The following is a 72089-nucleotide window of genomic DNA, read 5'->3' on the forward strand; positions in this document are numbered from 1 at the left end:
ATCTGAATTTGAGAAAGATCTCATAGGACTTCAGATAAATGAGAAAATGAAACTTTGATCAATGTTTGGCAAAAGCTGATCTACTGATGAAATAAAGGTTAGCATCTGGTGTGCTCCCCCCACTGAATTCCTGATAATATAAATATTCAGGAGGTTTTTTTTTCCTTCCCTTAGGGCCGAATCTAATACTGGCCTTTGACCAAAATAATGACTTGCTGTGTTCTAAAAGGAATTGACACAAATCATCCTGGCCAAAGAGGAAAAAAAGAGAGAGAGTATATTCGTTTACTTATTCTATAAGAATCTACTGAGAATTTACAATGTGCCAGGCACTCTTCCTGCTGCTCAGAACAAAGAAGACAAAGATCTCTGCCCTTGTGGAGCAGTCATTCTAGCAGAAGAGCCAGATATATTCAATATATGTTTTTTTAAAAAAAAACGTTTATTTTCTACCATGATAGAAAACGGTAAGTGCTCTAAAAAAATTAAAAACAAAAAATCACAGCAGGGTGTGAGGAATTGGGAGAGACAAAGTAAGGAGTAGGATATTAACAAGGACTGTCAGGGAAGGTCCGTTGAAAAGGTGACATTTTAGCAGAAATGCTGGGGATCAGGTGACTATTCAGGATTATTTGCACACATCACTTATCCACAAACAATAGAAAATGAAGGCACAAACCACCACCAATGGGCCACTCCACTCCCCTTACGAAATATACAGAGTTCTTCAAGTCCTCGTGAGACACTTCCAAGGCAGCTTTGTTCAGAAGTGTCAACCTAATACAGAGAGAAGCCCACGAGGGATTAGAGGCTCAATGATCAGCCTGCAATCACTCGGTGGAAACGTAAGTCTGGAACCCCAACAATATAGAATAGTGGCTAAAAAATTGGGCCCTGAAGGCAGACAGTGCTTGTTCCAAACTTGGACTCAGTCATTTCTATTTGTGTGACCTTGGGCAAGTTCCTTGATCTCTAACATCTCGGTCTCGACATCTCTGCAATAACAATAACAGCTCTGCCCTGTTGAGAGAGGTAAAGAGATAATTCACAGAAACACACACACACTGTTGCCTAGTGTAACATTTGTTATAAAAATGATTTTTCAACTACTAGATTGTTCTGCCATTCAGAAATTTAATTTATCCCTATTTTATTGCTGAGAAAAAGGAGGCTGAAAGTGGTTAAACCAACTTTCCCAAGACCACATAGTTAATAAATGGCACCAGGACTCTTGGCTCCAAATTCATTGTGTTTTCCACATATCTACACCATGGCTCATCACTCTGGCCCAGGAAGTGGGATGCTGTAGTCCATCCTCAGGCAGCCCCACCTGGGGAGGCACAAGCCAGGAGACACACTTTATTCCATAATTCTCTCCTGAAAGACACTTTCAGATCTCCGCTGGGGGAGGGGAGCTATTTTCCTTTGGATGGAGATGATTATGATGATCCAGACAGAGTATATGGTAGGAAAGCTGAAAAAGGCATTCAGGGGCCGGAATTCAAGTCCAGCGTCTACCATTGATGTACTGTGTAAACTTAAGCAACTATCTTCCCATCTCTGGGTCTGTGTCCTCACATGAGAAGGCTGCACTAAAGGACCTTAAATGCTGCATCCTGTTCTACAATGTGATGGTCTCTCTTTTCCTCTAAAGTCCAATGAGAAAAGAAAAGAGCATATGTTAATAATAGTAACAAAGAACAATATCAAGATAGCACTTATTGTGTATTAGATACTATTCTAGGTGTTTTACATAAACTGCCTCATTTACTTCTCACAACATCCCAACACAGGATGTTTTGTTATTATCCCTGTTTATAGACTGGGAAACAGGGGCTTGCAGAATGAAGTAACTTAGTTTAGGTAAACCACTCACCTGGGATTTGAACCCCGGTCTGTTGGACTCCAGGGCTGCACTCCTAATCGCTATCCCGTTGCTCACGAGGATGGTAATGATGAGTTACCATGCAGTGAGCACCTTTTTTATGCCTAGAACCTTCTAGTACCTTTATATACATTACCCTCTACATTTGGGCAAGTAGGAGAGTAACATAAGTTAAATAAAGATATTGGAAATTGACTCCAGTTCTCAGTTGGAAATATTACACATGTTCTCTGTTTTGTAGTATTGCCTTTATTTGTCATGTCTTGTCTGCAGGGATGGGAGAGCAGAAGAGATACTTAGGGCTACCATCAGAATCTAACTCTAAAAAGGATTGTGCAGCCCCCAAGGAACCATCACCTCCAGCACAAGTCTAAGTGGCAAGACAACAGTCATGTGAACCAACCTTGCTCCTGACTCCTCATTGTCATCTGCCTACCTATACTTTCCCTTTGCCCAAATCTCAGTCCTCATTTTTAATTTATTTTATCTTGCTTCATGTCGTGCATTTTTATAAGCCACTTTAAATCTCTTCTGGAAAGAGACATTGATGAATAAATAAATACAAAATAAAATTGCCTGTTTGTCAGATGCCAGGATAATCAGAATGATCAGCCCTACAAGCATCAGACCAGTAACAGTGCCGCCAGAAGACTTTGCCAAATGGGTTCTGGAAAGGCAGTGCACAAATAGGGGTTCAACCGAAATCAGACTGATCCATGGACGATAAAGAAAGGCAGATGCTCAAGGGAGAAAATGCAGAAGGTTTGGGAAGTCTCCAGGTGTGTGCTACTGCAGCCAGCTCCTGAAATCTTCATAAACCCAAACTCCAAGATAGTGACCTGGGCCTCCATTTTGAGACAGTGAGCAGTATGGAGGGTCTCCTAACTCATGACGTACCTTAATGCGATCCCTCTGTGCATCAAGTATGTCCATTTTGCAATGAGCAGAGGAAAATTTTTAAGAAAACCAAGGTTGCCCGGTGGTTGCTGATCTTCAGAGGAGCTGAGAAGTTTGATACTCTCTAAAAACAGTTCCACCTTGTCTTGTGATGCATTGTCTAAATTCCTGAACTGGTCCAAAATGATTGATAATTCTAGATAGAGCATCCAATCAGTTTCCTAATGATTAAAATTAGGGAAAACAACCAGCAGCTCCACCAGATCTCCAGGCAGAGAGAAGAACCACGGATCAGTGTGACCTCAGAGAAAATATTTGGTCTCAGGCAATTTAGATAAACTAAGTTGATAGGATTTATAAATAGAACACTGAAGCTGCAGTTTCCTGTTTGTGAAGCCCACAAAATAGTTGAAGTTGCTGGCTTTTAAGGATGCACAGGAAGAAAGCGAATCGTTAATGCCATTATGAACCTACCATGTTCCACAGCATTGAGCAACGTCAGCATTTAACATTAGTGATCTGTTATCCAATTGCTGATCAGGCACAAAAATACTTTGCTTCTTGACAGACCTATCCTGGTGGACCTCTGTAACTCTAGGTTATCTCTCTCCCACATTATTCATGTCTGCTCAAGACCTACAGCCTCACTTTTACATCAGCCAATGGTAAACACACCTAGGACATGTAATTCTCCCACATTCCAAAGCTAAAGGAAAAAGACCTTGAGACCATCTGTTCTTTGAGATCGTTAATGCTCCCCAAAACCTCCACTAACCTTCAGAAAACTAACAGGGGCTTCAGAAGAGAGAAAGCCCAGCAGACTTCAGTGTTTAACAGGCTCCACTTGTCGCCTTGGAGCAGAGAAAACACAGAACTAGGAGCCAAGAGGCTACTATGGATCCAACAAGAAAATGTAAAGGAAGATGCTCCTAAAAGAAAAAAGTTTGCATTTGGAAGGAATTGTTATAAGCGCCCAGACACCAGCTTTATAATAGCTTTATAACACTGCTGGAAAATATATAGCCATGGATCTGAAGAGTATTTATATAGCTCAGCAAAACTAATCTGCTTAGATCCTCCAAGTCTGGTTTAAAGTTATTTCAAAATGCTGAGGTATAAAGGTTGTATGATGTGCCTAAAGTTAAGTAGCCATTGCCCTCAGCTGGAAGTATGCAACAAAAATTTATAAAGGATCTGCCTTTATACTTTGTGGCAGGCAGTATGCTGGATACTGGGATGTAATGATGACTATATAGAACTAAACAGTCATAGATGATAGTGATTCTCCCTCTGCCACTACAATAGAACTGACATCATCTGCTTTTGATGACTTGAAGAGGAAAGGGGAATAAAGGAATGAGGTACAAGATGCTTTGACTGCAACTCAAAGTGTCAGGGTAGACTTGGGTCCTTAGAATGTTTAAATAGTGAGAAAACATATTTTCTCCTTCCATCCACACTCTACGTTCAGGTAAAGAAGCAGCTCAACGAAGAAATGAAGATAGAGTCTCTATTTGAAAGCTCCTCCTTTCTTCAGAAACTTGTTAGGAAAAACTGTACTTGGCCATTTTCTAGTTGAATTTAAACACATAAAGACAGGAAAATATTCTCCAGCAAGAAAGGCAGAACCAGCATGGTGTCACAGAACCAGAATGTTTTGAAATTCTATCGCAGTGGGGTCAAATCCCAGCCAGTTGCTTAAATTTTCTGACTTCAGTTCTTTCATCTATAAGATGGGCATGAATACTACCTAACTCACAGGAGTGTTCTGAGGATGAAATGAGATGACACAGTGTATGTTCAACAAAGTTTGGTTCTGCTGCATACAATGGAAGGAGTGAATTGCCCCTCCCAAAAATTACAGATTACTTTCGTGATCCGTCACTTTAGAACACAGTACACCCATGATCTCATTTGATCCCCACACAACTCATTTTCAGATGATGAAAGTGGGACTCAGAGAGTCAACTGACTTGTCCAAAGGTCACATAGCTAGGAAGAAAAGGAGCCAGAACTGGGACCCAGGACCCTTTCCACTGTACCACTCAACCCCTCATCATGGTGGTCTTAGTGATACAGATCCCCTGCCTGAAGAAGGGAGGTGTAGGGGGAAAGACCTGAAAAGTTGAACTCTTGAGGTTCTTCCTGACTTTGTGATCCTACAATAAACTTCCAGAATGGCATATAAAGTCTGTCCAAACACTGTCCTCAAATCTCTTACACTTCTCCTTCACCAGTACCTGTTCACTCTGACCCACTTGCTCCCTGGCTTCAGTGTGCAGTAGCATCTTGGAACTTAAAGGAGTCTCTAAAGGTCATAGTTCTTCCCTTCTGCCTTCAGACAGATGAAGTAGTCATGAGGAAAGAAAGGCCCCGAGATGAGGTGAGTCTTGACCAGAAGCAAAGAGCCAATGGAAAAGTTGGGAGTGACTAGAGCCCAGATCTCTTGCAGCCTGACAAGACACTCTTTCTACTTCCTGCTCTGCTCCTCCTTTTCAGAGTCTTAGCACTGCTTTTCTGATGCCCAGAACTATTGAAGCTCTCTGCTTCTCAGAGAGTGTGAGAATAGATGAACCACCTTCCTTTAAAGAGAGATTGGAGGGGGAAAGGAGTTATGGTGATGGGGATACCTAGATAGAGCCAGCCTCACAAAGCATGAGCATGAGCATCAGGTCTCTTTAGCTCTGGACGGGGCTCTTTCACCCCTAATTTCCTAAGAGCTTCTCCCAAAATCTGCGCCCAGCTGACCAGTCCTAAACGAGAAACCTCAATTCTCTATCTCAGAGGTGGCTCAGCCAAGCACCCACAGAAAGTAGCTTCACGGACTCTGGACTGCAGGGATCTAGATTTACCTCCCACCCCCAGCAGAAATCCCTTCTAGAGCATCGCTAATGGCTGATCTTTGAACTAATGGTGACCCTTCTTGACCAACCATTTATGAAGCCTGAACAATTTTAATGATGGGGAAATTACTCTCCCAGAAAGGAGCTTGTTCTGTTTTAGAGCCTCCCTATAGCTTCCATCTCTCTCTGTAATGTGAGTACCACCACATTCCAAAGACCTGCCAGAGTTTTACAAGTTTCTTCGAGATTCAACAAGAGTTGCTGCTTGCTCTTTTTCTTTTCTCAATAGAGATCCTTACATTTAAACAGCCTCTCTATTTTTCCACATGGTCTCACCTACCTTGTCTCTTCTGAATCTGAAAGCAATCACCTGAAGCACGTAGGAGAGGCATTATCAGTCTCATGTAATAAATGCGGAAACTGAGACCCAAAGATGCTAAATGTCTTGCATCACTGCAAGGGGAAAGTGAAACTAATAAATCCCAGTGCATTGTGCTCCCCAGCAAACCACACTAGCTTTGACCCTACTCTCTACAGAAAAAAGAGATAAACCCATTGTAGATAAGAAGAAACCAAGATTCAGGTTGTCAAGTACATTTTGAATCTGGACTGTGGTTCATTTTCTCTCTGATCTACTACAGCCATACTTACCTTCAGCAGGACCAAATGTCCTTCCCCAATCTAGAAGACTGTGCTGGGTGGGAGCAGAATGTGGTGTCTAAGTGGGGCTGTTGGGGCCCAGAGGAATAAACATCTTCAGCACCTACAGCTCACGAGCCCCAGAATCCGCAGGAGCACCGTTAATAGGTGCCTGCATCTCTTCCCTATCCTGGGCGCTCCAGGAAAGCAATTAGAAGACCGGGGCAGGGGGATTTGCCATTGATTGGCACTCTCTAATCAGACCCTAAGCTTCTAATTAGGCTTCTCTGATTCCCAGAAGAGAGAAACCTTCAGAAAAGGGCTGCTGCAAAGTTAGCTTTCTCAATTCCTCCCCACTCAAGCATTAACCAGTCTAGCAGTCCCCACCATAATATAATCTCATTTTTAGGATGGAGGGAGATACCTCCACATTCTGCTCTCTGAGGAGTTGCCATCATCTCAAGGTGACCTCTTCTGACCAATCTCATTTATGGGGCACAAGTGAAGTAAGTGATTATGTGAAGTCCCAGCAGCCTGCTTACTCGTTTACTCAACTAATATTAATTTGCTACATATAAAATACTTACAGCGGTTCCTAGCGTACCGTATTAATTTTACTATGTCTAACTCATTGACTCCTCACAAGAATCCTATGAGGTAGGTACTATTATTATACTACTCTACCAATCAGGAAACTGAGACTCAGAGAGGTGAAATAACCACCCATGCTCACACTGGTAGAAAGGGGAGAAGTTGAGATTGGAACCAGAAGAGGCTGGCTCCTGACACCTTGCTCTTCACCACTATCCTGTACTTCCCGATGTCGGTTAGCTGATTATAAACACAGCTATTTAGGATAGAAAATTTGTACAATGTCACAAAAGCATAAATGAAGACGTTTAAACCACTATAACCACACCACTCCAATAAGCGCTAACAGTTGGATGGAAAAGCACTAGAACGTAGTTATTTTGCACATAAGCTCTGGCAGTAGGCTGCTTGGGCTCAAATGGGTCCTTCTCTACCTTGGAAATTTAAGTAAGTTATGTCACTTCTCTAAACCCACCTCCTGGGATGGACGAGGAGGTTAAAGGTGGTACACATAAAACACAGAGAACAGGGTCTGGTACTATTAATATACTTGCAGAATTTTTTCTATAGACATTTACACTTTTTTTAAAAAATCAGGATCAAAGTTCATACACTATTTTTATACTGTTCCATTGGGGTGAGTTAACAAGAGAAAAGTTAACTGTTATAAAGTTACACAAGTGGGAAGGAACTGTAGTCCACTGCAATACCCAGGGAAGTTGTGAGACCTCTCGTTGGGTGGCTTATGATGTTAGGGCCATCGAACACTATATCCTGAAACTCTATACCCTAAAAGTCTAGGCAACCACAGGAAAAGAGAAAAAGTAATTCCCACACTTGCCACAAAGTTGACAAAATTGCCCTCATCTGATATACCATATGCATTTGAACAATCTCAAGGGTAGTCATGATAACCTGAAGGCAGAAGATGTCCCCAAATTTTCTGGAATGTGAAAATCCACAAAGCTCTTGGGTAGCAGAGAAACTCTACAGGGGGAAATATATATATATATACATATAATAACTGATTTAATATCCTAATCTTGATAGAAAAGGCACTGATACAGATTTATGTAAGTTAGAAAACATTAATAAAGATATGTGGTATTTCTCATTGCTGAACACAGGACACACACATCTATAACTCTAAGCCTATACCAATCCATGAGACATGACACCTCCCTTCCATTCATTCAATCCCTTCATTAGACCTCTAGTTTTCCCTTTTGTTATTTTATGGATTATTGCTCATGTAGAGGAAGGCAATTGATAATTATTTATTCAGGTCCTTTTAACTGGAAACCTTGCTGAACTCTACTAGTTGTCAGTTCATTATTTTGGAATTTCATTATAAATAAAATTTTCTGTGTGTATTTTTTTGTTTTGAGTTATGTGGTATTTCTTACCCTTACGTGTGATGGAGAAAATTTTATCACCAACACTGCTATCCGCTTAGCATTATATCCTGAGCACTTTTCACCCTAGTGGTCATATGAGGTCACATTTGCATTATGCTCCACCCCATGTCAATATTTCCTAGAACCACTACCCATTCCACAAAGATGCCCTAGTGTTGAGTTACCACTTTGTACCCCCAGCCTGATCGACAGTAAATGAGGCAGCACCACAGTAAATCCACTTCTGCCCCCAAGTGCTAAACTCACAAAACACTCCCACCTTTCCCCATCATCCACTAATACAGCTGGATGGAAATGATCTCATCTGCTGCTTTGTACATCTGATAGCCACACCCACCAGCAGTGATATGGCTGTGCCCACCAGGACGTCCCCTTATTCCCTTATGCTGGCTTCCACACAAACCCACCCCCAACCCAGGCCAGTGGAAAATAGTTTATATCTCTGAACCTCTGTGGAGCTCTACCATTGAATCTCTTATTTCAGGAGAAATTCCACAGCTTCCTGTGTAGATCAGGGGCCCTTCTCAACACCACCCATGCAACATCCAAGAACTAAAAGCAAGTGCATGCGCTGGGAGATGCTTACATTTGAACCCTGGCTCTTTACATCCAAAATATCCTATAAGACCTAAATAACATCACTTTGATATTTTCAATTTATTCCCTATGAAATACCAGTACCATGACCATAGATCTTTGTAAACATTAATGATTATTTCCTTGAGGTAGCTTCCTAAAAGCAGAACTATGGGGAGAAGGACATTTTCATTTTTAAGGTCTTCATACACATTAATAAAACTGACTTCAGGGTGCTCCCCAGTGCTCCACAGTGTATGAGGGAGCCTGTTTCCCCGCACCTCTTCCAAAGTAGATATTATGATCTTCTTTAAGTATTTGGTGATTATGAAAGAAAAAGGGAGCTCAGGGCTGAATAAATTGTAATTTTTTGTTTCTTGTGATATCAAACATTTACATATGTTTATTTACCACTTTTATTTCTTCTTTTGTCGATTTAGCATTTAAATTCTTTGCCCATTTTGCTAAAGAGGTGTTTGACTTTTCTGATTGAGCTATAGAAACATTAAGGATCTCTCCTTTCATTTGTTTGACAAATACTTATTGAGTGCTTAGTATGTGCCAGGAACTGTTCTAGGTACTGGAAATACAGCATTGAACAAAACAGATGATCTTTCTGCCCTCAAAAATAGTGTTATAAGAAAATAGAGTCTGGTGATGTGATAGGAACTGTCTGGGGTAGTGACAGAGAAACAGGACTCCTGGAAGTCACAAAAGATCTCTCTGATGTGGCATTTGCACTGGGACCTGCATGAAATGGAGGCACAAGGGCATCTTCTTGTGTGAAGAGCACTTCAGGCACAGGGAACAGCAAGTGCAATGGCCCTGAGGCAGGAATAAGCTGGGCTTTCAAGGAACAAACACAAGGGCAGTAGGAGATGAAGAAGGGAGGTAGGCAGGGGGCAGGTCACATATGATCTCATAGGCCAGAGTGAGAAATTAGGTTTTTTTCTAAGTGCAATGGGAAGCCAATGGAGGTTTTTAGTAGGGTATTTATAGAATCTGATGTAAGTTTTAAACAATTTCTCCAGATTCTATGAGGAATATGGATTATAGGGAGGCAAGAAAATGTGCTATGTGTGTATATGTATATATACATACATACAATACATACATACAATACAATGGAATATTATTCAGCCATAAGAAAGAAGGAAAATCTGCTGTTTGTAACAACATAGATGGACCTTGAGGGCACTAAGCCAAGTGAGATAAGTCAGACAGAGAAAGACAAATACTGTAAGATCTCATTTATATGTGGAATCTAAAAAAGCCTTTCTTTCTATTCTGTTCCGTGAGTCTGTGACTATCTTTATGTCAGTTCCATACTGTTTTGATTACTATTGCTTTGTAGTATAATTTGAAATCAGGAAGTGTGATGCCTCCAGCTTTGTTCTTCTTTCTCAGTATTACTTTGGCTACTTGACATCTTTTGTGGTTCCATACAAATTTTAGGATTATTTATTCTATTTTTGTGAAAAATGCTATTGAAATTTTGATAGGGATTGCATTGAAGCCAGTCTTTCTTAGTTCACTCCTTGATGCCTCTCCGGGCTGAGTCTACTCCACATAGTAGCATCAGAAGCCCCAGATATAAACACTCACGGTCTGCTAGGAAGAAAGAGCATCCTTAAGTATTCCAGGTACCAGATCAGTACATCCACCTTCAGCTGCTGTGAGTGTTGGCTGCTAACGGCTCACAGCTACAGCCTCCTCTGGAGTATTGCACTCAGCGAAGGGATCCACTTCTCCTAGAAATGCCTAGGGGGTCACATCTCCTTCTCTTGGGGGCACCCCACAGTCAATGAATAATTGATATGTGCTGACAAAGGCGAAATGCCTTCCCCAGAGGCAGAACTGAGTGTATGGTATAATTCACACTCCAAAGTTCTTCTAAGGATTGGGCCAAAACTAGACTCCAACAAAAACTACATCTTTGCCTGGCTGTTTCCTGCCTTCTTCACTCCCTTACAGGGTTCTTCTGTGATCACTGCCTCAGTGAACCACTGGCCCAAAAACCCCTGTTTCTGATCTTTTTTTAAGGAACCCAACCTAAGATACATCTCTTCCCATAAGTCCAAACAAAATTTCTAGGCTTAATATTAATAACAACAAGAAAAATAATCATTGTGTGATACATCAAAGCACTCCAGATTCCACAAATCTGTCATAAGGAGAAGAGGATAATGAATACTATAAAATCACCCACTTCCATAAATTCCCCAGGGAATGTTTAATGGAATGTTATCATTACTGGCATATTCTCCCTCCTTTTTCTCTACCTTGTCCCAATTACCACCCCACCCTCTATACCACTCCAGAAAACATTTACAATACAGTGCACATACCCTTACAACACGGTTATTACAGTGTTGTAAGTAACTAAATACAGTAGGTATTTAATTACAGGAAACGATAATAAATATTATCCAAAAATGTATTGAAAGATAGAATTCTCTGTGCTGCCAGAAGTCCTGGTCTGTGGCTGCCTCCTTTCTTTATAATATATTCTTACATCATTTGGAATCTGCAATTGCAAAAATCACCCTGGCTAGGCTGAATGCTTGCTAACTATCAAAGAGCTTTATTCCAGCCATGTTACTTCAGAGTGAATGGGGCGCATGCCTCTCTGAGACCCCTCCTGCTGAATGAGTTCTGATCCTACATTAAGGAGTAAATGAAAGCACACAGGGCAAAGGAGTGATTCTACTGAAGCTGAACACAAGTTATTAGGAGGAAGCAATTGGGTTCTCCAGAAACCCACAGTCTAGCTGGGGAGATGAGACTAATCACTTAGGAACAGCCATGAACAATGTAAGACAAGTGAGTTGTGTCAAATTGCATGGTTCTAACAAAGGGAGTGTGGGTTTCAGAGACCAAGAAAGAGATGACAGTGAGAATAACCAGAGAAAGCTGCCTATGAAAACTCTGGGAATGGATCGTTAAGGAAGGTGAAGTAACAAGCTACTTGGGGTATAGAGTCTAATGAAGCATGTTTAGACCACCATAGCCTCATTAGCTCCTTAACCAAGAATCATCCTTCCCTGATGAGATTCTGAGCAGACAGTGCAGCTCAGTTTCAGCCCCTGAGATGAGACTTGACATCACGTCTAAGGATGGGTGCACTGTAAAGAGGACTGCACCAGGAGTCCTCATATCTGAGTTCCAGTGCTGGCACCACCAGGGACTAACTGGGACAGCAAGACATTTAGGGCCACTGGCAAAGAGGAACTAAGTGCATTCCTTACGGGGACTGCAAATGAGCTTGGAGACTAACAAGACTTGGGTGTGCCATGAAATCCCACAAGATTTGTTTTTATGCTCTCAGATGTGTGCAGAAGAGATAATAAGCCCCTGCTAGAGTGTGTTCTCCCTGAGAAGATGGCTTTTTTGGGAGCCCTGGGGGCTGTCCCAGGAGCTGATTCATGATTCAGGGACAATATTCTGCTCATTGCCTCCCTCCCACCAAGCCATCCCCAAAGTATTTTAAATATCCCACAAGCTCTTAGTAAGAGAAAACATAAAATCTATCAGCTACATTCCTCTATTTGAGCAATCTTAGCTGCCTTCTACAAAATGCTTCAGTGACCTTAGATTAGTTTGATTCCAAAGCTACAATGAATCCAACTGGATTATTCCACCAGGTAATTAAGATGTGATTGTGACCTAGTCATGTTAAGATGCTACTCGCTCTGAAGTAATGTTCACATTATCTAGGGAAGGTGAAACTGGCAGAGAATCAGGCCACTGTCATCAGAACCTGTCATTTGATGGACCATGTCCAGACTAAGATTTCAGCTCCTGTATGAAATACACAAGTAAGACTGGGTCATTTGGGGGAGGGGGAGGGGGATCTACAGCTGTAATCTCTTTGGGCTTATGTGTCACCAGGTAAATTTTAGAAAATGTAAACAGTTTCATGGGGCAGGGGCGAGGACTACACTGCAGAGCTTAGACCAGAGACTTCACTGTAAATCACTTTACTTCCTGGAATGATGCTGGAGGTGGGATTAATCATATGTGCTACAGCTTTGGCTTTGGAATAAGACAGACGTGAGTTAGAATCTGGGCTTTTTCACTGACTAGTCATGGGACCTTGGACAACTTACTTAACTATTCAGAGTCTTAGTTTCCTCCAGGACAAAATAGTATCTCATCATAGGGCCATTGTGAGAATTATAGGAGATAATGTATGTAGAATCTTTAACCTCCTGATTGACACAAAGCACATGCTCAATAAATGGCTACTGGTATTAGGAAAAGCAGCATAACATAGTGATTCAACACCCACTTCTACGGTCAGGAAGACCAGGGTTAAGATCCAAACATCTTCTCTTTCTTGTTATGAAACCTCAGGCAAAATGCTCAATGTTTCTAAGACTTGGTTTCCTTAAATGTAGAATAAAGATAAATATTCCTCTCTCCTAATGTTATTGCCAGGTTGAAATAAAATAAAGCCTTTACAGTGCTCAGCATGGCACCAGATTCAAGGCAAGAGCTCAGTGAATGTTGACAGTAGTATTTTGAGACAACAACCTCAATAAGGTGAGTTAACTCTTGAGCCCCTTCATTCTCCCTAATGGACTCAGTCTTCCGAAGCAAAAGAAAGAAGAGTTTGGGAGAAGGTACCAAGTTAAAGTAAGCACAAGGTTTAGGGGTCATCTCCTCTCTGAAGAGTGCTTCCTGGTAAAGCTGTCTCTCTTTCCCCACCCCCTCCAGAAATCTCACATTTTCATACATTACATATTATAATTAAAACATAATACAAATAGTAACATTAGCCCAAAAGTGTCCCTAGGCCTTCTTAAAATGTCTACGGGCCATAAACCTTTGCATTCCCTCTTGTAAACTGTTCTGGGCTCAGGAAGTCTGTTGCTGCCCTCTACTCTGGGCCCAATCCAAGTTGCTGGTACCTCAAACCCCTTCTTAAACAAGATCATACAAAACTGGGTGCCACCAGCCTGGTCCTGAAACTTTTCCTTCTGGGAAACATTCTGGAAATTGCCTTTCTAGAAAATAAGCACACTATACCACATTAGACAAATATCCATTCTAAGTTTTCAAAAATCCTTATTATGTTCCATTTTGTTATAGAGAAAATTGAGAATCTTATTCTTAAGCAATTTTCCCAAGAGCATACCAAAGGAGGGATATTGTCCAAGCAAGTGTGTCTTAACCCAAAAAGTAGGAAGAAGAAGAAAAGACATGGACCACCAGAAAACTCCAAGATCAAATTTAATCTTCTTCTCCCATGGAAGTAGTATTTGCCTAGTAGTCTTAGAGGTGCTATGATTTTAAAAGTTGAGATTGGGTCTGCACAAAAGGTAATTCTCTTCCCCTAAAGAGGACGGCATGATGTAGTGAAAAGAGCACAGAATTTGGAGTTAGAATGTTTCAGATTCAAATGTTGATTCTCTTTCTTCCTGGGTGTATGGAAAGTTAGGCAACTTCCTTAACCTCTCTGAGCCTCACGTTACCCATCCATAAAACAGTCATGGCTATACCCAACTTGCAGAGCTACTGGAGGCATTAGAGCTCATGTGTGAGGTGGACCTTTCATGCACGTGGCACAATCCAGTGTGGTTGCATCTGTACCCCAATGATGTGACACCTAATTTCTGGTTGTGTGCATTGAACAATTTTCCTCAAATCAGAGAGAACCACAGGAATTCACCATGAGATGGACAGAAAATGTACTATGATAATTTCTGTATTACATGTTCAGAAAGATGTTGAAATTAGCCAAGTGTACTCATGATTTGAAAGTAGGAGGAATCTCATTACCCAAAGGGAGAATTCTTTGATTCCGTACATCATAAAGATGCAGTAACATATAGGGAGGTAGCAAAAAAAATTCACAGCAAAGAGCACAGAATTTGCCATCGAATCATTAATATTTGGAACCCAGATTCTCCACTTATCAAACTGGGTCACCCTAGACAAACTCATCTCCCAGATGTTCAAATTTCTCATTGGTAAAAAATAAGAAAAGAATACCCGCTTCAAGGGCTGTTTCCAGGATTAAATAAGGTAATATATGCAAAGCCTCAAAGTCTTTAGTGGAATGGATAGGTAATATACGCTGTGAACATTCCAAAGAGGACCAAAACAAAATGAGAAATAACAAACTAGATTTACCTACAAAACACGGACAAATAATAATATAGTGTGCGTGGAAAAATAAAGAAACAAAATGGATTTATAGCACAAGATCATGTATATAAATTTTGCAACTGCAGAATCACTATATTTTTTAAATATACACATATTTCGAAATAAACGTAAAAGCAATAAACATGGAAGAATTTATATTTCACATGCAGTGGAGTGGACACCTAGAAGAAAGTGAAATAAATGAAATGGAATAAAATGAAGAAGGGCCTTGCCTTGATCTATAATGATGTTTTCTCAGGTTCTGAGGAGTATGATAACTCAATTTTGGACCAAGATCCCATAATATTATGTTTAAGTAACTATAAATCACTTGAAATAGTGCCTGCACATTTTATATACTTAGTAATGAGTAGCTAAAGAATATGCATGTTGGTAATGATACAGATATGAGGAAAATCCTCTCAAAAGCCTCATTTAGCCCATATACCTAGACATACAAATCATGGACTGTGAGAGACAAAGTACTTCAATGGTCATATAATCTAGCCCCACCGACTTTCAGAACAGAAAGTAGAGCCCAAAGAGGGGAAGTGAACCTTTGACGATTACTCTGCTAGTTAGTATCTCTCCTAGAGTTGGTAACCATGGAGTTGACCCTTCCAAGAGGGGCTTCCAAAGAATCTAACTCATCCCCAGACCATGCTGCTGGAGTGGGGTGGAAGGAACAGTGCTAGGAGGCGACGTTTTATATATATCAGTTCCTCCTTCCCAAGTGACCTCTGATTAGAGCTGGAAGAGGCTCCTGACCCAAGATTAAAGTGGTAAAGATTAAAGTGGAGAGAAAGACTTTTAGTTATATTTTTCTTATTACTGAGAGATAATTGACATAACATTCTGTAAGTTTAAGATGTACAACGTGTTGGTTTGATACATTTCTTTATTGCAATATAATTACCAACATAGTGTTAGCTAACACCTCCATCACGTCCCATATATCCTGTCTTCTTTAAGTGAGAACAATGAAGAACTAATCTCTTAGCAACTTTGAAGTTTATATTACAGTATTGTTGACTATAATCACTACACTGTACATCAGATCTTCAGAACTTATATCTACTAGTTACAATTTTGTAACCTTAAACATCCTCTTTTAATGCCATCTGACTAAGCAATTTTTTGACCACGTGCTGAATAACTATATAATAAGAAAAAAATATATCAATGGGTAATATGAGGGAATAGTCAACATAAAGAGTAGATTCATCATCATCCAATTTCTGAAAGGCTTTCATGAGAAGAAAGGAATAAAATTGTTCTGAGTGTCTGGAAGATGTAAAACTAAAGCCAATGTGTGGAAGATAGAGAGAGAATCCAAAAAGAGAATTAACAGGTAAAACTGTCTACTGATGGAGGCTCATACAGCTGGATACACATGGAGAAGATACAGTTGAGGAGACTCTAGCATCCGATGGGGATTAGAACAGATGCTGACTAGATTCCTTCCAAATCTTAGAGTCTGTGTGTCTCTTACTTTCACAGAAATTTCCTAATACAAACCAGAGTTAATCTGAAGCAGAAACACCTGCTCATGGCTCACCTCCAAAATATGCAGGAGAAAACCATAGATGCCCAAGGAGAATCAGCTAGCTACATGATTTCTCAAAAGCAAGCTCTATAAATTGGCCCAGAAATATGAACTTAATTTCTGCTGTAGACAGAAAGAATCTGTCCTTCAGTTCTGGGATTTTTTTAAATTTCATTCTCATCCTCAGATCAATAGTCCACATTGAATCCATGGCCAAGAATAATCTCACCACAGTAACCGAGTTCAATCTCACGGGCTTTACTGACTACCCCAAGATGGAGATTCCTCTGTTCGTGATGTTTCTGAGTTTCTATCTGGTCACGCTTCTGGGGAATGTGGGGATGATCATTCTGATCCAAGTGGATGTCCAACTCCATACCCCAATGTACTTCTTCCTAAGCCACCTCTCCCTGCTAGATGCCTGCTACACCTCGGTCATCACCCCTCAGATCCTCGCTACATTGCCAACAGGTAAGACAGTCATCTCCTATGGCCAATGTGCTGCCCAGTTCTTTTTCTTCACCTCCTGTGTGGGTACTGAGTGTTTCCTGCTGGCAGTGATGGCCTATGACCGCTATGTGGCTATAAGCAAGCCACTGCTCTACCCTGTGGCCATGAACCCCAGAGTCTGCTGGAGTTTGGTGGTGGGAGCCTATGTCTGTGGGATGTTGGGTGCCATCCTGCATACCACATGCACCTTCACCCTCCCCTTCTGTGACAACAATCAGATCAACTTCTTCTTCTGTGACCTCCCGCCCCTGTTGAAACTCGCCTGCAGTGACACAACAAATGCTGAGATTGTCATTGTCTTCTTCGGAAACTTTGTGATTTTAGCCAATGCCTTGGTCATTCTGATTTCCTACCTGCTCATCATCAAGGCCATTTTGAGGGTGAAGTCTTCAGGGTGTAGGGCCAAGACTTTCTCCACATGTGCCTCTCACCTCACTGCTGTGGCCCTTTTCTTTGGAACCCTCGTATTCATGTATCTGCGGAGCAGCTCAGGCAAATCCTTGGAGGAAGACAAGGTCGTGTCTGTCTTCTACACTGTGGTCATCCCCATGCTGAACCCTCTGATATACAGCCTGAGAAACAAGGATGTGAAAGCAGCCTTCAAAAAAGTCACTGGTAGATTCCGGGGGCCCCAGATCATATAGACCTGAGTGAGAGGACCTCTCTTCTTGGTCCATTTTCTTTCCATATCAATATCTCTAGTAGGCACCAGCACTGTATGCAACTTGTAACCACAAACAGAGAGAGAATAGACAGGTGCCACCAGGCGCACAACAAAAGCTGCAAATGTGTAAAATTTGTCTCCAGTAATCCAATAGTACTTTCTTCTTCTCCCCTCTCCTTCCTCCAGTCCATTCCTTAGCACCAAAAGTCTCATGCTACACTCTGACAACATAACTTATAGAATCTTCAAGTCACTTAACAATACCTGATATCTATGTTCATTTTTTATCCTACCCCCAGTAGAATGTAAGTTTTATGCAAGCAAAAATTGTCTGCTATTTTTACTGCATCTCAGCACACAGTAGGTGTTCAATAAATTTATGTTGAAAAACAGAAAGAAGATATAAACAAATAGAATTTCCATTTCTGGAAATACAGTGGACTAGGAATTTCTAATCAACCTGCCCCTGAAAAACAAGTGAAAAATAAATAAAAAGTGAAGAGATACTAAGAAATCCGAGGCTAAAATCCAAGGGAAAATCAGAACCCGAAGAAGTAAGCAGAGTATTAAAGCTTTTTGCCATCGAGAGCATCTCCCTATGAGAATATTTTTGGTGCTGCCGGTGCCGTTGAGTCAACTCCCACTCTCAGTGACCTTGTGTACAGCAGACCGGAACACACCCTGATTTTTTTGTGCCATCCTCTCACCTTCTGCTGCTACATCAGACAATGCTCTACTGTTATTCATAGGGTTTTCATAGCCAATTTTTTTTGGAAGTGGGTGGCCAAGTCCTTCTTTCTAGCCTGTCTTATTCTGGAAGCTCTGCTGAAATCTGTCCACCATGGGAGACCCTGTGGGTATTTGAAATACCAGTGGCATAGCTTTCAACATCACAGCAACATGCAGCCACCACAGTATGACAACTAACAGAAGGGTTGTGTGTTTCTCTGGTGGGAAACAAACCAAAGCCTTGGCAGTGAGAGCACCAGATCTTAACCACTAGACCACCGGGGCTGAAATGAGGATATATTAGTTGTCTATTCCTGTTAATTTGGTAACATAAAGTCAACATTTATGATGACACAGTTTCTGTGGGTGAGGAATCCAGGCACAGGTTAGTTAGATGGCCCTGACTCAGGATCTCTCACACAGCTGTAATTAAGATTTGACCATGGCTATAGTCCTGTTGGCTATAGTCCATGTTGAGACTGACTGAGGAGAGACACTCAGCAGATCTCATCCACGTGACTGACTGTTGGCAAGCCTCAGGTCCTTCCCAGCTGTTGACCAAATATGTCAGTCTCCTGGTACATGGTCCTCTCCATAGGGCAACTCACACTATGTTGACTGATTTTCATCAAAGCAGGCCCCGAAGGCAAACTCCACAGTCTTTTAGAAACCTAATCTAGGAAGTAATATCCCATCACATTTTATTTACTAATCCTGAGTTTACTAAATATAGACCATACTCAAGGGTAATCATGATAACCTGAGGGCAGAAGACATCCCCAAAGTTTCTGGAATGTGGAAATCCTCAAAACTCTTGGGTGGAGAAGAGACCCTATGAAGGAGGGGAGGGGGAATATGTGTATATATAACTGAGAGTTAATATCCTTCTCATCTTTACAGAAAAAGCATTGGTACAGATTTACGTAAGTTAGAAAACTTAATACGGATATGTGGTATTTCTCTTTGCTGTACACAGGGCACACATACCTGTAACTCTAAGCCTTTACCAATCCATGAGACATGAGACCTCCCTTCCATTCATTAAATCCCTTCATTACACCTTTAGTGTTTCCTTTTATTATTTTATTGATTAATGCTCACATAGAGGAAGGCTATTAATAATTATTTATATAGGTCCTTTTGCCTGGAAATCTTGCTGATCTCTAGTAGTTATCGGTTCATTATTCTAGAATTTCATTATAAATAAAATTTTATGAGCATTTTTTTTAAAACTTATGTGGTATTTCTTACCCTCACATGTGATGGAGAAAATTTATATCCCAAACACTGCTGTCCACGTAGGATTATATCCTGAGCATTTTCCACCCTAGTGGTCATATGATGTTACATTTGCAATTATACTCCTCCCCATGTCAATATTTCCTGGAACCACTGCCCAGTCCACAGAGATGCCCTAGTGTTGAGTCACCATTTTGCACTCCCAGTCTGCACCACAGAAAATGAGGCAGCACCAGAGCGAATTCTCCTTGCCCCAAAGTGCTGAACTCTTAAATCACTCCCACCTTCCACCGTCATCCAACAATACTGTTACATGGAAATGATCTCCTCATTTGTTAATTTTGTACATCTGACACCATCATTGGCAACCAATGATGTGGTTGTCCACCAGTAAGTTTTTCATTCTGATATGTTGGGTTCAGAACAGACCCACATCCCAACCAGGCCAGCCAAGGATAGTTTACATCCCTGAACGTCTGTAGAGGTCTGGGTTTGAATTCCTTATCTCAGGGGAAATTCCTCAGCTTCTTGTGTAAATCAGAGGCCCTTCTCAACTCCACCCATGCAATATTCAAGAACAAAATCCAATGTATGCATTGGGAGATGCTTAGTTTTTTTTTTTTTTTTTTGTGAGGAAGATGGGCCCTGAGCTAACATCTGCCAATCCTCCTCTTTTTTTCACGGAGGAAGATGGCCCTGGGCTAACATCCATGCCCATCTTCCTCCACTTTATATGGGACGCCTGCCACAGCATGGCCTGACAAGTGGTGCGTCGGTGCGTGCCCAGGATCCCAACCAGGGACCCCGGGGCCGCCGCAGAGGAGGGCGCGCACTTAACCGATTGCTCCACTGGGCTGGCCCCGGGAGATGCTTACTTTTGAACCCTGGCTCCTCACAGCCAAAATATCCTATTACACCTAAATAATTGTAGTAACTTTGATATTTTCAATTTATTTATTATGAAATAACAGTAGCATGACCATAGATCTTTGTAGATATTAATGATTATTTCCTTGAAGTAACTTGCTAGAAGCAGATCTCTGGAGAGAAGGAGATTTTCATTTTTAAGGTCTTCATACAAATTACTAAAACTGACTTCAAGGTGGGCCCCAGCACTCCACAGTGTATGAGGGAGCCTGTTTCCCAGCACCTCTGTCAATGTAGACATTATGATCTTCTTTTAAATATTTAATGATTATGAAAGCAAAAAAGGTGATTCAGAGCTACATAAAATGTAATTTTTTATTGTTAAACATTTTATTATTAAACATTTTTCATGTTTATTTACCACTTTTATGTCTTCCTTTGTCAATTTAGCTTTCAAATACTTGGCCTATTTTCTAATGAGGTGTTTGACTTTTCTGATTGAACTATGGAAACAAAAGATCTCTGCTTTCATTTGTTTGGCAAAAATTTATTGAGTGCCTAGTAAATGCCAGGAACTGTTCTAGGCACTGGAAATATAGCAGTGAACAAAACAGATGAACTTCCTGCCCTCAAAAATAGTGTTATGAAAAAATAGAGCCTGTATAATCACCAAGACAAAAACAACACATGTTGGAGAGGATGTAGAGAAACGAGAACCCTATACACAGCTGGCGGGAATGCAAACTGGTGCAGCCTCTATGGAAAACGGTATGGAGATTCCTCAAAAAGTTAAAAGTAGAAATACCCTATGATCCAGCTATCCCACTACTGGGAATCTATCCAAAGAACCTGAAATCAACAATCCAAAGAGGCTTATGCACCCCTATGTTCACTGCAACATTATTCAGTATAGCCAAGAAGTGGAAGCAACCCAAGTGTCCCTCGACTGATATATATACAGTGGCATACTACTCAGCCATAAAAAAAGACAAAATCGTCCCATTTGCAACAACATGGATGGACCTGGAGGGTATGATGTTAAGTGAAATAAACCAGAAAGAGAAAGACAAGAACCATATGATCTCACTCATATGTGGAATATAAACCAACACATGGACAGAGAAAACTGTATTGTGGTTACCAGGGGCAATGGGGGTGGGGGGTGGGCACAACGGGTGAAGGGAGACGTGTATATGGTGATTGACAAACAAAAATGTGCAACCAAAATTTCACAATGTTATAAACTATTAAGACATCAATAAAAAGAAATAGATCCTGGTGATGTGATAGAAACCATCTGGGATAGTGGCAGAGAAAGCAGACTCCTGTAAGTCAGAAAAGGCCTCTCTGATGTGGCATTTGCACTCACATCTGCCTGAAAAGAAGATACAAGAGCATCGTCTTGTGTGAAGAGCACTTCAGGCATAGGGAACAGCAAGTGCAAAGGCCCTGAGGCAAGAATAAGCTGGGCTCTCAAGGAACAGACACAAGGGCAGTAGGAGATGAAGACAGGAGGTAGGTAGGGGGCAGACGACATATGATCTCATAGGCCAGAGTAAGAAATTAGTTTTTTTTCTAAGTGCAATGGGAAGCCAATGGAGGGTTTTTAATAGGGAAGTTACAGAATCAGATGTAGGTTTTAAACAACTTCTCCAGATTCTATGAGGAATATGGATGATAGGGAGGCAAGAAAATGTGGTATATATATACATACATATACACACACATGGAATATTATTCAGCCATAAGAAAGAAGGAAATCTGCTGTTTGTGACAACGTGGATGGACCTTGAGGGCACTGTGCTAAGTGAGATAAGTCAGACAAAGAAAGACAAGTAGTGTATGATCTCATTTGTATGTGGAATCTAAAAAAGCCTTACTCTCTATTCTGTTCCATGGGTCTATGTGACTATCTTTATGCCAGTACCACACTGTTTTGATTACCATTGCTTTGTAGTATAGATTGAAATCAGGAAGTGTGATGTCTCCAGCTTTGCTCTTCTTTCTCGGAATTGTGGTTCCATATGAATTATAGGATTATTTACTCTATTTCTATGAAAAATGCCATTGGAATTTTGACAGGGATTGCATTGAAGCCAGTCTTCCTTGGTCCACCCCTTTAATGCCTCTCTGGACTGTCTCTACTCCACATAGTAGCATCAGAAGCCCCAGATATAAATACTCAAAAGACTATCAGGAAGAAGGAACATCCTTAAGTACACCAGGTAGCAGATCAGTACAGCCACCTGCAGCTGGTGTGAGCGTTGGATGCTAACCACTCACAGCTACAGCCTTCTCTGGAGTATTGCCCTCAGCCAAGGCATCCACCTCTCCTAGAACTGCCTAGGGGGTCACAACCCCACCTGTCACGACCCCAACTCTTAGGGGCACCCAAAGTCAATGGTTAATCAATATGGGCTTCAAAAAGCCAAATCTCTTGCCTAAAAGCAGAATTGAATGTGTGGTATAATGCACACTCCAGAGTTCCCCTAAGGCTCAGGACAAAGCTACACTCCAACATAAACTACGTCTTTGCTTATCTGTTTCCTGCCTCCTTCACTCCCTTACAGGGTTCTCCCTCAGTGAAACACTGACCCAAAAAATCCTGACTGAGTTCTTTTTTTAAGGAACCCAACCCAAAACACATCTCTTCCTATGAGTCCACACAAAATTTCTAAGCTTAAAATTAACAACAACAACAAAAATAATCGTTGTGTGATACATCAAAGCACTCCACATCCCCTCCAAACTGTCACAGGGAGAAGATGATAATGAATACCATACAATCACTCACTTCCATAAGTTCCCCAGGGAATGTTTAATGGAATATTATCATTACTGGCAAATTCATCCTCCTTTTACCCTGTCCCAAACACCACCCCACCCTCCCACCCTCTGAGTACTCCAGAAAACATTTGCAATACAGTACACAAACTCTTACCACACAGTTATTTCAATGGGTTTTTAATTACAAGGAATGATAATAAATATTGTCCAAAAATGCATTGAAAGATAGAATTCCCTGTGCTGCCAGAACTTCTTGTCTGTGGCTGCCTCCTTTCTTTGTAATATATTCTTGCATCATCTGGCATCTGTAATTGGAAAAACCACCTCGGCGAGGCAGATTCTTGTTCATGATCAAAGGGCTTTATTCCAGCCACGTTACTTTAGACTGAATGGGGTACATGCCTCTCTGAGACCCCTCGTGCTGAAAGAGTTCTGATCCTACGTTAAGGAGTGAATGAAAGCATACAGGGCAGAGGGTTGATTCTACTGAAGCTGAACACAAGCTATTAGGAGGAAACAATTGTGTTCTCCAGAAACCCACAATCCAGCTGGGGAGATGTGACTAACCACTTGGGAACAGCCATGAACAATGGAGGACAAGTGGAGTTAAGTGACAAACTGTGTGGTTCTAACAAAGGGAGTGTGGGTTTCACAGACCAAGAAAGAGATGACAGCCAGAATAACTGGAGAGACCTGCCTATAAAAACTCTGGGAATGGATCTTTAAGGGAGGTGATGTAACAAGCTACTCAGGGAATAGAGTCAGATGAAGAATGTTTAGAGCACCCTAGCCTCATTCCCTCCTGAACCAAGAATCATCCTTCCTGATGAGATTCTGAGCAGACAGTGCAGCTCAGTTTCATACCCTGAGATGAGACTTGACATCACGTCTAAGGATGGATGCAGCGTAAAGAGAACTTCACCAGGAGTCCTCAGATCGGAGTTCCAGTCCTGGCACCACCACTGACTAACTGGAACAGCAGGACATTCAGGGTCCCTGGCAAAGAGATACCAAGAGCTTTCCCTACAGAAATGGCCAATGAGCTTTGAGACTAACGAGACTTGGGAGTTGCCAAGAAATCCCACAAGATTTGTCTTTGTGCTCTCAGATGTGTGCAGAAGATGAGATAATGAGACCCTGCTAGAACGTGTTCTCCCTGAAAAGATGGCTTTTCCTGGGAGCCCTGGGGCTGTCCCAGGAGCTGATTCATGATTCAGGGACAACCTTTGCGCTCACTGCATCCCTTCCACAAAACCATTCCCCAAAGCATTTTAAATATCCCACTGGTTTGCTTACTAAGAAGAAAGCTAAAATCTATCAGCTTCATTCATCTATTTGAGCCATCTTAACTGCCTTCTACAATATGTTTCAACGACCTTAGATTAGTTTGATTCCAAAACTGAGATTAATCCAGCTGGATTATTCCACCAGGTAATTAAGATGTAATTGTGACCTAGTCATGTTGAGAGGATACTGGCTCTGAAGTAATGTTCACATGATCAGGGAAGGTGAATCTGGCAGAGAATCAGGCCATTGTCATTGGAAACTGTCATTTAATGGACCATGTCCAGACTGGGATTGCAGCTCCTGTATGAAATACACAAGTAAGACTAGGTCATTTTGGGGAAGGGGAGGGGGATCTACAGCTATAATCTCTTTGGGCTTATGTGTCACTAGGTAAATTTTAGAAAATGTAAACAGTTTCTTGGGGTAAGGGTGAGGACTACACTGCAGAGCTTAGACCAGAGACTTCACTGTAAATCACTGTACTTCCTGGAATGATGCCAGAGATGGGATTAATCATATGTGCTAGAGATTTGGCTTTGGAATGAGACAGACCTGAGTTAGAATCTGGACTTTTTCATTGACTTGTCATGTGTCCTTGGGCAAGTCACTTAACTATTCACAGTCTCAATTTCCTCTAGGACAAAATAATACCTCTATCCTAGGGCCATTGTGAGAATTATAGAAGATAATGAACGTAGAATGTTTAACTTCCTGATTGGCTTAGAGCAGGTGCTCAATAAATATTTTCCAGATTTAGGAAAAGCAGTACAACATAGTGGTTCAGCACCCATTCTGGGGTCAGGGAGACAAGAGTTAAGATCTAAACATCTTCTCTTTCATACTATGAAACCTTAGGGAAAATACATAGTGTTGCCAAGCCTTGGTTTCCTCAGAGTAACGTAAATATTCCAGTCTCATAATGTTATCATCAGGTTGAAATAAAATAAAGGCTTTACAGTGCTTAGCATGCAACCTGACTCAGGGCAAGAGTTGGTAAATGTTGACAATAATATTTTGAAACAGCAATCCCAATAAGATGAGAGAGTTAACTGTGTTGAGCTCCTTCATTCTCCCCAGTGGACTCAAACTACAGAAGCAAGAGAAAGAAGAATTTGGGACAAGGTACCAAGTTAAAGTAAACACAAGGTTTAGGGTCCATCTCTTCTCTGAAGTGGGCCCCCCTGGTAAGACTCTCTCTTTTCTCCACCTCCTCCAGAAATCTCCTATTTTTCTACATTACATATTATAATCAAAACATATTACAAGTAATAATATCAACCCATAAGGAGCCCTAGGTCTTCTTAAAATGTCTACTGGCCATAAACCTTTGCTTTTCCTCTTGTAAACCGTCCTGAGTTCAGGGAGTCTGTTGCTGCCCTTGACTCTAGGCCCAAAACAAGCTGCTGCTACCCCAAACCACTTCTTACATAAGATCATGAAAAACTAGGTGTCATCAGCTTGTTCCTGAAATTTTTCCTTCTGAGAAATATTCTGGAATTTGCCTTCCTGGAAAATAAGCAGACTCTCCCACATTAGACAAAAATCCATTCTGAGTTTTCTAAAATCCATATTATGTCCCCATTTTGTTGTTGAGAAAATTGAGATTCTCATTGGTTAAGTAATTTTCCCAAGAGTATACCAATGGAGGAATATGGGCCAAAAAATTGTGTCTTAACCTAAAAATTAGGAAGAAGAAGAAAAGACATAATTCACCAAAAAACTCCAAAATCAAACTTAATCCTCTTCTCCCACGGAAGTTGAGTATCTGCCTAATAGTCTAAGAAGGGGCTCTGCTTTTAAAAGTTGAGACTTGGGTCTGCAGAAAGGTAACTCTCTTTCTCAATGGAGGACAGCATGATGTGGTGAAAAGAGCACAGAATTTGGAGCTAGGAAGTCCCAAATTCAAATATTGATTCTGTTTCTTCCTCAGGGTGCGGCAAGTTGGACAACTTCCTTAATCTCTCTGAGCCTCCCTTTGCTCATTCATAAAATAGACATGGCTATACCCAACTGTGAGGCTGCTGGAAGGATTAGAGCTAATGTATGAGGTGGGCCTGGCATGCTTGGGGCACAAATTCAGTGTGGTTGCACCTGTACCCCAATGACCTGCCACTTAATTTCTGATTGTGCGCATTGAATAATTTTATCCATATATCAGAGGAAACCCCAGGATCATAGTACAAGATGGACAGAAAATGGACTAAGACAATTTCCAAATTAGATGTTGAGAAAGATGTTGAAATTAGCCAAGTTTCCTCATGATTTGAAAGTACAAAGGATCTGATCATCCGAAGAACTGCAGGGAGATTTCTTTGGTTCCATAAATTATAAAGATGCAGTAAAATGCAAGCAGGCAGCAAAACAAATTCATAGCAAAGAGCACAGAATTTGCCATCAAACGATTACCATTTAGAACCCAGATCTCCACTTATTAAAGTGGGTGACCCTAGAAGAATTCATCTCCCAGATGTCCAAATTCCTTGTTGGTAAAAAAATAAGATTAGAATACCTGCATGAAGGCCTGTTTCCAGGATTAAATAAGATAATATACACAAAGCCTTAAAGTGTTACCATAACAAAATCAAAAATAATAAACTAGATTTACCTGCATAACATGGACAAATCATAAAAATATAGTGTGTGTGGAAAAAGAGAGAAACAAAATGGAATTTATAGCACAAGATCACGTATGTAAATTTTACAACACGAAAATCACTATATTTTTTAAAAATACACATATTTCTAAATAGATACAAAAGGAATAAACATGGAAGTATATATATGTTGCATACTGTAGAGTGGACACCTATGAGGATGAGGGGGAGGAGTGGGGATGGAGGGAAAATGATAAAATGAAATCAAGAAGGGCCTTGCCCTGATTAATAATGATGTTTTATCAGGATCTGGGGAGTATGATTAACTCAATTTTGGACACAAGCTCCCGTAATATTATGTTCGAGTAACTATAAATCACCTGAAATAGAGCCTGCATATTTTATATACTTGTAATGAGTAGCTAAAGGGTATGCATGTTTGTGACAATACAGATATGAGGAAAATCATTCCAAGAGCCTCCTTTAACCCATATACCTAGACATACAAATCGTGGATTGTGAGAGACTGAGGAACTTTAATGGTGATATAATCTAGCCCCACCATTTTTCAGAGGAGAAAATAAAGCCCAAGGAGGGGAAGTGAACTTTTCAAGGTTACTCAGCTAGTTAATATCTCTCCTAGAGATGGTAACCATGGAGTTGACTATACAAGAGGGCCTTCCAAACAAGGTAACTCATCCCCAGACTGTGCTGCTGGAGTGGGGTGGAGGGAACAGTTCTAAAAGACCACTTTTTATATATGTCAGTGCCTCCCTCCCAGTAGTGACCCCTGATTAGAGCTGGAGGAAACCCCTGACCCAAGATTACAGTGGTAAATATTAGAAAGAAACACTTCTAGTTTTCTTTTTTTAATTATTACCAAGACATAAAATACATGCTACAATCTGTATGTTTAAGGTGTATGACATGTTGGATTCACACATTTCTGTATTGCAATATGATTACCACCAGAGTGTAAGCTAACACCTCCATCAGGTTCCACAGTTATCCTGTCCTCTTTGTGGTGGGAACAATGAGGAACGAGTCTGTTAGCAACTGAAGTTTATATTACAGCATTGCTGACTGTAATCACTATGCTGTGCATTACATCTCCAAACTAATATCTACTAGTTACAAGGTTATACTCTTAAACAGCCTCTTTAGTACCATCTGACTAAGCAATTTTTTGACCACATACTGATTAATTATATAATAAGAAAAAATATCAATGGATAATATGAGGGAATAGTCAACATAAAGAGTAGATTCATCATCATCCAATTTCTGAAAGGCTTTCATGAGAAGAAGGGATTAAAATTGTTTTGAGTGTCTGGAACAGGTAAAACTAAAGCCAATGTGTGGAAGATAAAGAGAGAGAATCCAGATCCCAACGAGGGAGGCTCAGATAGCTGGATACACATGGAGAGTACTCAGTTGAGGAGACTCCACCATCCGGTGGGGATTAAAACAGATGCTGACTAGATTCTTTCCAAATCTGAGCGTCTACATGTCTCTTATCTTCACAGAAATTTCCAAATGTAAACCAGAATTAATCTGAATCAGAAACACTAGCTCATGGCTTAGCTCCAAAAAATGCAGGAAAAGAACATAGATGCCCAAGGAGAATCAGCCAGGTACAGAATTTCTCAAAAACAAACTCCATATATTGGGCAAGAAATATAAACCTAACTTCTACCACAGAGAGAAAGAATCTGTCCTTCAGTTCATGGATTTTTTTATATTTCATTCTCATCCTCAGATCAATAGTCCACATTGAATTCATGGCCAAGAATAATCTCACCACAGTAACCAAGTTCATTCTCATGGGCTTTACTGACTACCCCAAGTTGGAGATTCCCCTGTTCCTGGTGTTTCTGAGTTTCTATCTGGTCACCCTTCTGGGGAATGTAGGGATGATCATTCTGATCCAAGTGGATGTCCAACTCCAGACTCCAATGTACTTCTTCCTGAGCCACCTCTCCCTGCTAGATGCCTGCTACAGCTCAGTCATCATCCCTCAGATCCTGTCCATACTGCCAACAGGTAAGACAGTCATCTCCTATGGCCAATGTGCTGCCCAGTTCTTTTTCTTCACCGTCTGTGCAAGTACAGAGTGTTTCTTGCTGGCAGTGATGGCCTATGACCGCTACGTCGCTATTAGCAAGCCACTGCTCTATCCTGTAGCTATGAACCCCAGAGTCTGCTGGAGTTTGGTGGTGGGAGCCTATGTCTGTGGGATGTTGGGTGCCATCCTGCGTACCACATGCACCTTCACCCTCCCCTTCTGTGACAACAATCAGATCAACTTCTTTTTCTGTGATGTCCCACCTCTGCTGAAACTCGCCTGCAGTGACACAACAAACGCTGAGGTTGTCATCGTCCTGATTGGAAACATCGTGATTTTGGCCAATGCCTTGGTCATTCTGATTTCCTACCTGCTCATCATCAAGGCCATTTTGAGGGTGAAGTCTTCAGGGGGCAGGGCCAAGACTTTCTCCACATGTGCCTCTCACCTCACTGCTGTGGCCCTTTTCTTTGGGACCCTCATATTCATGTATCTGCGGAGGAGCTCCAGCCAATCCCTGGAGGAAGACAAGGTCGTGTCTGTCTTCTACACTGTGGTCATCCCCATGCTGAACCCTCTGATCTACAGCCTGAGAAACAAGGATGTGAAAGCGGCCTTCAAAAAGGTCACTGGTAGATTCCGGGGGCCCCAGAGCATGTAGACCTGAGTGAAAGGAGCTCTCCTCTTGGCCCATTTTCTTTCCATACCAATATCTCTAGTAGGCACTAGCACTACAAGAAACTTGTACCCATAAACAGAGAAAAGGTAGACAAGTGCCACCAGGCACACAACAAAAACTGCAAATGTGGTAAAACTTGTCTCCAGAAAGCCCACGGTACTTTCTTCCTGTCCTCTTCCTCCATCTCCAGTCCATTCCTTAGCACCCATAAGTCTCATGCTACACTCTGACATCACAACTTATAGAATCTTCAAGACACTTAACAGTGTCTGATATCTATGTTTGTTTTTTCCCCGCCCCCAGTAAAATGTAAATTCCATGGAAGCAAAGACTGTCTGATATTTTAGTGCATCTCAACTCATGGTAGGCGTTGAATAAATATCTGTTGAAAAAAAGAAAGAAGATAAAAATGAATAAGATTTCCATTTCCCAAAATGCAATGGACTAGGATTTTCTAATCAGTGTTTCCCTGAAAAACAAGTGAAAAATAAGGCTTAGCAGTTAAGTGTGCGCGCTCCGCTACTGGCGGCCCAGGTTTGGATCCCGGGCGAGCACCAACGCACTGCTTGTCCGGCCATGCTGAGGCCGCGTCCCACATACAGCAACTAGAGGGATGTGCAGCTATGATTTACAACTATCTACTGGGGCTTTGGGGAGAAAAGGGGAAAAAAAAAAGAGATACTAAGAAATCCAAGGCTAAAATCCAAGGGAAAACCAGAACCCTAAGAAGTAAGCAGAGTACTGTAGCTGTTTGCCATCTAGAGCATCTCCATATGAGGATAATTTTGGTGGTGGTAGTGGTGTCGTCAAGTTAATTCCAACTCCCAGTGACCTTGTGTACAGCAGAGTGCAGCTCTGCCTGTTTTGTGTGTGTGTGTGTGTGTGTGTGTGTGCCATGCTCTCACCTTCTGGTGCTATATCAGACAATACTCTGCTGCTATTCAAGGGGTTTTCATAGCCAATTTTTTCGGAAGTGGGTGGCCAGGTCCTTCTTCCTAGCCTGACTTAATTAGGAAGCCTTGCTGAAACCTGTCCACCCCGGGTGACCCTGCTGGTATTTAAAATACTGGTGGCATAGCTTTCAGTATCACAGCAACACGCAGCCACCATGGTCTCACAACCGACAGGCTTCGGAAATGAACCTAGGCTGGGGCAGTAAGAGCACTGGATCTTAACCGTTGAACCACCAGGGATGGCATGAGGATATATAAGTTGTCGACTGCTGTTAACTTGGTAGCTTAAAGCAGCAAACCTTTACTATCCCGTAGTTCTGTGGGTGGAAATCCACGCACAGGTTAGTTAGATATCTCTGGCTCAGGATCTCTCACAAGCTCTAATTAAGATGTTTGCCAGGGATATAGTCATCTTGTGGTTGACTGAGGAGAGATTCACATTAGTGATTACTTTCTTGAGGTAACCTCCCACGGGCAGAACTATGGAGAGAGGGACATTTTCATTTTTAAGGTCTTCATACAAATTAATAAAACTGACTTCAAGGTGCTCCCTGGCACTCCACAGTGTATGAGGGAGCTGGTTTCCCAGTACCTCTCTCAATGTAGATATCATGAGCTTCTTTTAAATATTAGTAAGTATGAAAGCAAAAAGGTCATTCAGGACTACATAAAGTGTAATTTTTTATTTCTTGTGATGTTAAACATTTTTCATATGTTTATGTAGACACTTTTATTTCTGCTCTTGTCAATTTAGCATTCCGATACTTTGCTCATTTTTCTAATGAGGTGTTTGACTTTTCTGATTGAACTATAGAAACATTAAGGATCTCTCCTTTCATTTGTTTGACAAATACTTATGGAGTGCCTAGTATATGCCAGGAACTCTTCTAGGCACTGGAGATACAGTATTGAACAAAACAGATGAACTTTCTGCCCTCATGGAACTTTCGATGTTAATAGGCAGAGACCAAGAAAATAGTGTTACAACGAAATAGAGCCAGGGGACGTGATAGGAACTGTCTGGGGTAGAGGCAGAGAATGGGGACACAGGGAAGTCAGAAAAGGTCTCTCTGATGTGGCATTTACACTGGGACCTGCACAAAAAGAATTCACAAGGGCATCTTCTTGTGTGGAGAGCATTTCAGGCATAGGGAACAACAAATGCAAAGGTCCTGAGGCAGGAATAAGCTCAGCTCTCAAGGAACAGCCACTAGGGGAGTAGGAGATGAAGATGGGAGGTAGGCAGGGGGCCAATCACATATGATCTCATAAGCCAGAGTAAGAAATTACGGTTTTTTCTAAGTGCAATGGGAAGCTAATGGATGGTTTTTAAAAGAGAAGTTATAGAATGTGATGTAGATTTAAATAATCTCTCTGGATTCTATAGGGAATATGGATTATAGGGAGGAAAGAAAATGTGGTATATATACAGTGAAATATTATTCAGCCATAAGAAAAAAGAAATCCCATCATTTGTGACATGGATGGACCTTGAGGGCATTATGCTAAGTGAGATGTCAGACAGAGAAAGACAAATAGTGTGTGATCTCACTCACATGTGTAATCTAAGCCTTCCTCTCTATTCTGTTCCCTTGGTCTATGTAACTATTTTTTTTCCAGTACCATACCGTTTTGATTACTATTGCTTTGTAGCATAGTTTGAAATCAGGAAGTATGATGCCTCCAGCTTTGCTCTTCTCTCTCAGGTTTGCCTTAGCTATTTGGGGTCTTTTGTGGTTCTGTATAAATTTTAGCATTATTTATTCTATTTCTGTGAAAAATTCTGTCGAAATTTTGATAGGGATTTCATTGAAGCCAATCTTTCTTGGTCCACCCCTTAACGCCTCTCTGGACTATCTCTACTCCACATCGTAGGATCGGAAGCCCCAGATACAAATACTCAAAAGTGGATCAGGAAGAAAGAACATCCTTAAGTACACAAGGTACCAGATTAGTACAACCATCTGCAGCTGGTGTGAGTGTTGGCTGCTAACCACTCACAACTACAGCCTTCTCTGGAATATTGCCCTCAGCCAAGGGATCCACTTCTCCTAGAAATGCCTAGGAGGTCATACCCCCTACTCTTGGGGGCATCCAAAGTGAATGGATAATCAATGTGTGCTGCAAAAGGCCAAATTGCTTGCCTAGATGCAGAACTGAGTGTGTGGTATAATTCACACTCCAGAGGTCCCCTAAGGATCAGGCCAAAGCTGGACTCCAACAGAAACTACTTCTTTGCTTATCTGTTTCCTGCTTCCTTCACTCCCTAGCAGATTTCTTCTGTTATCATTCTCTCAGTGAAACACTGGCCCCAAAACCCCTATCTCAAGTCTTTTTATGAGTAACCCAACATAGGACACCCTTCCCAAATGTCCAAACAAAAGTCGTAGGATTAATATTAAAAACAACAACAATAATAATCGTGTAATACATCAAAGCACTCCACATCTCCTCAATTGGTGACAAAGAGAAGGTGGTAATGAATACTATACAGTCACCCACTTCTGTAAGTTCCCCAGGGAATGTTTTATGAAATATTATCACTACTGGCATATTCTTCTTCCTTTTCTCTACGTTGTCCAAATTACCACCCCACCCTCCATACCACTACAGAAAACATTTGCAATACATTACACATACCCTTACTACACAGTTATTTTAAAGTATTTAATTACAAGAAGCAATAATAAATATTATCCAAAATGCATTGGAAGATAGAATTCCCTGTGCTGCCAGAAGTTCTGGTCTGTGGCTGCCTCCTTTCTTTGTAACAAATTCTTGCATCATCTGGCATCTGTAATTGCAAAAAACCACCCTGATTGGGCAGAATGCCTGCTAATTATCAAAGGATTTTATTCTAGCCATGTTACTTTGGAGTGAATGGGGCGTGTACCTCTCTGAGACCCCTCCTGCTGAAAGAGTTCTGAGCCTACATTAATGAGTGGATGAAAGCACACAAGGTAGAGGAGTGAGTCTACCGAAGCTGGACACAGTTATTAGGAGGAAGCAATTGGGTTCTCCAGAAACCCACAGTCATGCTGGGGAGATGAGACTAACCACCTAGGAACAGCCATGAACAATGGAGGACAAGTGGAATTAAGTGACAAACTGTGTGGTTCTAACAAAGGGAGTGTGGGTTTCAGAGACCAAGAAGGGAAATAACAGCCAGAATAACTGGAGAAACCTGCCTATAAAAGCTCTAAGAATGGATATTTAAGGAAGGTGATATAACAAGCTATTCAGGGAATAGAGTCAGATGAAGCATGTTTAGAGCACCCTAGCCTCATTCCCTCCTGAACCAAGAATCATCCTTCCTGATGAGATTCTGAGCAGACATTTCAGCCCCTGAGATGAGACTTGCCATCACGTCTAAGGATGGATGCAGCGTAAAGAGAACCTCACCAGGAGTCCTTAGATAGGAGTTCCAGTCCTGGAACCACCACTGACTAACTGGGACAGCAGGACATTGAGGTTCCCTGGCAAAGAGGAACCATTTCTATAGCTTTCCCTATAGAAATGGCAAATGAGTTTTGAGACTAACAAGACTCGGGAGTTGCCATGAAATCCCACAAGATTTGTCTTTGTGCTCTCAGACGTGTGCAGAAGATGAGATAACGAGCCCCTGCTAGAATGTGTTCTCCCTGAGAAGATGGCTTTTCCTGGGAGCCCTGGGGGCTGTCCCAGGAGCTGATTCATTATTCAAGGACAACCTTTGTGTTCATTGCATCCCTCCCACAAATCCATCCCCCAAAGAGTTTTAAATATGCCACTGGTTTGCTTATTAAGAAGAAACCTAAAATATGTCAGTTACATTCATCTATTTGAGCCATTTTAGCTGCTTTCTACAATATGTTTCAATGACCTTATATTAGTTTGATTCCAAAACTGAGATGAATCTAGCTGGATTATTCCACCAGATAATTAAGATGTAATTGTGACCTTGATCATGTTGAGAGGATACTGGCTCAAACCAGGGAAGGTGAAATGGCAGAGACTAGGGCCATTGTCATTGGAAATTATTTAATGGACCTTGTGCAAGTTGGGATTTCAGCTCTTGTATGCATGTACAAGTAAGACTGGGTCATTTTTTAGGGGGAGGGGGATCTACAGCTCTAATCTTCTTGGGCTTATGTGTTACTAGGTAAATTTTAGAACTGTAAACATTTTCATGGGGCCGGGGTGAGGCCTACAGTAAGACTTCACTATAAATCACTGTACTTCCTGGAATGATACTGGAGCGGGGATTAATCATATGTGCTAGAGCTTTGGCTTTGGAATAAGACAAACCTGAGTTAGAATCTGGACTTTTTCACTGACTAGTCATGTGACCTTGGGCAAGTTACGTAACTATTCACAGTCTCAATCTCCTCCAGGACAAAATAATACCTCTCTCATAGGATCATTGTGAGAATTGTACGGGATAATGTATGTAGAATGTTTAACCTCCTGATCAGCACAGAGCCAATCCTCAGTAAATAACTACCAGTATTAGGAAAAGCAGCACAACATAGTGGTTCAGCACCCAATTCTAGGGCCAGGGAGACCAGTCTTAAGATCTAAACATCTTCTCTTTCTTGCTATGAAACCTCAGGGAAAATACGTAATGCTTCTAAGCCTGAGTTTCCTCAACTGTAAATAAAGATAAATATTCATCTCTCATAATGCTATTGTCAAGTTGAAACAAAATAAGGCTTTACAGTTCTTAGTATGCTACCTGACTCAGGGTAAGAGTCAGCAAATGTTGACAATAATATTTTGAAACAGCAATCCCCATAAGATGAGAGAGTTAACTGTGTTGAACTCATTCATTCGCCACAGTGGATTCAAACTACAGAAGCAAGAGAAAGAAGAGTTTGGGACAAGTTACCAAGTTAAAATAAGCACAAGGTTTAAGGTCCATCTCTTTTCTGAAGGCTGCCCCCCTGGTAAGACTGTCTCTTTCTCCACCCCCTCCAGAAATCCCATATTTTCTGCATTACATACTATGACCAAAACATATTGCAAGTAATAATGTCAACCCGTAAGTGTCCCTAGGCCTTCTTAAAATGTCTACTGGCCATAAAGCTTTGCTTTCCCTCTTGTAAACTGTTCTGGGTTCAGGGAGTCTGTTGCTGTCCTCTACTCTGGGCCCAATCCAAGCTGCTGGTACCCCAAACCCATTCGTAAATAAGATTGTACAAAACTGGGTTTCGCCAGCCTGGTCCTGAAATTTTTCCTTCTGGGAAATATTCTGGAAATTGCCTTTCTAGAAAATAAGCACACTCTACCACATTAGACAAAAATCCATTCTAAGTTTTCAAAAGTCCTTATTATGTTCCCATTTTGTTACTGAGAAAATTGAGATTCTCATTGGTTAAGCAATTCTCCCCAGAGCATATAAAACTGGATATGACCCAACTAAACGTGTCTTAACCTAAAATGTAGGAAGAATAAGAAAAGACATGGACCACCAAAGAACTCCAAAATCAAACAATCCTCTCCTGCCATGGAAGTTGATTATTTGCCGAATTGTCTTAGAGGGGCTATGATTTTAAAAGTTGAGACTTGAGTCTGCAGAAAAGGTAATTCTCTTCCCCTAAACAGGACAGTATGATGTGGTGAAAGAGAATAGAATTTGGAGTTAGAAAGTCCCAGATTCAAACGTTGATTCTGTTTCTTCCCAATGTGTGGCAAGCTTGGAAACTTTCTTAACCCCTCTGAGCCTCGCTTTGCTCATCCATAAAATAATCATTGCTATACCCAACTTGCAGGGCTCCTGGAAGGATTAGACCTAATGTATGAGGTGGGCCTGGCATGCATGTGGCACAAACCCAGTGTGGCTGCATCTGTACCCCAATGACCTGCCACCTAATTTCTAATTGTGTGCATTGAACAATTTTGTCCATAAATCAGAGGGAACTCCAGGACCTTACAATGAGATGGGCAGAAAACGGACTAAGAAAATTTCAGAATTAGATGTTGAGAAAGATATTGAAATTAGCCAAGTTTTCTCATGATTTTAAAGTAGGAAGGATCTGATCATCCAAAGGACTGCAGGGAGATTTCTTTGATTCCATAAATCATAAAGATGCAGTAAAATGCAGGTAGGCAGCAAAATATTCATAGTAAAAAGCACGGAATTTGCCAACAAACCACCTGTGTTGGGAATCTGGATCTCCACTTATTAAACTGAGTGACCCCAGACAAATTCATCTTCCAGATGTTCAAATTTCTCATTGGTAAAAAATAAGTAAGAATATCTGCTGAAGGGCTATTTCCAGGATTAAATAAGATAATATATGCAAAGCCTCAAAGTGTTTAGAGGAATGGATAAGTAAAATGTGCTGTGAACATTCCAAGGAAGACCATAACAAAATCAGAAATAACAAACTAGATTTCCCTCCATAACATGGACAAATCATAAAAATATAGTGTGTGTGGGAAAAGAAACAAAATGGAATTTATAGCAGGTATGTAAACTTTAAAATGCCAAAATGACTATATTTTTTAAGATACACATATTTCTAAATAGATATTAAGGAATAAACATGGAAAGAAATATATTTCTCATACACTAGAGCTGACACCTGTGAGGAGCAGCAGAAGGAGTGGGGCTGGAGAGAGAAGGAAGGAAAATAATAAAATAAAATGCAGAAGGGCCTTGCCCTGATCTATAATGATGTTTTATCAGGAACTGAAGAGTGTGATTAACACTGTTTTGGACTCGAGATCCCATATATTATGTTTGAGTAACTCTGAATCACTTAAAGTAGAGCCTACATGTTTTATATACTCAGTAATGAGTAGCTAAATAGTATGCACGTTTCTAATAATACAAGTATTAGGAAAATCCTTTCAAGAGCCTCATTTCACCCATATACCTAGGCATACAATTCACGGATTGTGAGAGACAAAAGAACTTTAATGGTTGTATAATCTAGCCCAAACATTTTTTCATAACAGAAAGTAAAGCCCAAGGAGGGGAACTGAACTTTTGAAGGTTACTCAGCTAGTCAGTATCTGTCCTAGAGATGGTAACCATAGTGTTGACCATACCAAAAGAGCCTTCCAAAGAAGCTAACTCATCCCCAGACTGTGCTGCTGGGGTGGGGTGGAGAGAATAGTGCTAGGAGGCCACGTTTTATATATGTCAGTGCCTCCCTCCCACTAGTGAACCTTGATTAGAGCTGGAGGAGACCTCTGACTCAAGATTAAAGCAGTAAAGATTAAAGTGGAAAGAAAGACTTTAGTTATCTTTTTTTACAATACTGAGATATAACTGACATATAACATTGTGTAAGTTTAACCTGTACAACAAGTTGGTTCGATGCATTTCTATACTGCAATATGATTACCACCATAGCATTAGCTAACATCTCCAGCAGGTCCCATAATTATCATGTCTTCTTTGTGATGAAAACGATTAAGAACTAGTCTCTCAGCAACTTTGAAGTTTATATTACAGTATTGTTAACTGTAATCACTATGCTGTACGTCAGATCTCCCGAACTTATATCTACTTGTTACAAGTTTGTACCCTGAAACAGCCTCTTTTAATACCATTTGACCAAACAATTTTTAGATCGCATGCTGAATAATCATAATTGTATATAATTATACAATAATATAAAAGGTATCAATGGGTAATTTGAGGGAATCAACATAAAGAGCAGATTCATCTTCTTCCCACTTCTGAAAGGCTTTCGTGAGAAGAAGGGATTAAAATGGTTGTGTCTGGAAGAGGTAAAACTAAAGCCAATGTGTGGAAGATAAAGGGAGAGAATCCAGATCCCAAAAGAGAATTAACAGGTAGAACTGTCCAACGAGGGAGACTCATATAGCTGGATACACGTGGAGAGTATGCAGTTGAGGAGACTTCAGCATCCGATGGGGATTAGAACACATGCTGACTAGACTCCTTCCAAATCTGAGAGTCTGTGTGTCTCTTATCTTCACAGAAATTTCCAAATATAAACCAGAATTAATCTGAATCTGTAACACCTGCTCATGGCTCAGCTCCAAAAAATGCAGGAGAAGAACATAGATGCCCAAGGAGAATCAGCCAGGTACAGGATTTCTCAAAAACAAGCTCTATAATTTGGCCCAGAAATATAAACCTAACTTTTATCATAGAGAGAAAGAATCTGTCCTTCTATTCTGGGAATGTTTTAAATTTCATTCTCATCCTCAGATCAATAGTCCACATTGAATCCATGGCCAAGAATAATCTCACTACGGTAACCGAGTTCATTCTCATGGGCTTTACTGACTACACCAAGTTGGAGATTCCCCTGTTTCTGATGTTTCTGAGTTTCTATCTGGTCACGCTTCTGGGGAATGTGGGGATGATCATTCTGATCCAAGTGGATGTGCAACTCCAGACTCCAATGTACTTCTTCCTGAGACACCTCTCCCTGCTGGATGCCTGCTACAGTTCGATCATCATCCCTCAGATCCTGGCCACATTGGCCAAAGGGAAGATGGTCATCTCCTATAGCCAATGTGCTGCCCAGTTCCTTTTCTTCACTGTTTGTGCAGCTACTGAGTGTTTCCTGCTGGCAGTGATGGCCTATGACCGCTACGTTGCTATTAGCAAGCCACTGCTCTACCCTGTGGCCATGAACCCCAGAGTCTGCTGGAGTTTGGTGGTGGGAGCCTATGTCTGTGGGATGTCAGGGGCCATCCTGCGTACCTCATGCACCTTCACCCTCTCCTTCTGTGACAACAATCAGATCAACTTCTTTTTCTGTGATGTCCCACCTCTGCTGAAACTCGCCTGCAGTGACACAACAAACACTGAGATTGTCATTGTCTTGATTGGAAACTTTGTGCTTTTGGCCAATGCCTTGATCATCCTGATTTCCTACCTGCTCATCATCAAGGCCATTTTGAGGGTGAAGTCTTCAGGTGGCAGGGCCAAGACTTTCTCCACATGTGCCTCTCACCTCACTGCTGTGGCCCTTTTCTTTGGGACCCTCATATTCATGTATCTGCGGAGCAGCTCAGGCAAATCTCCAGAGGAAGACAAGGTCGTGTCTGTCTTCTACACTGTGGTCATCCCCATGCTGAACCCTCTGATCTACAGCCTGAGAAACAAGGATGTGAAAGCGGCCTTCAAAAAGGTCACTGGTAGATGCCAGGGGTCCCAGAGCAAGTAGACCTGAGTGAGAGGACTACTCCACTTGTTCCATTTTCTTTCCACATGAGCATCTCTAGAAGGAATCAGCACTATATGCAACTTGTACCCACAAACAGAGAGAAGGTAGACAGGTGCCACCAGGCACACAAGAAAAACTTCAAATGCAGTAAAATTTGTCTCCAGAAATCCCACGGTACTATCTTCCTCTTCTCTTCTTCCATCTCCAGTCCATTCCTTAGCACCCGTAAGTCTCATGCTACACTCTGACATCATAACTTACAGAATCCTCAAGACACTTAACAGTGTCTGATATCTATGTTTGTTTTTTATCCCTGCCCCCAGTAGAATGTAAATTCCATGGAAGCAAAGACTGTCTGCTACTTTAGTGCATCTCAACTTACGGTAGGCATTCAAAAAATATCTGTTGAAAAACAGAAAGAAGATAAAAATGAATAGGATTTCCATTCCCAGAAATGTAGTAGACTAGTATTTTCTAATCAACCATTCCCAGAGAAACAAGTGAAAAATAAATAAAAATGTGAAGAGATACTAAAAAATCCATGGCTAAAATCCAAAGGAAAATCAGAACCCTAAGAAGTAAGCAGAGTACTGCAGCTGTTTGCCATCAAGAGCATCACCATATGAGGAAAATTTTGGTGATGGTGGTGCCATCAAGTCAATTCCAACTCCCAATGACCTTGTGTACAGCAGAGTGCATCTCAGTCTCTTTTATTTTTGCTCCAAGCTCTCCCCTTCTGGCGCTACATCAGACAATACTCCGCTGCGATTCACAGGGTTTTCATAGACAATTTTTTCGGAAGTGGGTGGCCAGGTCCTTGTTCCTAGACTGACTTAATTTGGAAGCTTTGCTGAAACCTGTCTACAACAGGTGACCCTGCTGGTATTTGAAATACTGGTGGCATAGCTTTCAGCATCACAGCAACACGCAGCCACCACAGTCTGACAACCAACAGGCAGGTGGTATGGTTCCCTGACCTAGGAAACAAACCTAGGCTGTGGCGATAAGAGCACTGGATCTTAACCACCGTCCCACCAGGGCTGGCATGAGGATATATACGTTATTGATTGCTGTTAGCTTGGTAGCTGAAAGCAGCAAGCATTTACTATCCCGCAGTTGCTGTTGATGGAAATCCAGACACAGGTTAGTTAGATATCTCCGGCTCAGGCTCTCTCACAAGCTGTAATTTAGATGTTGGCCAGGGATACAGTCATCTTGAGGTTGACTGAGGGGAGATCCACTCCCAAGATCACTCACATGACTGACTGTTGGCAAGCCTCAGGTCCTTCCCAGCTGTTGACCAATATATCATTTCCTTGCTACATGGTCCTCTCTATAGGGCAACTCACACCATGATGGTTGACTTTCATCAGAGCTGATCCCCAAGACAAACATCAAGTTCTTTTTAAAATATAATCTCAGAAGTAACATCTCATCACATTTTATTTACTAATCATGAGTTTACTAAATCTAGGCCATCCTCAAGGGTAATCGTGATAACCTGAAAGCAGAAGATGTCCCCAAATTTTCTGGAATATGGAAATTCTCAAAACAAACAAAAATATATATTTATGTACATCTGTGATGATATCCTTCAAATCTTGACCAAAAAGGAATTGATAGAGATTTATGTAAGTTGGAAAACATTAATGAAGGTATGTGGTATTTCTCTTTGCTGCACACAGATAACACATATATATAACTCTAAGCCTTTACCAATCCATGGGACATGAGACCTTCCTTCCATTCATTCAGCCCCTTCATTAGGCCATAAGTTTCCCTTTCATTATTTTATTGATTACTGCTCATGTAGAGGAAGGTTATTGATTATTATTTATGTAGGTCCTTTTACCTGGAAACCTTGCTAACTCTAATAGCTGTCAGTTCATTATTTTGGAATTTCACTATAAATAAAATTTCCTGTGTATATTTTTTTTAAGTTATGTGATATTTCTTATCCTCCCATGTGACGGACAAAATTTGTATCCCAAACACTACTGTCCACTTAGCATCATATCCTGAGCACTTTCCACCCTAGTGGTCATATTAGGTCACATTCGCAATCATACTCTACCCCATCTCGATATTTCCTAGAACCACTGCCCATTCCACAGAGACGCCCTAGTGTTGAGTCACCATTTTGCACCACCAGTCTGCACCACAGAAAATAAGGCAGGGCCACAGTAAATCCCCTTCTGCCCCAATGTGCTACACTCTCTAATCACTCCCATCTTCCACCATCATCCTTCAATACAGCTGTATGGAAATTCTCTCTTTCATCTGCTAGTTTGTACATCTGACATCCACACTTACCAACAATGATGTGGCTCTGCCCACCAGGAAGACCCTCATTCCTTTATGCTGGGTTCCACACAGCACCACCCCCAACCCAGACCAGCTAGGAATAGTTTACATCCCTGAACATCTGTGGAGGTCTGAGTTTGAATCTCTTATCTCAGGGGAAGTCCGTCAGCTTCCTGCATAGACCAGGGGCCCTTCTCAACTCCACCTATGCAACATCCAAGAACTACAACACGTGTATGCAATGGGAGATGCTTACATTTGAACCTTGGCTCCTCACATCCAAAATATCCTATAACACCTAAATAAAGTCACTTTGATATTTTCAGCTTATTTATTATGAAAAGTCAGTACCATGACCATAGATGTTTTAGATATTAGTGATCATTTCCTTGAAGTAACTTCCGAGAAGCAGAACTACGGGGAGAAGGACATTTTTATTTTTAAGGGTCTTCATATAAATTAATAAAACTGACTTCAAGGTGGGCCCCAGCACTCCAAGTGTATGAGGGAGCCTGTTTCCCAGCACCTCTGTCAATGTAGATATTGTGATCTTCTTTTAAATATTTAGTGATTATGAAAGCAAAAAAGGTCATTCAGAGCTACATAAAGTGTAATTTTTTATTTTTTCTGATGTTCAACATTTTTCATACGTTTATTTAGCCACTTTTATTTCTTCTTTTGTCAATTTAGCATTCAATTTCTTTGCCCATTTTTCTGAAGAGGTGTTTGACTTTTCTGATTGAACTATAGAAACATTAAGGATCTCTCCTTTCGTTTGTTTGACAAATACTTATTGAGGGCCCAGTATATGCCAGGAACTGTTCTAGGCATTGGGGTTACAGCAGTGAACAAAGCAGGTGAACTCTCTGCCTTCATGGAACTTCCATTTTAATAGGCAGAGACAAAGAAAATAGTGTTATAAAGAAAAAGAGCCAAGGGATGTGATAGGAACTGTCTGGGGTAGTGGCAGAGAACGGGGACGCATGGAAGTCAGAAAAGGTCATTACGACGTGGCATTTACACTGGGACCTGCATGAAATGAAGACACAAGAGCATCTTCTTGTGTGAAGAGCATTTCAGACAGAGGGAACAGCAAATGCAAAGGCCCTGAGGCAGGAATAAACTGGGATCTCAAGGAACAGATACAAAGACAGTAGGAGATAAGGAAGGGAGGTAGGCAGGGGGCAGATCACATATGACCTCAGGCCAGAGTGTGAAATTAGATTTTTCTCTAAGAGCGATGGGAAGCCACTGGAGGATTTTTAATAGGGAAGTTATAGAATCTGATGTAGATTTTAAACAATCTCTCTGGATTCTATAAGGAATATGGATTATAAGGAGGGAAGAAAAAGGGGGATATATACAATGGAATATTATTCAGCCATAAGAAAAAGGAAATCCTGCCATTTGTGACATGGATGGACCTTGAGGGCATTATGCTAAGTGAGATAAGTCAGACGGAGAAAGACAAATAGTGTGTGATCTCACTCATATGTGTAATCTAAGAAAGCCTTCCTCTCTATTCTGTTCCCTTGGTCTATGTGACTACTTTTTTTCCCAGTACTACATTGTTTTGAACTGTTGCTTTGTAGCATAGTTTGAAATCAGGAAGTGTGATGCCTCCAGCTTTGTTTTTCTCTCTCAGGATTGCTTTAGCTATTTGGGGTCTTTTGTGGTTCTATACAAATTTAGGATTATTTATTCTATTTCTGTGAAAAACGCTATTGAAATTTTGATAGGGATTGCATTGAAGCCAGTCTTTCTTGGTCCACCCCTTAATGCCTCTCTGGACTGTCTCTACTCCACATAGTAACATCTGAAGACCCAGATACAAACACTCAAAAGTCTATCAGGAAGAAAGAGCATGCTTAGGTATCCCAGTTACCAGATCAGTACAGCCACCTGCAGCTGGTGTGAGTGTTGGCTGCTAACCACTCGCAGCTACAGCCTTCTCTGGAGTATCGCCCTCCGCCAAGGGATCCGCTTCTCCCAGAAAAGCCTAAGGGATCACACTTCCTCCCCTTGGGTGCAGCCCACAGTCAATGGATAATCAATATGGGCTGCAAAAGGCCAAATCACTTGCCTAGAGGCAGAACTGAGTGTGTGGTATAATTCACACTCCAGAGGTCCCCTAAGGATCAGGCCAAAGCTAGACTCCAACAGAAACTATGTCTTTGCTTATCTGTTTCCTTCTTCCTTCACTCCCGAGCAGATTTCTTCTGTTATCATTCCCTCAGTGAAACACTGGCCCCAAAACTCCTATCTCAGGTCTTTTTATGAGGAACTCAATGTAGGACACATCTCTTCCCAAATGTCCATACAAAAGTGGTAGAATTAATATTAAAAACAACAACCATAATAATCGTGTAATACATCAAAACACTCCACATCTCCGCAATCTGTCACAAAGGGAAGAAGGTAATGAATACTATACAGCCACAGATTTCCATAGGTTCCCCACGGAATGTTTAAAGGAATATTATCGTTACTGGCATATTCTCCCTCTTCTTTCCATAAACGTCCCAATTATCACCTCACTCTCTATACCACTCCAGAAAACATTTGCAAGACAGTAAACATACCCTTACAGCACAGTTATTCCAATAGGTTTTTAATTACAGGAAATGATAATAAATATTATCCAAAAATGCATTGGAGGATAGAATTCCCTCTGTTGCCAGAAGTCCTGGTCTGTGGCTGCCTCCTTTCTTTGTAGTATATTCTTGCATCATCTGGCATCTGTAATTGCAAAAACCACCCTGTCGAGGTTGATGGTTGCTAATTATCATGGAGCTTTATTCCAGCCATGTTACTTTAGAGTGAATGGGGCACATGTCTCTCTGAGACCCCTCCTGCTGAAAGAGTTCTGAGCCTACATTAAGGAGTGAATGAAAGCATACCGGGCAGGGCGGTGATTCTACTGAAGCTGGACACAGTTATTAGGAGGAAGCAAGATGGGTTCTACAGAAACCCATAATCCAGCTGGGGAGACGAGACTAACCACCTAGGAACAGCCATGAACAATGGAGGACAAGTGGAGTTAAGTGACAAACTGTGTGGTTCTAACAAAGGGAGTGTGGGTTTCAGAGACCAAGAAAGAGATGACAGCCAGAATAACTGGAGAAACCTGCCTATAAAAACTGTGGGAACGGATCTTTAAGGGAGGTGAAGTAACAAGCTACTCAGGGTATAGAGTCACATGAAACATGTTTAGAGCACCCTAGCCTCATTCCCTCCTGAACCAAGAATCATCCTTCCTGATGAGATTCTGAGCAGACAATGCAGCTCAGTTTCATACCCTGAGATGAGACTTGACATCACGTCTAAGGATGGATGCACTGTAAAGAGAATTTCACCAGGAGTCCTCAGATTGGAGTTCCAGTCCTGGAACCACCACTGACTAACCGGGACAGCAGGACATTCAGGGACCCTGGCAAAGAGGAACCAATTGCATTCCCGACGGAAATGGCAAATGAGCTTGGAGACCAACGAAACTTGGGAGTTGCCATGAAATCCCACAAGATTTGTCTTTGTGCTCTCAGATGTGTGGAGGAGATGAGATAATGAGCCCCTGCTAGAGTGTGTTCTCCCTGGGAAGATGGCTTTTCCTGGGAGCCCTCGGGGCTGTCTCAGGAGCTGATTCATGATTCAGGGACAACATTGTGCTCACTGCATCCCTTCCACAAAACCATCCCCCAAAGCATTTTAAATATCCCACAAACTTGCTTAGTAAGAGAAAACCTAAAATCTGTCAGCTGCCTTTATCTATTTGAAGGATCTTAACTACAATCCAGAAAATGTTTTAATGATCTCAGATTAGTTTGATTCCAAAGCTAAGATGAATCCAACTGGATTATTCCACCAGGTAATTAAGATGTAATTTTGACCTTGGTTGTGTTGAGAGGATGCGGGATCTAGAGTAATTTTCACTCAAACCAGGGAAGGTGAAGCTGTACAGAGAATCAGGCCATTGTCATTGGAACTTGAAAATTAATGGCCCATGTCCAGACTGGGATTTCAGCTCTTGTATGTGTGTATGAGTGAGACTGGGTCATTTTGGAGAGGGGGAGGGGGATCTACAGCTGTAATCTCTTTGGGCTTATGTGTCACTAGGTAAGTTTTAGAAAATGTAAACAGTTTCATGGGGCTTGGGCGAGGACTACACTGCAGAGCTTAGACCAGAGACTTCACTGTAATTACTGTACTTCCTGTATTGATGCTGGACGTGGAATTAATCACGTGTGCTAGAGCTTTGGTTTTGGAATAAGACAGACCTGAGTTAGAATCTGGACTTTTTCACTGACTAGTCACGTGACCTTGGGCAAGTTACTTAACTATTCACAGTCTCAGTTTCCTCCAGAACAAAAGAATGACTGTCATAGGATCATTGTGAGAATTATATGAGATAATGTATGTAGAATGTATAACCTGATTGACAGAGAGCCGATGCTCAATAAATGGCTACTGCTATTAGGAAAAGCAGCACAACGTAGTGGTTCAGCATCCAATTCTGGGGTCAGGGAGACCAGCATTGAGATCTAAACATCTTCTCTTTCTTGCTATGAAACCTCAGGGGAAATACATAATGTTTCTAAGCCTCAGTTTCTTGAACTGTAAAATAAAGATAAGTATTCCTCTCTCGTAATGTTATTGTCAGGTTGAAACAAAATAATGCTTTATAGTGCTAGCATGCTACCTGACTCAGAGCAAGAGCTCCCTAATAGTTGACAATAATATTTGAAACAGCAATCCCAAAACTATGAGAGAGTTAACTGTGTTGAGCTCCTTCATTCTCCCCAGTGGACTCAAGCTTCAGAAGCAAGAGCAAGAAGAGTTTGGGAGACAGTACCAAGTTAAAGTAAGCACAAGGTTTAGGGTCCATCTCTTCTCTGAAGGGGGCCCCCTGGTAAGACTCTCTGTCTTTCTCCACCTCCTCCAGAAATCTCATATTTTTCTACATTACATACTGTGATCTAAACGTACTGCAAGTAATAATGTCAACCCGTAAGTGTCCCTAGGCCTTCTTAAAATGTCTACTGGCCATAAAGCTTTGCTTTCCCTCTTGTAAACTGTTCTGGGTTCAGGGAGTCTGTTGCTGCCCTCTACTCTGGGCCCAATCCAAGCTGCTGGATCTCCAAACCCCTTCATAAATAAGATTATACAAAATTGGGTTTCGCCAGCCTGGTCCTGAAATTTTTCCTTCTGGGAAATATTCTGGAAATTGCCTTTCCGGAAAATAAGCACACTCTACCACATTAGACAAAAATCCATTCTAAATTTTCAAAAATCCTTATTATGTTCCCATTTTATTATTAAGAAAATGGAGATTCTACTCCGTTAAGCAATTTTCCCAAGAGCATACCAAAGGAAGGATATAGCCCAACTAAGGGTATCTTAACCCAAAATGTAGGAAGAAGAAACGACATGGACCACCAAAGAACTGCAAAATCAAACTTAATCCTCTTCTCCCATGGAAGTTGATTATATGCCGAATAGTCTTAGAGGGACTATGATTTTAAAAGTTGAGACTTGGGTTTGCAGAAAGGGTAATTCTCTTCCCTTAAAGAGGACAGTATGATGTGGTGAAAAGAGCACAGATTTGGAGTTAAAAATGTCCCAGATTCAAATGTTGATTCTGTTTCTTCCCAATGTGTGGCAAGCTTGGAAACTTCGTTAACCCCTCTGAGCCTCACTTTGCCCATCCATAAAATAATCATTGCTATACCCAACTTGCAGGGCTCCTGGAAGGATTAGAGCTAATGTGTGAGGTGAGCCTGGGATGCAAGTGGCACAAACCCAGTGTGGCTGCACCTGTACCCCAATGACCTGCCACCTAACTTCTAGTTGTGTGTATTGAACAATTTTGTCCATAAATCTGAGGGAACTCCAGGACCTTACTATGAGAAGGACAGAAAATGGACTAAGACAATCTCAGAATTAGATGTTGAAAAAGATGTTGAAATTATGAAATCAAGTTTCCTCATGATTTGAAAGTACGAAGGATCCAATCACCCAAAGAACTGCAGGGATATTTCTTTGATTTCATAAATCATAAAGACGCAGTAAAATGCAGGTAGGCAGCAAAAAAATTCATAGCAAAGAACACGGAATTTGGCAACAAACCACTAGCGTTGAGAATCCAGATCTCCACTTATTAAACTGAGTGACCCCAGACAAATTCATCTCCCAGATGTTCAAATTTCCCATTGGTAAAAAATAAGATAAGAATACTTGCTTGAAAGGCTGTTTCCAGGATTAAATAAGATAATATATGCAAAGCCTCAAAGTGTTTAGAGGAATGGATAACTAAAATGTGCTGTGAACATTCCAAGGAAGACCATAACAAAATCAGAAATAACAAACCAGATTTCCCTCCATAACATGGACAAATCATAAAAATATAGTGTGTGTGGAAAAAGAGAGAAACAAAATGGGATATATAGCACAAGATCGTGTCTGTAAATCTTACAACACCAAATTACTATATTTTTAAAGACACACATATTTCTAAATAGACAGAAGAGAAATAAAGGTGGAAGGATAGATATTTCACATACACTAGAGTAGACACCTATGAGAAGCAGCCGAAGCCGTGGGGATGGAGACAAAAGGAAGGAAAATAATAAAATAAAATGCAGAAGGGCCTTGCCCTGATCTATAATGATGTTTTATCAGGAACTGAGGAGTACGATTCACTCAATTTTGGACTCAAGATCGCATATGTTATGTTTAAGTAACTCTGAATCACTTGAAGTAGCGCCTACATGTTTTATATACTCAGTAATGAGTAGCTAAAGAGTATGCACGTTTCTAATAATACAGATATTAGGAAAATCCTTTCAAGAGCCTCATTTAACCCATATACCTAGACATACAACTCACAGTTTGTGAGAGTCAAAAGAACTTTAATGGTCATACAATCTAGCCCAACCATTTTTTCAGAACAGAAAGTAAAGCCCAAGGAGGGGAACTGAACTTTTGAAGGTTACTCAGCTAGTTAGTATCTGTGGTGAAAACGGTTAAGAACTAGTCTCTTAGCAACTTTGAAGTTTGTAATACAGTATTGTTGATGGTAATCACTATGCTGTGCATCAGATCTCCCAAACTTATACCTACTTGTTACAAGTTTGAACCTTTAAACAGCCTTTTTTAATACCATCTGACTATACAATTTTTTGATCACATGCTGAACAATTGCAATTATATATAATTATACAATAAGAAAAAATATATCAACGGGTAATTTGAGGGAATAAACATAAAGAGCAGATTCATCATCTTCCAACTTCTGAAAGGCTTTTGTGAGGAGAAGGGATTAAAATGGTTGTGTCTGGAAGAGGTAAAACTAAAGCCAATGTGGGGAAGATAAAGAGATAGAATCCAGATCCAAAAAGAGAACTAACAGGTAAAACTGTCCACCGATGGAGGCTCATAGAGTTGGATACACATGGAGAGTATGCAGTTGAAGAGACTCCAGCATCCGATGGGGATTAGAACAGATGCTGACTAGATTCCTTCCAAATCTGAAAGTCTGTCTCTTATCTTTACAGAAATTTCCAAATATAAACTAGAGTTAATTTGAATCAGAAACACCAGCTCATGGCTCAGCTCCAAAAAATGCAGGAGAAGAACATAGGAGCCCAAGGACAATCAGCCAGGTAAAGGATTTCTCAAAAACAAACTCCATATATTGGGCCAGAAATATAAACCTAACTTCTACCATAGAGAGAAAGAAGCTGTCCTTCAATGCACGTATATTTTTATTTCATTCTCATCCTCAGATCAATAGTCCACATTGAATCCATGGCCAAGAATAATCTCACCACAGTAATCGAGCTCATTCTCATGGGCTTTACTGACTACCCCAAGTTGGAGATTCCCCTATTTGTGATGTTTCTGAGTTTCTATCTGGTGGCTCTTCTGGGGAATGTGGGGATGATCATTCTGATCCAAGTGGACGTCCAACTCAACATCCCAATGTATTTCTTCCTGAGTCACCTCTCCCTGCTAGATGCCTGCTACAGTTCGGTCATCATCCCTCGGATCCTGGCCACATTGGCCAAAGGCAAGATGGTCATCTCATACAGCCAATGTGCTGCCCAGTTCTTTTTCTTCACTGCCTGTGCAGCTACTGAGCGTTTTCTGCTATCAGTGATGGCCTATGACCGCTATGTTGCTATTAGCAAGCCACTGCTCTACCCTGTGGCCATGAACCCCAGAGTCTGCTGGAGTTTGGTGGTGGGAGCCTATGTCTGTGGGATGTCGGGGGCCATCCTGCGTACCTCATGCACCTTCACCCTCCCCTTCTGTGACAACAATCAGATCAACTTCTTTTTTTGTGACCTCTCACCCCTGTTGAAACTCACCTGCAGTGACACAATAAACACTGAGATTGTCATTGTCTTCTTTGGAAACATCGTGATTTTGGGCAATGTCTTTGTCATCCTGATTTCCTACCTGCTCATCATCAAGGCCATTTTGAGGATGAAGTCTTCAGGTGGCAGGGCCAAGACTTTCTCCACATGTGCCTCTCACCTCACTGCTGTGGCCCTTTTCTTTGGGACCCTCATATTCATGTACCTGCGGAACAGCTCAGGCAAATCCCCAGAGGAAGACAAGGTCGTGTCAGTCTTCTACACTGTGGTCATCCCCATGCTGAACCCTCTAATCTACAGCCTGAGAAACAAGGATGTGAAAGTGACCTTCAAAAAGGTCACTGGTAGATTCCAGGTGTCCCAGAGCATGTAGACCTGAGTGAGAGGACCTCTCCTCTTAGTCCATTTTCTTTTAATATTAATATATCTAGTAGACACTAGTACTATAAGAGACTTACACTTCTTTTTTTTTTTTAATTTTTTGTTTATTGCAGTAACATTGGTTTATGACATTGTAAAAATTTCAGGTGTACATCATCGTACTTCTATTTCTGCATAGATTACATCATGTTCACCACCAAAATACTAATTACAACCCATCACCACACACATGTACCAAATTATCCCTTTCACCCTCCTCCCTCCCCTCTTCTCCTCTGGTAACCACCAATCCAATCTCTGTCCCTATGTGTTTGTTTATTGTTGTTATTATCTACTACTTAATGCAGGAAATCATACGGTATTTGACCTTCTCCCTCTGACTTATTTCACTTTGCATTATACCCTCAATGTCCATCCATGTTGTCACAAATGCTTGGATTTCATCATTTCTTATGGCTGAGTAGTATTCCATTGTGTATATATACCATATCTTCTTTATCTATTTGTCCTTTGATGGGCACTTAGGTTGTTTCCAAGTCTTGGCTATTGTGAATAATGCTGCAAGGAACATAGGGGTGCATGTATCTTTACGCATTGGTGTTTTCATGTTCTTAAGATAAATACCCAGCAGTGGGATACCTGGATCATATGGTCGTTCTATTCTTAATTTTTTGAGGAATCTCCATACTGTTTTCCATAGTGACTGCACCAGTTTACATTCCCACCAACAGTGTATGAGACCTGAAACCATAAAACTTCCAGAAGAAAACATAGGCCGTATGCTCTTTGACATTGGTCTTAGCAGCCTCTCTTCGAATATCATGTCTCACCAGGCAAGGGAAACAAAAGAAAAAAATAAACAAATAAGACTACCTCAAACTAAAAACTTCTGCAAAGCAAAGGAAACTATCAACAAAATGAAAAGACAACCTAACAATTGGGAGAAGATATCTGCAAACCATATGTCTGATGGGGGTTAATATGCAAAATATATAAAGAATTCATACATCGCAACAACAAAGAAACAAACAACCCAGTTAAAAACTGGGCAAAAGATCTGAACAGACATGGGGCTGGTCTGGTGGTGCAGTGGTTAAGTTCAGGTGCTCTGCTTCAGCTGCCTGAGGTTCGCTGGTTTGGATCCTGGGTGCAGACCTACACACCGCACATCAAGCCACGCTGTGGCAGCGTCCCACATAGAGCAACTAGAAGGATGTACAACTATGACATACAATTACCTACTGGGGCTTTGGGGGAGGAAAAAGGAAAAAAAAAAAGGAGGAAGATTGGCAACAGATGTTAGCTCAGGGCCAATCTTCCTCAAAAAAAAAGATGTGAACAGACATTTTTCCAAAGATATACAGATGGCCAACAGGCACATGAAAAGATGCATCACTAATTATTACTGACATGCAAATCAAAACTACAATGAGATGTCACCTCATGCCCGTCAGAATGGCTATAATAAACAAGACAAGAAATAACAAGTGTTGGAGAGAATGTGGAGAAAAGAGAACTCTCCACCATCATTTCAGATCATCCCATACAACCTGCAACTGGCAGCTGAGAAGCTGTGTGACCTCGTTTGAGACACGCAACCCCTCTGGATCTGATCCCTCCACCGTAATATGTTAAAGTAGAGCTGAGATCCCTTTCAGTTTCTTCCCAACCCTGGAAGAAGTGGCAGGAAGGCAACGATGTTCATTCCCTGAAGATCACACAGATGAACATGGGAAATGATGTCATTCAGGGTCTGCCACGTGCCCTCCTGAGCCATTTAATCCCCAGACCCCTTGTTTTCTTATCTAGATGGAGAGAGAAGAGGATATAATACCCCTGCAGTCAGCTCTACTGAAGGGAGCTGGCTTCTCCCAGAAACTTGAAACCCTGTCCTCCTCATTTTGTGATTTTCAAGCAAGCATGGGCTCACACAAACCCCCAATGAAGGCAGGTGAATTCATCATAGTGAATCGGAGAGAAAAAGAAAGGGTCTGTCTTTCATTTATCGCTATTATCTTCATATACAAGCATCATCTTAGGTGATACGTACAAGATGTTAAAACCACCAAAGGATTCAACTGGATCAGAAAACTCAATGATTCAGAAACAAGATGATCCTAATTGGGTTGTCTGAGCAAGAAGGCAAAACAGTTGGCCACCTGGAGGACCTGTAGGTTGCAAGCTCTGAATTTCACCAGTAGTGCTCAATAAAACTGGGCACGCAGGCTGGCCCTGCTACCTGCTGGGAGTATATTCAAAAGTAGGTTCCAGCATATGCATAACATCAGCCCAAGGAAGATGAGGTAATTGTATTTTCTGTGGTTTTCAGATCACCAAAGCAGCAACCTCCTTCCATCGGCTCAGAAAACAGAAAACATCAACAGTGCTTCACAGAAGTCCCTCGCAGGAGCACAAGGACAAGCTCTTTCCCTATGAGGGAATGTAAATCCTGTAACTATGTTGGGAGATCAAATATATTCCAGAAACTATTAAATGTGCTTTCCAAATTTTTGAACATAGTTAAATTTTATCTGTGTGACATTTTGGACAAGTTATCTTCCCAAATCTTCAATTCTATCTGCTATAAAATGGGCATAGGAATACATACCTTACTGATAGTTGCAGTAATTAATAACAAAATCCTCAAGTGCGGGGAAAAATAGTTGGCATTCAGATGTTATTACTCCCCTGACACCCAAACTGTTGAGTAACCAAGTGTTCGGAGTATGGACCCAGAATGGGCCCAGGCCCCTCTGAGGAGATTGTCTTGACTGGTGAGGTCAGAAAGACAATGTAATGAGAAGCTTTTGAGAAGATAATGTGGAAAGGATGTTACAGGAGGGGGAGTGCATTGAGGTAGGTGATAAGTCGGGAACTGCTGTGGCCTGGCCTCTGAGTGTCCCAGCTGTGTTGTAGCCATCCTCTCATCCATGTGGCTCCATCCTGGACTCGTTAGTGCTGGTTTGTTCTTTCATGACTCTGTGGCCTTTCCTGAGGGACCAAATAAGATGCTGGTATTGAGGCCCGACTGAGATAAATCTGAGAGGGAATGTTTCCTGATGCTGGGTAAAACTTACTTCTCTGGGCTTCAATTTTCTCTTCTGGCAAATGAAGAGAACATAGTAGACCAAGTGCATTCAAATCTCTTTTTAACATTGGCACTCCCTTTCCAAACAAAATGAAATGAAGCACCTTGTTGTTTACAACAGTTAAATGAACTGTGGCTTTGTTTGAAACTGAGACTGGGTTGGCAGCTCCCCACCTGCTCAGCTTCCCCTTCACTTCCCGCTACTGTGACCCTTGAGGCATCTCCATGAAGGCTGAGGCCTCTGAGGAGCAGAGCTAGAACATCACAGAACCACATCACAAGGTCTCTTCCAACCCCAGGGTTCTGTGTGTCTATAAAGTCTGGAGTCTCTGGTGAGGGTCATGGGTGCTCTCAACAAGTGTGGAGAAGAGCGTGTGAGTCACCATTTTCAGCGTCTCAGTCCTCGCTGAGCCCATCCTAAGGGCCATGTGCACAGTGACCCCCAAACACTGGAGAGAAAGAGACTCCAGGTCACCCAGATGCTCACTTGATGTAATGCCACATTCAAATGTCAGACATCCGACAGACTTAGATGCAGAAACTAACAGACAACAGCTAATAGTTCAGAGTTTCAAGGAATGTTCTTATTGTGAGGTTTTATCATTGAGACAATCAATGTCTTGAATAGATGCAGGTTGTAGCTACCACCATCCAGGAGAGAGCTGTCAGATGAATGTATCCCTCTATATAAAAAAGGTGAATTAGGGCATGATGGTTTCTGTAGACAGGCTGTGTGAACTAGGTCATGCAAGTGTCATGGGACGTGTCCAAGGGCTGGACTGAAAGATTATGACCTGGAAAAAAAGGTGCTGAGATTGGCCAATCATGACAGCACAAATCCTACTAAGCACAATCCTACTAAGATATTGCTATAAGTCTATAAAGCATTTAATTCAAATATTGAGACATTCAGTGTAGCCTTTTAAGAGCCTCAAAGAAACTTCAATTTATAACCTTATGATTCAGAGACAGACATAGCAAGAAAATAGTCCTTGGAGAACATCTAGTTAAGCCTGTTCTAAAGCACAGACTCCATATCTCTAAATTTCCATCTCAGTGAGAAAAAGAAAAAAAAGACTCTGTGGCTAAATAAGGTTGAAAAATGCTGCCTTGAAAGGAGTTATTGCGTCATAGAACAGAATAATATATTTGAGTGCAAATTCACAATGTCTGTACTAGAAATTTCCAAACTGAGTTATGAAAGAGTAACAACAGGTCTGGAAGAGCAGTCACAATGCCACCTCCATCCACAGCCCAGCTGAAGGCATGAAAGCTATGTTTTATATCACGTACCTGTCCCTTTGGACACAGCAGACAGTTAATGTGTAGGCTGGCTGCATATCTTCAATGTTTTTATTTTGTCCTGGCCTCCAAAAAAAGACAACTGGATAAATTGAATTATCTTTCTAAAGAGAATTCCCTCTGCCATTTGAAGCAGTCTTGACGTACACATGGGCTACATGATAATTTATTGGGGATATTCTACAATAAACAAACTCCAGATTGATCCCTTTCAGACTGATAGTCTAAGGTTCTCTGGTCTTGAAGAAAGCCCCAGACAATAAGCAAGAGAACTTGAAGAAATGCTGACCCAATGTCTGGTTTCAGGAGGGTTACAGAGATAGGTAAAAGCTTTCCATAGTAACTGCCAGTTGCGGATTCCTAACATGGTAAACATTTTCTTCTCCAACTGGGCTGAGAATATCTGAGATATTCACCTAACATCTGACACTGAAGAAAGCAAAGGCCTTCAGTTCTGGAATCTCTAATTTCATTATCCACCTCAGACCACCCACCTACAGTAAGTCTATGGCCAAAAGAAATCTCACCACTGTGACAAAATTCATTCCTGTGCGTTTCACAGATCACCCTGAACTGGTGGTTCCACTCTTCCTGATGTTTCTCAGTTTCTATCTAGTCATCCATCTGGGAAATGTGGGGATGTTTGTTCTAACCCAAGTAGACACCCAACGTACTCCTTCCTGAGCCATCTTACCCTGCTGGATGCCTGCTATGCCTCAATCATTGCCCCTCAGAACCTGCCCACACTGGCCATAATCAAGATGGTCATTTCCTATGGCCAATGTGCTGTCCAGTTCTTTTTCTGCACCATCTGTGCAGGCACAGAGCGTTATCTATTGTCAGTGATGGCCTATGACTGCTTTGTCGCCATTAGCAACCCATTGCACTGTAATGTGGCTGTGACTCCAGGCACCTGCAGGAGCTTGTTGTCCAGGGCCTATGTCTGTGGGTATCGTGGGCCCTCTTGAATATCACATATACCTTCATCCTCTTCTTCTGTGATGACAGTTAAATCAACTGTTGCTGTGACCTCCCACGCCCGCTGAAGCTTGCCTGCAGCAGCATGACGCTAAATGAGATTGACATCCTCTTTTTTGCCAAGCTTTTATTCCTAGCCAATGTCGTAGTCATCCTGGTCTCCTATATGTTCATCATCAGAGCCATCCTGAGGGTGACTTCTGCTGGTGGGCGAGCCAAGACCTTCTCCATCTGCAACTCCCACCTCACTATTGCTATTCTCTTTTTTGGGACACTTGTCTTCATGTACCAGAGAAGTAACTCAGACAAATCCCCATAGGAGGACATGATTGTGTCTATATTTTACACAGTGATCATCCTTATGCTGAATCCTTTGATCTACAGTCTGAGGAACAAAGGTATAAAAACCACATTCACAAAAGTTATCAGTAAACTCCAGTTTCCAAGGGATGTTGCTTTAGCTGAGGGTCCTTCATCCTGACCCGCCTTTTCCCCAGATCTTCATGCTCTGATAAGCCTCAAAACCATATGGTGCTTGCCCTCAAAAATGGACAGTAGGTGACTTTCAGTGGTACCTGGGAAGTGGGCAGGAAAAAAGTCATAAGATTTCTCAGCCTCACTAATTACATGAGCCAATTCCTTATAATAAACAAATAAATATATATAGTATAAATCCTTTTGTCTCTTTGCTCATTGGTATTGACTTTTACTCTATGTGGAAGATTACAGTTGGAAATCATACTAATGGGAGAATAAGGGGAGTTTTTTTTCTTTTCTGGTATGGGTAACCTGTCAACTCATTATGAGGAAGTTAATGAAAAGAACTGTGAGTTCAGCGGAATTTCCAATTGGTACAGATTAAAATCATAGAGGAAGAGTGCTTCCTTTTGGCTACTCTTCTACTTACGTCTTCCCAAATGGTTGCTAATATCTCCAGAACTCTAATAGATACCTTTCAAGGGGTAGGTATTTCAAGGGGCAGGTATTTCAAGATATATTCTGGATCTCCAATTCCTTTGTTTCTCCTCCCCCTAAACACTTGCCTGACTTGTGACAATTACTGTTGTCAAGAAGTTCATTCCCAGCGTGGGCAAGTCAGCAATGAAAGACCTACAGGTAACAGTTGTAAATGGTATTGCTTTCTCAAGTAATATCTTACCCTCTTAGAACATCAGTTTCCTCAAATTAAAAATAGATTAACATTTCCTATTTGAAAGAAATGTTGTAAAGATTAAAGAAGATGGTGACAATCAATTTGGAGGTTTGGATTAGTCAGAATAGGCTAGATTTGCTGTGGCAACAATATGGAACGGCAACATTAGGGAAGATTTGGGTGGCTCTAAGTACCCTATCTTAACCGCACTGAACCTCCCTTGCTAGCTCAAGCATCATCTCTTTCTCTGTCTAATAGAGCTTCCTGCCTTGTGGTAACAGCCTTGCTGGTACCTTACCTTGCAAGGCAAAGCTGATCCTCTTCATTCCCCAATTCTACCAAACCTCATTTTCTCCAAAGCTATTAGTAGAATTTTATTAGAGTTAGATACAAATATGCCAAGATAGGTTAATTACAAATTCAAACTGAGAAGAGAATACTTACACATGAAAAAATTAAAAGGGTCTATAAACTTATAACAGCAAATACCTTATGGTTCTGAATGAAAGAGTAAAGAACTTAGCTTTAAATTGAGCTAAATTTATTGGTAAGTGCGCTAATACTGAGACCTTTTATGAACCAACATAAAAAAAGAAAACAGCAACTAATTGTGGCTACTTTTGCTACCTACCTGAAAGAATATCTACAACATGACATCCAGAAAGTCCAGCACACAACAAAAAAATTACTAGATATGAAAAAAGCAATGAATTTGACCCAAAACCAAAAGAAAAATTCAAAGAGATGCACAATGAAGCAGAATCAGAGACAAGGCCTTTACAGTAACTGCTGAAAATACGTTAAAGAATTTAGAAGAAAAGAATAAAATGGGTGAACAGATGGGGAACTTCAGCAGAGAAATAAAAAATCTAACAGAATGCAAGTTCTAGAACTAAACAACACAATATCTGAATTGAAGCAGATTGGATACAGCAAAATAAAGACGAATACAGGTCAACAGAAATCATCCAAACTGAAGCAGAGAGAGGAAAAATAAGTTTTTTAAAAAACTGAAAGGTTTGAGACATTTAGGAATATATCAACTGGTCTAACATATATGTAATTGGAGGGACACAAGAAAGCAAAGAGAAAATGGGACAAAAGAAATTTTTGAATGAAATGACATCTTTAAAGTGCTGAAAACAAATATTAACCTAAAATTCTATATCCACTGAAAATATCATTCAACATTGAAGGTTAAATACACATTTTCAGATCAATTAAACCATGATTAATGATTGCCAGCAGACCTAAACTGTAAGAAATACTAAATATAAACTTAAAGAAATAACAAATATGAATATTAAAATATAAATATAAAAGAAATGGTGCCAAGGTAGTGCCTGGATCCATATGAAGGAAAAAAAATCATAGAAGATTAACATGTGTGAAGATAAAAGACTGCTTTTGCAAAATTTTTAAGAAACTATTGACTTTTTAAAATATTAACAATGTATAGTGAAGTTTATAACATATACAAAAGCAAAATAGATGACAATAACAACACAAAGGGCAAAAGAGAGGAATAAATGGAATTATACCATTATAAGATTTTTACATTGAAAGGGAAATGGTATAAAATTAATTCAAGGTAGCCTGTAACAAATTAAGGGTGTATATAGTCATTCTTAGAGCAACAACTGTGTGATAGAGAAAAATAGCTATAAATGTTCTGGAGCTCCTCCCATCAAGAGTTGGTGTCTACTTCCCCACTCCTTGAATCAGGGATGGCCTTTGACCTACTTTGAGCAGTAGAATGTGACTGAAGTGATGATGTAGAGTTCTGAGCCACTTTAAATATGTGCAATTTATTTTACATGGATTAAACTTCAATAAAGCTAATTTTTTTAAAAATTGAGGAGTTATTCCTTCCTCTTATATTTTCCGGAGAAGTGTGTATAGAACTTGTATTTCTTCCATACATGGGTTTTGCCATATATAGACCCTATTACCACAATCAATATAAAGAACACATCTATTACCTCAAAAAGTTTCTTCATGCACTTTTGTAATTCGTTTCTCCCACCCTCCATCCCCACACAAACACTTACCTGCTTTGCGTCGTTATAGATTAGCTTTCATTTTCTAGAACTTTACCTAAATTGATTTTAAAGCATTTACTGTTCCTTCACTGGCTTTATTCACCATAATTATTCTGAGATTCATCCTTGTTGTTACATTTATCATTAGTTCCTTTTTATTGCTGAGTAGCATTCCATTAAATGAATACACCAGAATTTGTTTATCCATTCACTTGTTGATGGACATTAAATTGTTTCCAATTTTTGGAATAAAGCTTCTATGAACATTTGTGCACAAGTCTTTGTGTGGATGTATTCATTTCATTTCTTGTGAACAAATACCTGGGAGTAGAATGGCTGGGTTTTTGGGGGTTTTTTGTGTGTGTGTGTGAAGAAGATCAGCCCTGAGCTAACATCCAGGCCAATCCTCCTCTTTTTGCTGAGGAAGACCGGCTCTGAGCTAACATCTATTGCCAATCCTCCTCCTTTTTTTCCCCAAACTTCCAGTAGACAGTTGTATGTCATAGTTGTGCATCCTTCTAGTTGCTGTACGTGGGACGCCACTTCAGCATGGCTGGAAAAGTGGTGTGTCGGTGCCCACCCAGGATCCAAACTTGGGCCGCCAGTAGCAGATCGCATGCACTCAACTGCTAAGCCATGGGACCGGCCCTGAATGGCTGGGTTTTGTGGTAGGTGTATGTTTAAAGTTTTAAAAAACTGCCAAACTCTTTTCCAAAAGAGTTTTCCATTTGACGCTCTCACCTGCAGTGTATGAGAGTTCCAGTTTCTCCACATCCTTTTCGACACTTGGCATGGTCGGAATAAAATAATATGACTTTGGAACACTATTTTCCAATTTCTTATAAAATTAAATAAATACCTACCCTGTCCCAGTAATTCCTTCTTCTTATTATATACCTATGAGAAATGAATGCATATGTTCACCCAAAACAACTTTTACAAGAAAGCCCAGAGCAGCCTTATTCACAACAGCTCAACAAGGAAAACAACCCAAATGTGTATAGACAGAAGAATGGATAAACAAAGTGTAATATGTTTACACTCAGCAATTTGAAAAGAAATGAACTATTGATACATACAACAACATGGACAAATCTCAAAAAATATTATATTGAATGAAAGAAGCCAGACCAAATGATTTAATTTATATAAAGTTCAAATAGACAAACTAACCTATGATATTAGAAATCAGAATAGTGGTTGCCTCTGGAGGGTAGGGGAAGAATGATGGTGTGGACAGGCACAGGAGGGGATTTTCTGGGGTATAGAAATCTTCTACGTCATGATTTGTGTGAAGGTTATATGTGTACATATATTGTCAAAATTCATTAAGCTCTACACGTAAGATTACTGTATTCTACTGTATTTAAATTATACCTCAAAAAATTGCTATTAGCATAAAAAAAATCTGTATTTGGTGTTCAGTTCTCCTGAAGGAAAGAAAGGCTTTAATGATTCAAAAAGAAAGAGAAAGAGAGAGGGAGGGAGAAAGAAAAGAAATGAAGGAAGGAAGGATGGATGGAGGGGGGAGGGAGGAAGGGAGGAATAAGGGAAGGAGGGAAGTAGAGAAGAAGGGAGGGAAAGGAGATAAGGAAAGGAAAGACAATCACATTTACAACATCGTGGTTTTCCCAGGACAGTCTCTATTTACACCTATTGTTCTGGCATCCTGGTCAATGCAGCATTTGTCCCAGAATTCTCCTTTTTTGTTATTAATAGTTTGGTAGATTTCCATCTTGAACTTCCAGCTTCTGCCATGGTCAGAGGTAGTAGTGTGTGGGACACATATACAGTGAACGTAGTTGTCACTTTAACATATATTCAAATCCGAAAGACAAATCAGCCATATCTTGTCTCTCTTTTCCTGATTCTTTCCAGACTGAAATCTCTTATCCAAGGACACCACACAAGATGCCTCCTGTTTAAAAAAAAGAAAAACAAATCACTCAGACACGAGGATGTAGGGAGGGCTCATTTCTCTGGTCTAGGGTGATGGTGAGAGAAATATCCAACACTGCTGCCCTTGGCAGCCACTGCTGTACCAGCCAGCTGTATTGCAGCCCAGGCCATGGCACATGAAGCCAACAGGTGTCCACTGGCAGGCACTTAAGTAGGAACGTAAAAGGTGCAGAGAACAGGGACTAAGAAGTGCTGTGGAGTCAGACTAGAGAGTAGTCTGAAAGCTTTTGCTACAGTGGTTTGGTCTATTTTTGTATGGTATAAAGACACAGCAATATATTTTATTGTTTGGTATCACTTTAATATTTTGCAATAAGCAATTTTGGTAGCAATAAAATCAAAAAACAGAAGTGCATGTTAGTCAAGGAAGTTGATGATAAACATGTTATTTTGCACAAGCTATTTGAGAGCATTTATCATCCATTGTGGGAGTCATGGTGATGCCCATGAGGACTTGAAAAGTAGAAGGTACAAATGTGCTGAAGATGCATAACACTTGCTTTCAAAAACTGTGTCTGATGATGATGATTTAAAACAGCAGGTGTGTTTACATTTCACTCTGTGAAGCGAGACTTTTCATTCACGTCAAAGGTAATTTAGCACATTTATTTAATTTCAGTAAAGCAATACTTGGTAATGCACTGGTTCCAATAGAAAAGAACAGTTTTACACACAGTGAAATGATGACAGTTTTATATCAGTGTCATTAAATGCTTCAAACAGAAAATTATCTGTTATTCCAATAATTTGATTTTTTCACCCAATTCATCAAAGCAAAGCAGTTGAAAGTTCTTTCTGTCAGAGATGAGTTATCTGACACTATTGTGAATTCTGTTGTAAATTCAGCATAAATCATCAACTTTGAAGACAACACTTCTTGTTTTTGTGGTGATAATACTAATACAAATTTTAGTGAAGCACAGTAGCATGATGAAAACAATGTTATTGTTGAGTTATGAAGCCCGTGGAACAGACGTGTATTTGGAATCAGTTGGGGTCCACATAATTTAGATTTGCATCCAAACAAGTTATGATGCCTTTGTATCAAAATAGAAGTGATAGCTGTTAAAATTTACTAATGTTTCCATTTAGACACAATTAGAGAAATGGAGCTACAACATTTTTTGACCAAGATGGGGTCGAATACCAAAAAAATGAAACAAAAACCTTTCTGCATGGCAGCTCATTTCTTTCATGCCTCTTAGCCATAGCCTTTGAAATGCTACTTTTTAATCAACCTAGGTGATCTACAATAATATTGAACTCATTTGTTACAACATTCTCAAAATTTTTATTGTATTTAATTAAAATCAGTTAGAAATCTCATATCTCTCATCAAAGCATATAATGAAGGGAGCACAAAAACTTTACATTTTGAAGGCTTTAGCAATCTTGCAACCTAGAAGGCATTGAAATTTATTCTTTCTGTAGGAAGAGAAAAACTAAACAAAATAAGTGAGCAAAAACAATGTACAAGATGTAATTCTGAAATTACATAATTGTGGCTTGGAATATATTGTCTCATGGTAAGACACTTTTGGTGAAGCTCCTAATTTTAATTAGTTAAAATTATATTCTGAACTGGAGTGAAATAACCAATAAAGTCAATCATTTTTCAGCATTTACATTTTTTATTGAGATATAACAAATACAATAAACATTATATTAGTTTCAGGTGTATGACATAATGATTTGATATTTATATATATTGTGATCAGCATTTAAATTTAATGAAACATTCCAAAAAATCATAATTTTCTGATTTTGTTGTATAAAAATTTGTCATAGAAAGATATTCTAACTGGAGGCGGAAAAATGCACATGTGAAAATACAGGGGCTGAAATATTTATACAGTTCAATGTGAAAAAAATTGAAATTGAGAATATTTCCCACTTAGCAAAATTATGTTGAAGCATATTAGACACTTCTATGAAGAAAAAGTAGTGTTGCATCAAAAATATTATAGTTTACTGCAACAATCTGGATGAATCTCACTAACATAATTTGAATGAATGGAATCAGACACAAGTGACTACCTACAGTATGATTCCAGGTATAAAAAGGACAAAGGCATGGGTCATTGATGAAATTAAAGGAGAAATCAAAAAATATCTGGAAACAAACAAAAATGAAAATATGTCATACCAAAGCATATGGGATGCAGCAAAATCGGTCCTGAGAGAGAAACTCATAGCGATAGAAGCCCACCTTAACAAACAAGAAAAAGCCCAAATAAGCAACCTCAAACTACACCTAACAGAACTAGAAAAAGAAGAACAAACAAAGCCCCAAGTCAGCAGAAGGAGAGAAATAATAAAAATCAGAACAGAAATAAATGAAATTGAGACCAAAAAAAACAGTAGAAAGGATTAATGAAACAAAGAGTTGGTTATTTGAAAAGATAAACAAAATTGACAAACCCTTAGCCAGAAATAGTAAGGAAAAAAGAGAAAGGGCTCATATAAATAAAATTAAAAATGAAAGAGGAGAAATTACAATGGATACCACAGAAATACAAAGGATTATAAGAGAATACTGTGAGAGATAATATGCCAACAAATTGGACAATCTAGAAGAAATGGATAAATTCTTAGACTCATACAACCTCCCAAAACTGAACCAAGAAGAAATGGAGAATCTGAATAGACCAATCACAAGTACAGAGACTGAAATAGTAATCAAAAACCTCCCAAAAAATAAAAGTCCAGGACCAGATGGCTTCTCCAGTGAATTTTACCAAATATTCAAAGAAGATTTAATATTCATCCTTCTCAAACTATTCCAAAAAATAGAGGAAGATGGAACACTTCCTAACTCATCCTACGAGGCCAACATCACCCTGATACCAAAGCCAGACAAAGACAATACAAAGAAGGAAAATTACAGGCCAATATCGCTGATAACCATAGATGCAAAAATCCTCAACAAAATATTGGCGAACCGAATACAGCAATACATTAAAAAGATCATACACCATGATCAAGTGAGATTTATACCAGGGATGCAGGGATGGTTCAACATCCACAAATCAATCAACATGATACACCACATCAACAAAACAAAGAATAAAAAACACATGGTCATCTCAATAGACACAGAGAAGGCATTTGACAAGATACAACACCCATTTATTATAAAAACTCTCAACAAAATGGGTATAGAAGGAAAATACCTCAACATAATAAAGGTTATTTATGACAAACCCACAGCCAACATCATACTCAGTGGGGAAAGGCTGAAGGCCATTCCTCTGAGAACAGAAATGAGACAAGGCTGCCCACTCTCACTATTCCTATTCAACATAGTACTGGGAGGTTTTGGCCAGAGCAATTAAGCAAGAAAAAGGAATAAAAGGAATCCAAATAGGCAACAAAGAAGTGAAACTCTCACTATTTGAAGATGACAGGATTTTATATACAGAAAACCCTAAAGAATCCATTGGAAAACTATTAGAAATAATCAACAACTACAGCAAAGTCACAGGGTACAAAATCAATCTACAAAAATCAGTTGCATTTCTATATGCTAATAATGAACTACAGAAAGAGAGCTCAAAAAGATAATACCATTTACAATTGAAACAAAAGGAATAAAAAATCTAGGAATAAATCTTACCAAGGAGGTGAAAGACCTATACAATGAAAACTACAAGACATTATTGAAATCCATGCACATGGATTGGAAGAATAAACATAGTTAAAATATCTATATTACCTAAAGCAATCTACAGATTCAATGCAATCCGAATCAGAATCCCAATGACATTCTTCATGGAAATAGAAGAAAGAATACTAAAATTCATATGGGGCAACAAAAGACCCCGAATAGCTAAAGCAATCCTAAGAAAAAAGAACAAAGCTGGAGGCATCACAATCCCTGACTTCAAAACATACTACAAAGCAATAGTAATCAAAACAGCATGGTACTGGTACAAAAACAGACACACAGATCAATGCAACAGAATTGAAAGCCCAGAAATAAAACCACACATATACAGACAGCTAATTTTCAACAAAGGAGCTAAGAACATACAATGGAGAAAGGAAAGTCTCTTCAATAAATGGTGTTGGGAAAACTGGACAGCCACATGCAAAAGAATGAAAGTGGACCATCTGCTATCGCCATTCACAAAATATTAACTCAAAATGGATCAAAGCCCTGAAGGTGAGATCTGAAACTATAAAACTCATAGAAGAAAATATAGGCAACACACTACATGATATTGGTCATAAAAGAATCTTTTTGGATGCCTACTCAGACTAGAGAAACTAAAGAAAAAATAAACAAGTGGGACTTTATCAGATTAAAGAGCTTCTACAGACAAATGAAACCAGAATCAAAATGAACAGACAACCCACCAGCTGGGAGAAAATATTTGCAAAACATATATCTGACAAGGGGTTAATCTCCATAATATATAAAGAACTCACACAACTGAACAACAAAAAAACAACCCGATCAAAAAATGGGCAGAGGAAATGAACAGACGCTTCTCCAAAGAAGATATACAGATGGCCAATAGGCACATGAAAAGATGCTCAACATCACTAATCATCAGAGAAATGCAAATCAAAACCACACTAAGATATCACCTTACGCCAATTAGAATGGCTATAATCACCAAGACAAAAAACAGCAAATGTTGGAGAGGATGTGGAGAAACAGGAACCCTCATACACAGCTGGTGGGAATGCAAACTGGTGCAGCCTCTGTGGAAAACGGTATGGAGATTCCTCAAAAAATTAAAAATAGAAATACCTTATGATCCAGCTATCCCATTACTGAGTATCTACCCAACGAACCTGAAATCAACAATCAATAGAGGCTTATGCACCCCTATGTTCATTGCAGCATTATTCAGTATAGCCAAGAAGTGGAAGCAACCTAAATGTCCCTCGACTGATGTTTGGATCAAGAAGATGTGGTGTATATATACAATGGAATACTACTCAGCCATAAAGAAAGACAAAATCGTCCCATTTGAAACAACATGGATGGACCTGGAGGGTATTATGTTAAGTGAAACAAGCCAGAAAGAGAAAGACAAGCACCATATGATCTCACCCATATGTGGAATATAAACCAACACATGGACAGAGAAAATTGTATTGTGGTTACCAGGGGCAATGGAGGTAGGGGATGGGCACAAGGGGTGAAGGGAGACATGTATATGGTGATGGACAAACAAAAATTTACAACCAAAAATTTCACTATGTTATAAACTATTAGAACTTCAATAAAAAATTTTTTAAATAAAGGACAAAGGCAAGCAAATCCATCAATGCGATTAGAATTGGGAATGGTGAGTAGCATGGTGCACAGGACGGTTTCAGGGATCAGCGATGTGTTGAATCTTGATCTGGGTCTAGTAATTCAGATGTGTTAAGATTGTGAAAATTCATGTATAATATTAATGTTTTTTATACTTCAACGACATTTTTTTAAATATTGTGGATATTAAAGATATTTTTGTACCTGACCATAATATTATAATATCATCACCACACCTAAGAAAATGACCAATGACCCATCACATAATTTAATATCTAGCCCACATTCATATTTTCCTTATGTATCCAAGAATAGGTTTTATTATTTTTATTAGTTTTAATCAGGATCCAATATAAGTTCAAGCAGTATGCTTGACTGTTACTTTTTTTTACATTGTTTTAATCTAGTACAGTCCCCCTTCATTTTCATTTGTTTCAAGGCACTGATAGCTGCATTATAAATATCTATATTCTAGATTTGTCTGAGTAGTTGCTAAGATCTGTGGTAGGCAGAATTCTAAAATGATCTCCAATGGTCCATGCCCTTGCATAGTGTCCTCCCCTAGAATGAGGGCAGGACTTGTGAATATGATGGGATGACATTCCCATTATTAGGTTTCCAGATTTTGAAGATATAAGTGAGGTCCCTAATCAGTTGACTCTGAGTTCATCAAAAGGGAGATTATCCTGGGTGGGCCTGACCTAATGGAGAAAGCCTAAAAGAGAAATTCCAAGCGGCACAGACATTCCCCTGCTTACCTTGAAGAAGTAAGCTGCCTTGTTTTCATAGGAGGGGGCCCCGTGACAAGGATCTGAAGGTGGGCTCAAGACCAGTCCCCAGCCTACTGCTAACAAGGAAATGGGCACCAGTCACACAACTGCAAAGCAGCGAATTCTACCAACAACCTGATGGGGCTTTGAAGAGGACTTTGAGTCTCAGATGAGATTGACGCCCACCCACTATCTGGATTTCAGCAGTGGGAGATCCTGAGCAAAGGACACAGATAACCCATAACGCTGAGTCCTGTCTCATGGAAATTATGAGATAATAAATTTGTATCGTTTTATGCCGCTAAATGTGTGGTACTTTGTTACTCAGCAATAGAAAACTAATATATGTCACTCTGCCCCACATTTCTTGTAAACCAAAAGTTAGTTTTAAACTAGCGTCCTGTAAACTTCTTCTATAAAGAACCAAACAGTAAATATTTTAGGTCTTGCGGGCTGAGTTGTCTCTGTCGCAACTACTCTCGTCTGCCATTGTGGTGAGAAAGTACAAAGTCAAAGGCCATACTATCGAAACAAATGAGTGTGACTGTGTTGCAATAAAATTCAATTTTAAAGAGCAAGTAGCAGGCCAGATTTATATTCACAGGCCCTAATCTCCAACCCTGAAGTTTTCCTAATCCCTGGTGCCCCCTTCAGGCTGACCAGTGCACAGTCTCTGCCAACCTCCCAGTCCTGTCACCAAAACTGCTTTCTGGAGTGCCCCTGAGAGCTGCAATTGACACTAATATGCTGTTGTTTCCAATCCTGGCATGACCATCCCTTATTTTTCATAGCACTTTTTTTTTCTTTTTTTGTTTTTGTTTTTGTTTTTGTTTTTGTTTGTTTATTGCAGTAACATTGGTTTATAACATTGTATAAATTTCAGGTGTACATCATTATACTTCTATTTCTGCATAGATTATATCATGTTCACCACCCAAATACTAATTACAACCCATCACCACACACATGTGCCGAATTATCCCTTTTTCCCTCCTCCCTCCCCGCTTCCCCTCTGGTAACCACCAATCCAATCTCTGTCTCTATGTGTTTGTTTATTGCTGTTATTATCTACTACTTAATGAAGGAAATCATACGGTATTTGACCTTCTCCCTCTGACTTATTTCACTTGGCATAATACCCTCAATGTCCATCCATGTTGACACAAATGGCTGGATTTCATCGTTTCTTATGGCTGAGTAGTATTCCATTGTGTATATATACCACATCTTCTTTATCCATTTGTCCCTTGATGGGCACTTAGGTTGCTTCCAAGTCTTGGCTATTGTGAATAACGCTGCAATGAACACAGGGGTGCATGTATCTTTATGCATTGGTATTTTCAAGTTCTTTGGATAAATACCCAGCAGTTGAATAGCTGGATCAGATGGTAGTTCTATCCTTGATTTTTTGAGGAATCTCCATACTGTTTTCCACTGTGGCTGCACCAGTTTGCACTCCCACTAGCAGTGTATGAGAGTTCCCTTCTCTCCACATCCTCTCCAACACATGTTGTTTCCTGTCTTGTTAATTATAGCCATTCTGACGGGCTTGAGGTGATATCTCATTGTAGTTTTAATTTGCATTTCCCTGATAGTTAATGATTTTGAACATCTTTTCATGTGTCTGTTGGCCATCTGTATATCTTCTTTGGAGAAATGTCTGTTCAAGTCTTTTGCCCGTTTTTTAATTGGGTTGTTAGTTTTTTTGTTGTTGAGATGGATCAGTTCTTTATATATTTTGGAGATTAACCCCTTATCAGATGTATGGTTTGCAAATATCTTCTCCCAATTGTTAGGTTGTCTTTTTGTTTTGTTGATGGTTTCCTCTGCTGTGCAGGAGATTTTAGTTTGATGTAGTCCCGTTTGTTTATTTTTTCTATTGTTTCTCTTGCCCGGTCAGACAGGGTGCTTGAAAATATGTTGCTAAGACCGATGTCAAAGAATGTAGTGCCTATGTTTTCTTCTACAAGTTTCGTAGTTTCAGGTCTTACATTCAAGTCTTTAATCCATTTGGAGTTAATTTTTGTGTATGGTGTAAGGTAAGGGTCTACTTTCATTTTTTTGCATATAGCTATCCAGCTTTCCCAACACCATTTGTTGAAGAGACTTTCTTTTCTCCACTGTATGTTCTTGGCTCCTTTGTCAAAGATTAGCTGTCCATAGATATGTGGGTTTATTTCTGGGCTTTCGATTCTATTCCATTGATCTGTGTGTCTGTTTTTGTGCCAGTACCATGCTGTTTTGGTTACTATAGCTTTGTAGTATATTTTGAAATCAGAGAGTGTGATACCTCCAGCTTTGTTCTTTTTTCTCAGGATTCCTTTAGCTATTCGGGGTCTTTTGTTGTTCCATATAAATTTTAGGAGTCTTTGCTCTATTTCTGTGAAAAATGTTGTTGGAACTTTGATAGGGATTGCATTGAATCTATAGATTGCTTTAGGAAGTATGGACATCTTAACTATCTTAATTCATCCAATCCAAGAGCGCGGAATATCTGTCCATTTCTTTGTGTCTTCTTCAATTTCTTTCAGCAGTGTTTTATAGTTTTCAGTGTCCAGATCTTTCACCTCTTTGGTTAAGTTTATTCCTAGATATTTTATTCTTTTTGTTGAAATTGTAAATGGGATTGTATTCTTAATTTCTCTTTCTGCTACTTCGTTGTTAGTGTATAGAAATGCAACTGATTTTTGTATGTTGATTTTGTATCCTGCAACTTTACCGTATTCGTTTATTACTTCTAAAAGTTTTCTGGTGGATTCTTTAGGGTTTTCTATATATAAAATCATGTCATCTGCAAATAGTGACAGTTTCACTTCTTCCTTTCCAATTTGGATCCCTTTTATTTCTTTTTCTTGCCTAATTGCTCTGGCTAGGATTTCCAGTACTGTGTTAAATAGGAGTGGTGACAGTGGGCATCCTTGTCTGGTTCCTGTTCTTAGAGGGATAGCTTTCAGTTTTTCACCATTGAGGATGATATTAGCTATGGGTTTGTCATACATGGCCTTTAGGTCTGAAGTGTGTCTCTTGTATGCAGCATATATATGGGTCTTGGTGTTTTATCCAATCAGCCACCCTACGCCTTTTAATTGGGGCATTTAGTCCATTGACGTTTAAAGTAGCTATTGATAAGTATGTACTTACTGCCATTTTTTAACTTTTTTCTCAGTGTTTTAGTAGTCCTTCTCTGTTCCTTTCTCCTTCTATACAGAATATATGGTCTCTTTAGTTTGACCTCTGTCTGAAAGCTCTACTCTTTAACTCCCCTCCTCCCTCATTTTATGTTTTTGATATCATATCTAACCTCTTTTTTGTGCATTTGTATCCATTTCCCTCTTATCATGGAAATAGATAATTTTTCCTCTTTGTGGTCTTCTCTTTTCACCTTAAATCAGTCCCTTTAACATTTCTTGTAGCACTGTTTTCTTGGTGACAAACTCCTTTAATTTTTGCTTGGGTGGGAAATTTTTGATCTCTCCTTCCATTTTGAATGACAATCTTGCTGGGTAGAGTATTCTTGGCTGTAAGTTTTTTCCTTTTAGCACTTTAAATATATCCTGCAACTCTTTTCTAGCCTGTAAGGTTTCTGCTGAGAAGTCAGCTGATAGCCTTATGGGGTTTCCTTTGTATGTAACTTGTCTTTCTCTGGAAGCTTTTAGGATTCTCTCTTTATCTTTAATTCTAGACATTTTGATTATGATGTGTCTTGGTGTGGGCCTCTTTGGGTTTCCCTTGTTTGGGTCTCTCTGTGCTTCCTGTACCTGGATGTCTGCTTCCTTCCTTAGGTTAGGGAAGTTTTCATCTATTATTTCTTGAAATAGATTCTCTGCCCCTTTGTCTCACTCTTCTTCTTCCGGGACACCTATAACACGGATGTTAGTGCGCTTGATGTTGTCCCAGAGGTCCCTTAGACTGTCCTCACTCTTTTTAATTCTTTTCTCTTTTACCTGTTCAGCTTGGGTAATTTCTTCTAGTCTTTCGTCCAGCTCGCAGATCTGTTCTTCTGTATCCTCTACTCTGCTTTTGAGTCCCTCTAGCGAATTTTTCATTTCCAGTATCGTATTCTTCATTTCTGATTGGTTCTTTTTTATATCTTCCATTTCTTTGTTGACATTCTCACTGAATTCATCTATTCTTCTCCCCACATCAGTGAGCATCCTTAACACTCTTAGTTTGAACTCTCTGTCAGGTAGGTTGCTCATTTCTGTTTTACTTAGTTCTTTTTCTGGAGTTTTGTCCTGTTCCCTTACTTGGAATGTATTCTTTTGCCTCCTCATTTTGCCTCTTTCCCTGTGCTTGTGTCTACGTATTAGGTAGGTCAACTATGTCTCCTGCTCTTGGATAGATGACCTTATACAAGTGATGCCTTAGGAGGTTTCCAGTGTGCTTCCCTCAGTTGTCAATGTTCC

The 72089-nt window shown here is 40.3% G+C and overlaps 4 protein-coding genes and 1 pseudogene across 4 annotated transcripts; all 5 read left to right on the forward strand.

Annotated features, from left to right (window-relative positions):
- The first annotated feature begins 16757 nt into the window (after positions 1-16757).
- On the forward strand, positions 16758-17702 carry LOC131395595 (olfactory receptor 9I1-like). The gene has a single exon (XM_058527454.1). The coding sequence runs from the start codon at positions 16758-16760 to the stop codon at positions 17700-17702; it is 945 nt and encodes a 314-aa protein (XP_058383437.1).
- Positions 17703-29006: 11304 nt separating this feature from the next.
- On the forward strand, positions 29007-29951 carry LOC131395596 (olfactory receptor 9I1-like). Its single transcript, XM_058527455.1, has one exon. The coding sequence runs from the start codon at positions 29007-29009 to the stop codon at positions 29949-29951; it is 945 nt and encodes a 314-aa protein (XP_058383438.1).
- Positions 29952-39114: 9163 nt separating this feature from the next.
- LOC131395597 (olfactory receptor 9I1-like) lies at positions 39115-40059 on the forward strand. Its single transcript, XM_058527456.1, has one exon. The coding sequence runs from the start codon at positions 39115-39117 to the stop codon at positions 40057-40059; it is 945 nt and encodes a 314-aa protein (XP_058383439.1).
- Positions 40060-50166: 10107 nt separating this feature from the next.
- Positions 50167-51111, forward strand: LOC131395598 (olfactory receptor 9I1-like). Its single transcript, XM_058527458.1, has one exon. The coding sequence runs from the start codon at positions 50167-50169 to the stop codon at positions 51109-51111; it is 945 nt and encodes a 314-aa protein (XP_058383441.1).
- Positions 51112-56016: 4905 nt separating this feature from the next.
- Positions 56017-56968, forward strand: LOC131395342 (olfactory receptor 9I1-like; annotated as a pseudogene).
- The last annotated feature ends 15121 nt before the right edge of the window (positions 56969-72089 follow it).

This window comes from Diceros bicornis, chromosome 31, assembly GCF_020826845.1.
Source record: "Diceros bicornis minor isolate mBicDic1 chromosome 31, mDicBic1.mat.cur, whole genome shotgun sequence".
Taxonomy (NCBI): Eukaryota; Metazoa; Chordata; class Mammalia; order Perissodactyla; family Rhinocerotidae; genus Diceros; species Diceros bicornis.

What these genes read in the sequence shown, in the direction of transcription:
- LOC131395598 (XM_058527458.1), top strand. Translation starts at nt 50,167, where the DNA reads ATGGCCAAGAATAATCTCACCACAGTAATCGAGCTCATTCTCATGGGC.
- LOC131395597 (XM_058527456.1), top strand. Translation starts at nt 39,115, where the DNA reads ATGGCCAAGAATAATCTCACTACGGTAACCGAGTTCATTCTCATGGGC.
- LOC131395596 (XM_058527455.1), top strand. Translation starts at nt 29,007, where the DNA reads ATGGCCAAGAATAATCTCACCACAGTAACCAAGTTCATTCTCATGGGC.
- LOC131395595 (XM_058527454.1), top strand. Translation starts at nt 16,758, where the DNA reads ATGGCCAAGAATAATCTCACCACAGTAACCGAGTTCAATCTCACGGGC.